Source organism: Notamacropus eugenii, chromosome 2 (genome assembly GCF_028372415.1).
Source record: "Notamacropus eugenii isolate mMacEug1 chromosome 2, mMacEug1.pri_v2, whole genome shotgun sequence".
Lineage (NCBI taxonomy): Eukaryota > Metazoa > Chordata > Mammalia > Diprotodontia > Macropodidae > Notamacropus > Notamacropus eugenii.
The window spans coordinates 293,009,094-293,080,345 of NC_092873.1; the positions used below are offsets into that span (position 1 = coordinate 293,009,094).

General features: G+C 42.0%; 2 protein-coding genes across 6 annotated transcripts; both read left to right on the forward strand.

Annotated features, from left to right (window-relative positions):
* The first annotated feature begins 1,513 nt into the window (after positions 1 to 1,513).
* HIPK1 (homeodomain interacting protein kinase 1) lies at positions 1,514 to 49,554 on the forward strand. Of its 5 annotated transcripts, none has more exons than XM_072644400.1 (16): positions 1,514 to 1,600; positions 12,603 to 13,680; positions 20,403 to 20,526; positions 27,825 to 27,944; positions 28,720 to 28,806; positions 29,458 to 29,642; positions 30,035 to 30,197; positions 31,032 to 31,257; positions 35,150 to 35,271; positions 36,204 to 36,338; positions 38,976 to 39,118; positions 39,726 to 39,908; positions 40,423 to 40,635; positions 42,176 to 42,417; positions 43,570 to 43,700; positions 44,681 to 49,554. In XM_072644400.1, the coding sequence occupies exons 2-16, from the start codon at positions 12,605 to 12,607 to the stop codon at positions 45,164 to 45,166; spliced, it is 3,636 nt and encodes a 1,211-aa protein (XP_072500501.1). In that variant the 5' UTR covers positions 1,514 to 1,600; positions 12,603 to 12,604; the 3' UTR covers positions 45,167 to 49,554. The 5 variants fall into 5 exon arrangements, with proteins under 5 accessions (XP_072500501.1, XP_072500500.1, XP_072500502.1 ...); XM_072644399.1 differs by lacking the exon at positions 1,514 to 1,600 and adding an exon at positions 1,990 to 2,112; XM_072644401.1 differs by lacking the exon at positions 1,514 to 1,600 and adding an exon at positions 1,990 to 2,112 and having other exon boundaries at positions 38,979 to 39,118.
* A 5,372-nt stretch (positions 49,555 to 54,926) lies between these two features.
* Positions 54,927 to 57,820, forward strand: OLFML3 (olfactomedin like 3). The gene is made up of 3 exons (XM_072644411.1): positions 54,927 to 55,216; positions 55,880 to 56,165; positions 56,469 to 57,820. The coding sequence occupies exons 1-3, from the start codon at positions 55,103 to 55,105 to the stop codon at positions 57,290 to 57,292; spliced, it is 1,224 nt and encodes a 407-aa protein (XP_072500512.1). The 5' UTR covers positions 54,927 to 55,102; the 3' UTR covers positions 57,293 to 57,820.
* The last annotated feature ends 13,432 nt before the right edge of the window (positions 57,821 to 71,252 follow it).

Sequence of the window (71,252 nt, forward strand, 5' to 3'; positions counted from 1 at the left end):
TGAGTCTTAATTAGGATGGGACAGCTGGAATTGTGGCCCTAGGAAGTGACATGCAGGAGGGGCATACATTTTCCAGTGGTGGTTTAGAGTAGAGGCAGCCCTTGGGCACATGCCCACACTCGGGAATGCAGCCCAAACAAAATGCAGTTTAACAAAATAAAAACACAACAAAACAGAGATAATGTTAACATGTAGCTTTCTTAGTCAACATGCAGCCACCACAACAGCATCTTCCAGCAGGCACCTAAGGATAGACTGGAGGAGTGGGCTTTGGGGCCAGCTGAGACTGCAGGAAGGGGGATGGCCGGATACTCTCTGCCAGATGGGCTGTCTTCTGAGTGTCTTTGCCGTCCCTCCCGCGATGGCTTCTCCTAAATGATTTTCCTCAAGTGAAAACCTTTCTAGTAGCCATCTTCAACAGTCATTATCTTGGTACGGCCCTTTACCACCTCCAGCCTGGACTGGGATAACAGCCTGCCAGGCTCTCCCACTGATCCTCCACCTAGAACCAAGAAAACCTGAAAAAACCTTGGGCGGCTCCGTGGTGCCTAGGGGATAAAGCACAGCCTGCTGTGCCCGGCGTTCCAGGCCTGGCACAATTGCTCCTCGCTCCAGCCAAGAGGCCTTCTGCGCTGACTCGACGTGCTGCGCCCTGCCGTCTGCGTCCGTCCTCCAGTCACCCCCGGACCCCTCATCTCCCTCTCGGAAGCCTCTTTTGCCGGTCCCATCTGGGGCGCTCCTCCCTCTGAGGTGTCACATCTGTCCCTCTCTCAGTTTCCCCTCAAGCTGCACTTTTTCAAAGGTTACTTCCTTCCCCAGCAGACTGCAAACTCTTGAGAGCGATGGCACTCCCGACCCTGCCTGCCCGCTGCTGCCCGGGCTGCCTCCCCCTGGCACTGGGCACGCTCTCCTTGCCACAACTTCGTTTGTTTCTCCTCAAGTCTCCCTTCTCTGCAGGCCTCTGTCTCTGCCCTGAGAACGGAAGCTCTTTGGGGGCAGGAGCTGCCCAGCTGGCCTCGGTGCCTGGCACACACTATCTCCTTAAAATGTTTTTGACTCGAATCCCTCCTCCGCGAAGGGCTCGCCGTCGGATCGCGGGGAGCCCCCGGCGGTCAGACCTGCCCTTTAGGAAGGTCACTTGGGCAGCTGAGCTGGGGAGAACTGAGTCTGGGAGACCAACCATGGCACGGACGATGGTCCTGTATACACGGGAGACCTGGGAAACGGCGGGACGGGAGGAGGTGGACAAGGTCAAGGCCTTCAATGAGGCCTGCGATGGACCACAGGCTGCCTGCGGGAAGTGGGCCAGGTCAGGCCCGATGACGTCACACTGAGGCTCGGTGACGTCACGCAGCTCGCGCAGTTTCCCGATCGGCCCCCTCCCCCCTTCGGAAGGCGAGTCCCGCCAGAGTGACCACCGCGGGCTCTGCGGTGAGAAGGCGCTGGCAGGCCGGCCCCACGCCCGAGACATCTAGCTCGATCCACGCTGGCTCCCCACGGAGGCGCGCCCAATCGCCATCGCAGGATGCTCCCGGACACTGACGGCCTCATCATGGCGGCGTCGGCGCCGGCGCCGACGCCGGCGAGCACTTCCGCCTCTGTAGGTGTCATGGCGGCGAGGGGCGGGCTCCCAGCGAGTAGTTCCGGCCTGGCGGGGCTGGGCCGGGGCTGGGCTTGGGCTGGCTGGCGGAATGGGGGCGGCCGCTCGGCATTCGGCTGGCTGGGCCTGGCGGCGGTGCCTGCAGAACGAGGGGCCCGGCTGTGGCCCCGGACGGGCGGAGCGGGAGGTCGAGGCGGGAGCGCGGGGCTGAGGCCGCGGCGGCGGCGGCGGCGGCGGCGGCGGGAAGGAATCGGAGCCGGAGCCGGGGCCGGGGCCGGGGTCGGGAGCGGCGGCGGCGGCTGAGGCGGCGGCGGCTCCCCGCCTCCCCCCGGGACGGGACGGGACGGGCGGGCGCTGGGGCGGCTCCGGGGGGCGGGGGCCCGGGGCCCGGGCCGGCTCGGGCGGAGGGGATCATGACTCGGCGGCGGGGCCCCGGATCTCTCGGCCTCCGCCTCCGCCTCCTGCTCCTCCTGGCAGCCCCAGCCCGCGGCTGAGACCCAGACCCACCGGCGGTGAGTGCGGGCGGGGGGCGGGCGGGAGGCGCCCGGGTCCGGCTCTCTCGGGACCCGCTGGTCCCGCGGGGGGCCGGGGCGCCCATGGGCGAGGTGCTGCCCCCCCTCGAGCGCCAGGCCCCCCATCCACCCGCGTCCCTGCCCGGGGGGGCTGGCGGGCGGCGAGGGCGCGCTGGGGGCAGCCTGGTGCCCCTTCCCCAACTCCTGGCTCGGGCTCGCGCTCGGGGCGAGGGCGGGGAGAGGAGGGGAGGCCCCTGTGCCTGGCAACGAGCCCTCGCCTCCCTCGAGTTTGTTGTGGTAACAGACCCAGCTGCCGGCCTGGGCTGGCCCTGGCGCTCGTGGGCTTCCCCCGAGTGGGCGAGGGTGGGGCGGGGGCCGGCTTGGGAGAGCAAATCACCCGCACTCGTGGGGTCCTTCCCCGACTCTGGCCACCGAATCCCACGTCACTCATTTGGGGGCAGAGCAGCATCACGTTTTCCATCCCCGATGATCTCATGGACTGGAGCCACCTTGGGAAGCATCAATTAGAGCCACCGAAGTACTGAGGCCTTCCCCTCACCCCACTCCCAGCCTCCATCTCCCGGCTCCAAGAAAACACAAAAACAACCCATCTGTTATCTTTGAGAGGACCATGTCAGACAGAGAGGCTTCTGGCTGGTGGGAGAGAATGGCATGAGGAGATAGAATCCTCCAAACCTCCTCCTCCCAGCCAAGTCGAGTGAAATTATGTGGCTGCTGCTCCCTTGGCCAGCGTAAGACCTGCAATTTTGCCCTTGTTTACGTAAAAGTTATTTTTGATTCCTGACCGCCTTTGGTTTTTCTCTTCCTCCCTGCCCCCCACTCCCCTCAGATTACTGAGGATAACTAAGGATGGCTTTACCTGCTTGTTCGTTGTTCTCCGGTCTGTATGAGATCAAAGCTTTGAGGAAAACATTTGAAAATCAACTTAACATTGTCTTTCACAGTAACTTTTTCAGCCTCTCTAAAATTCTTTTAAGTTACTGAACGTTTGGTAGAAGGAACTTCCCTATACAAGGGCTGTAGGTTACATCCTACCAAAAAAGTATGATGCAGGTGGTTATTGATTTTTGAGAGATAATCAGATTTATTTGAAGAACTTTTGCTAGGATGACTTGGAAGCACAGGTCTGCAGGCTAATAAAGAAAGCATTTTATCAGTCAGATTGAGAACTTAATGCAGAATAAACAAGAGTATTCTTGTAGGTATATAACTTAAGAATGGTATAGCTCATATCGTCCTCTAGGCTAACTGGTTTTATTGACTTTAGGACAAGTTGATTTGTCAGAATCAAATCAGAATTCCCCATTTCCCTTCCATTTAAAGATAACTTTAAAGTTCACATAACACTAGAAAACAGAACCTTTCATCCTGTGATTTTGTGTTTTTTTAAGCACATCTAGTCTAAAGTTGTCTAAGTAGAAACCAGTGAACCAAACCAGCCTGGTTACATGCCTCCTAATTTTAGTATTTGTGTTACTTTTGGTAAGTGTTGTATATTGTTGCAGGACCCTTGTGGTATTATGAACTCTTGAGTCTGTTTGCAGCATACCTTTCCATCCTTCTATAATCTATTGCCTTGCCCATGTCCCACTCTCTATGACCTACCTACCCTGTTTGGGTACAGCAAGAGCTGCTTTCTCTTCCGTTCCTCCCCCATCCATGGAGTCCTACCTAGCCTTAAAGGCCTACTTGTGATGCCACACATGAAGCAGTTTCCTTATTTCCTCTCAAGCTGTTGTAATGTTGCTTTTTTCTCTAGCCCTTCTTCCCCAGTGCCTTGCACATAGTCACTTAAATATATGTTGAATTGACTCATTTAGCTAGCATTCATGGCTCTTTAGATTTAAGTTGAACACAGGTCCTCTGTAATCCAAGGATGATTTTTAAAGCAACGATTCACCATTGTCCAGGCCTGTTGGTAGAATTGGGAGTCACTTGAAATAATCCAGACACGTTTTCATTTGCCCTCTTCTCTCCATTTACATAAAGCTACCATCTTATTCCAGGCCCTGATCCCCTTTTGCTTACATTATTGTAATAGTCCCCTAAAGGGCCTCCCTGTTTAAAGTCCTTGTGTTTCCAGCACATCTTACACATGGCTACCAAAATAATTGTCCCAAGTCACAGTCCGACTATGTCGTTCCTTTGCCTCCAAGCCTTCAGTAGTTTCTTATTGACACTCGGATAAAATGCAAACACCTCCCTGGCGTTTAGGACCCTCCACAGACTGGCTCCAGCCTACTTTTCCAACCTTCCCTTATAATTACTGCCCTTTATACATTCTACATTCTAGCTGAACTGGTCTGCCAGGCAGCTCATCTTTTGACTGCCTTTTCACAAGCTATGTCTCCATGCCTGGAATGCATGTTCCGCTCATCTCTCTACCTCAGAATTCCTATCTTCCTTCCAGGCTCAGCTCAGGTCCATCATCTAGGGAAACCTTCCCAGATTTCCCACCAGGTGGTTAGTACTGTTTCTCAAATTACTCTCTCTTTTTAATTATGTACCTGTATCTCTTCCACTCCCCTCCACTTGAGCTTCTTGTGAAGAAAGCCTTTTAAATTTTGTCTTTTCATTCTCTTGGGATTGTTCCCTCCTAGGAGGGAATAAATATGTGTTTCCTACAATGTGCCAGGCACTGTGCTATGCTATCCTCAAAACAACCCTGCAAGGGAGGTGCAGTTATTATCCCCATTTTACAGTTGAGGAAACTGAGGCAGACAGGTTAAGTGATTTGTCCAGGGTCACATAAAGTGTCCAAGATCAGATTCGAACTCAGGTTTTCTGACTTTAGGCCCAGAGCTCTAGTCACTATTCTATCACCTGCTTTATGTATATGGCCTTGCACACAGTAAGTACTTAATAAATGTTTGTTGAGTGAATGTGCACCCCCACTCCCCACATCCACTCCATTTTAAAGATGAGGAAATTGGAGCTCAACATTTTTAAGTGACTTAGCCAAAGTCACACATATAATAAATATCAGGTTCAGGGTTCAAACTCTTTTGCTGACATAAATTCAGTTCTTTTTCTACCATGCCATCAAATCCTCTTATATATTTATGTTAATTTGTATCTTATATACTGTCTGATCTGCCTTATCACCTCTACTCAATTGAAGGCAGGGATACTGTCCAGTGCATATAGCTGGTGGTAAGTAAATATTTGCAAACAGTGTTATTAGGAGCCTCAGAATTTTAATCATCTTTTGTAGGTCCTATACCTATCCTGTCTGTGGCCATCTTTTGGTTTGCATTACTGTCCTGTATCTCTTCCTTTCTTTCCCTTCAGCCTTTTCCTTTAATCTTTTCTTGTCACATCATCTGGGGCAATTTTACTCAGTCATCTCACGTTCCTTGAAAAACTCATCTTTCCTAAGTCTGAGTCCTCCATCACCTGGTGAGCCTGCACTCCTCATTTTGTGTCTTTTAATTTGATATGCACCATTGTGTGTTTTCTTATTGTTTACTGTGTCTAGGTGTCTGCTTAACAAAATTGTCCTGCTTTTATAGTCACCAGAAGTACTTATGAAATGCTAGGCCTGAGGACACAAAGACAAAGAATTCCTATTCTCCAGGATCTTAGGGTCTGTTGAGGGCAAACAATACGTACACATTTAAGGAAATCCCAACTATGGCCAACGACTACATTACAAGATCCACACAGGTGGAAAAGAAAGAAGATGGGGGGGTGGGGGTAGTGGAGGGGGTGGGAATGTGTGTGTGTGTGTGTGTGTGTGTGTGTGTGTGTGTGTGTGTGTGTGTGTGTGTCAGTGGGGGTGCACAGTGCATCAGGAAAAGCTGCTTGCAGGAGGTGGGATTTCAGCACAGTCTTGAAAGAAGCCAGGAAGTAGAAGTGAGGAAGGAGAGCATCCCAGGTGGGGGGATAGCCAGTGAAAAGGGTACCAGGTCTGGTGTTGGAGTGTCCTGTATGAAGAATTGCAAAGGGGGACAGTGTAACTGGATCACAGAATGAATGGAGAGAAGAAAATAGAAGAAGGCTGGGAAGGACTTGGAGTGCCAGATGGAGGATTTGATAGTTGATTTTGGAGGTGAGGAAATGTAGGGAGGTGCTAGAGCTCATTGAATGGGGGTAGGGCAGTGACATGGTCTGACGTGCCTGTTAGGAAATATATGCCAAGTAATTTCCAGGGGAGGGTGCAAGGCTGAGGAGAAGGGCAATTTGTTAGCAATAGAACAGGGGTCCAGAGGGCATGAGGGTTGGCCAGGGAAGGACAGAGATGCTGAAAGGATAGAGTCTAGAACCTAGTGTGATCAGCAAGAACCAGGTCTGGTGCTCTAGTCTTAGTTTTACCACCAGCTGTTTCCCTTTGGTTTAGTAACCTCTACTGAGGTTTCTTCCTCTCTGGGATAAAAGGGCTGGACTAGATAGGGATTCTTAACCCTTTTTGTGTCATGGAATTCTCTGGCAGTCTGGTAAAGCTTATGTACTTTTTCTCAGAATGTTTTTAAATGCATAAAACACGTAGGATTACAAAGGAAGTCAATTAAAATAGCAGTTGTTAAAGTATTTTTAAAAAATTTGCGGACTCCAGGACTAGATCTCTCAAAGTTTCTTTCAGCTCTAAGAAGTCTTTGAATCTGTGCCTTTTCCCTCATGCATCTCTTATCCCAGGATTCTCCTGCCAGCATTCTTTGATCCAGCCAAGTAAATCTCTTACTGTTCTTTATTTTCTCTCCTTCCATTTCAGTTTACATATCTCTACTTAGTTTTCATGCTCTCGAAACTGTCTCCTTCTTCCTCTGCCCAAGTGTTGTAACATTATTCAAGTTCTCTCTTCCTGAGGCCTTTCTGGATTGATCTGGACAAGGTGTCTACACAGTTGGACCTTCTCATTTGTTAATAATGATGCAAATACTAAGATGAGTTGCCGTGACCTTTTTTTTAAAACCCAAAAAATATTGATCTTAAATATACCAAAAAGATGAGCATTTCCATATGTAAAGCGGAACAGAAAAAGATAGGATTGTACATACACCAGGGCCACATACAACTCTCTTCTTCCTCCAACTATGCAGCAGATTCAGCATGTTATTTTCAAAGCTGTCCTGCTTGTCCATTTTCCTGCTATCTCTAGTCTTTTCTATGTATATAAATCACATCTAATTACTTTGGGGAATTATTTTAGAATGTTATGTAGGTATACATTTTTAATTTCATGTTATCTTTGAAGAGTTACTGATATTATTTCAGAAAGAAATAACCTACCTTGAAAGAAAGCCGTTCTTGTCCAGATAACGAAGAGTATTATTGTGTAAAAAGGCCTCATAAAACACTAGAAACACCATAGGACTATATAGCTCATTTATTTACAGGAATTGCTGACCAGTCTAAACTCTAGTTCAAACCACTGGGGAAGTGTTTGGTTTTTTTTTCAGATGGTTTCATTTGTGGGGTAATTCTGAAAGGAAAGGGGTGTGGGGAGTTTGTTTTATTCAAATTAAGGTCATAGATTTTCAAACCTCCTTTTTGCATTTCTACATTCAAAACCTGTGTGTGCATATTTCCTCATTTCTCCCCCCTCTCCATATCATAATTTCTCCTCCCCTCCCATATGATAATTTTTTGGTGGGCTTGGCTAGAATAACAGCTTTTTTTAGTTTATTTGGAAATAATTCTGAGATGCCCTTTAATATTTAGAGGGAAGGGGAATGTGACCTCTTAGGTAAAAGTCCTGAGACTGATTTTATTTCTAGTACCTCCTTTGACTCCCTTGGTGACTCTGGAATCAGTCACTTAGAAGTGACTCATTAGCCACAATTCCTTGGTGTCCTAGGATTTAAAATGGGAGAGATTTTACCTGCCATCTGGCACCCTGCCTCCCCCATGAGAATGTTGAATGTCTGAGCTTCACCGCCCAGAAATCCATCAGTAGGCATTTATAGGAATCCATGCTTCACTTCTTGTGAATACTGTCATGTAATTTAAGAATGTGTAGAGATATCTCTGTGGTAATAGTAAAAATGGTCACTTTTTAGTGAAAAGAATTAGAGTGGTTTTTTCTAAAGCTTTTCTTTGTCCACATAGTACACCTGTCCTTTGCTTACCTGGGTTATCACTGTAAGTGCTCATTCTTGTTTATCCCCAGGTGCTAGAGGAATGTAGAGTACATGCAGACATATGTGTATCTACATGTTTACATATATGCATATTATCAGCCAAGAGAGTAAGAGGGCTGCAAACCCCAAAAAATTTATTACAGCTATTTCAGGTTACCATCTTGCCAGTTTTGGTAAAGATGGCACTTCAAATAGAAACAGTAGAAAGAGATTAACATGTTTATTTCTAACAAGATATAAATTGCTAAAGACTGCATTATAACAAGATCTATTATGAAGGAGTTGCTTTGAGTAGCACTCTTTCAACTCAGGATTATTTGACTTCTTGATTCCTGTTCGTAAAATAAAAATAATTATTATTGTCAAAAATCATTTTGCGATCAGTGTGTCTATATTTGGGTGTTTGAGTGAGGAAGGGGCTCTGGCCACAGCATACATTCTTGAAAGCCATTTTATTGGAGGACTAGGGTGAAAGTGGTGCATCATGGTCAGGCAGAGATGGCTTGCTTGTCATCTCTGGTATCTGGAGAGATCATTCACATGGATCTGTTAGGAGAGCCTTTGTAAAGGAGGCCCTTAATACTGCCTTTTCAGACTTCCTCATCAGTGGCAGTGAAACTCTTTTTGGCCACTCAACTCTAGTTTGTACTTGACTCTTAAAGAGCAACTTTGTTGTAGGTCTTATATATTTTGATAAAATGTTGGAAGGTGAATCTTGAGGTTTGAAATGAAGATATTCATTTCAGGAATCGGTTTTCCACAAGTAAGAGTTTTGTTTTAAGCATTTTCCATGCAAATTTAGCAGAAGATCTTTTTCTTTTTAGCTTTGGTGCCCGTAACCTAAATTGGAGGGTTACCTTCCATGTGGAGTTAAGGGCCTTTATTTTTTTCCCCCAGCTGAGGGAACCCAGCATTTTTTTTTTTTAGAGCTGTCTCTGGAATCTGTCGGTCCTAGCAGAATTTGAGTGGTCTTAAAGGAATGTGATGATGCTTTTTTTCCCTGGGCTGTTATGATTGTTCCACCCTGCTGTGCTTTTAATTCTAGATGACAGTGAGGGGAAGGGGAAACTCAGCTAGCAAAAGTGTGGAAGGTACAAGTACAAGGGGGTTCTGGTATTTTGATACTAAATAACTAAAGCGTATTGTTGATGTTGTGAAAGCTAGTGAAACACTTCTAGTAGGAAATCTTGACAAATTTACACAAAGGTGTGGAGTCATCTACTGTTTGGAGTTGCCTTTTACCAAAACCTTCTATAGCAGGATTACTAGTTCCTGCATTGTGGGGGGGTATTACCAGTTTATTTCACTGAGAATTATTTTCATATACAAACTTAGAACTTTGAAAATATTTCCAAGAACTTGAACTCACTGGCAATACTCACTATAAAGATTTTGTAATCCTTAAGTATCATTTTTTTTCCTTGGGTACAGGTCTTTTGGTGGTGTAATGTTTGCTAGCCTACAGTTGCCATTAAAAAAATGTGTATTAGTTTACACATTACTGGAATTAGCCTTCCATTTCAGGAAAGTTAATTTCTAGTACCATTGTTTACAAATCCACTACTAGTTGTGTGTTACTATTTTTTCAGAGCCTCAATTTCCTAATCTGTAAAATAAGGATGAAACTATATTACTTATACCTTAGTATTGTTGTGAGAAAGGCACCTTTGTAAACCATAAAGCGCTATAGAAATGTGAATTGTTAGTTATTATGCAGACCACATATCTGGGCATAGCTATAAACTGGATACTTATTATATTCATGTTATTTAGGCACATGCTTACATATTTTTGAAAGCTCAGGGTTAGATTTTGACTAGATGAGCAGATCATCAAATATGAAGAAAAGTCCATTTTGAAATCTCCCCCCATTTCATTGTTCAAAAACAGTTTGGCTTAAATAAGGAATGATCCTCTAAATGCTTTCAAAAGTATATTTTTTGCATATGATTTTGTTGGTAGGCATGAAATAAGATGACTCGTAAGTTATAAATAGTGGGAAAGCATTACAGTGAATTTAGCTTTTTAGTATTATAGAAGTAATGACTGGGCAACCTGGTTTGCCTTTGAATAGAATGCTGTATAATTTTGTTCAGTTATAGGAATGTCCTGTGAACTGTGTAAAACCTTTTTTTCCCCCCTTAAATTAAAAAAATGAAGCTGAGGAATGTTTGTCATTCCTGCAACTTAGGCCTAATACAGATGGTTTTCAGTTGTATTCAGGCCCAGAGAAATGTACACAATTGCTTTCTGATGTTGTGTAACATCCTTTATAATGCTTCCTTCCTTTCTGGTTGTTCTGTGACTAGTAAGCTATTATATGTATTGAAATGGAGACTTTTCTCTAAGTCTTAGACCTTTAAATACTTTTCCTTGGGTAACTGAATTACAGAAATGCTTATTTTAGCCTCCCAAATACTGTAGTTTCTGATCACAGTCTGCACCTTGGGTGTTCAAGTAGTCACAAGTGTTACTACAGATCAAAGACAGGTTATCATTTTGTAGATTTATCAGTTTCTTTCCCCCTGAAGTATTTTGCCTACAACTCTTGTCCTGGGTGCTAGTTTCCCTTGAACCAAAATGTTCTAGGACTTCCTGGGAATGTGTGTATTTAAACAGGAGCAGAAAAAGTAGGGTGTGAGGATGTTGTGGGCAGAGTAATGTCTGTGTGTCCTAGAGACTCAAGTCAGTGTTCATTAAGCATCTGTGTTTTAGGCTTTGGGGATACATACACATACAAAATGAGACTACTGCCCTCAGGGAGCTTGTATTCTACTAAAGGGATTCATTGGATTCATAGATATGTATAAGCAGGATGTAGGCAGAGTAAATGTACAGTGATTTGCGGGGACAGTAATTACTGGGATAATTTGTTATTGTTGGGTCATTTCAGTAACGACTGACTCTTTGTGTTTCTATTTTGGGTCTTCTGGCAAAGATACTGGAATGGTTTTGCCAGTGTCTGAGGCCAGATTTGAACTCAGGTCTTCTTGGCCCAGCATTCTATCCACTGTACCACCCAGCTGCCCACTGAGAGAATTAGGAGAGGCCTTTTGCAAGAGGTGGTGCTTGGACTTATGGTGGCTCCCAGAGGTGAAGAGATGGAGGGAAAGCATCCTTCTAGGGTGTATAGCTTCAGAAGATGGAAGGCTTTGTGGTGGGGAACAGTGAGTAGGCCAGTTTGGCTAAGAGTGTGTGAGGGGAGTGACCTTTATAGATAGGCTGGGACTGCAGACTAAAGGGTTTTCAGTGCCAGCCAGGTAATGAGCAGCCATGGAGGAAGAGAGACATGGGCAGAGCTGCACATTAGCAATGTCCATTTGTCAGCTGTGGAGAGTGTGAATTAGCAAGGCAGATATACTGGACCAGACAGGAAACTAATCCAGTAGCCAAGGTGAGAAGGAAGATGACATATTGAGTCCATAGTGTTATATGGCGGAATGGTTAAGACTTAAATGAAAATAAGGCCACTAACCCATACTTTAGGGTCCCTAAGGGCTTCATATTGACGTAGAAAAACCACATATCAATATTACCTATGTTTTACTGTGTTTTTATTTATTTTGATAAATATTTCCCAATTACATTTTATTCCGGTTCAGGCTGCACTGGCAGGTATGCCAGGCCTGTTTCTGGGACCTCTTGTTGTAAGGTACCTTAGAAATGTTTTAATCCACTCTCCTATTACTAATCTGCTTATACAGCTATTTGTATCTCCTTTATAATGCTACTTGGTTACCTCAGTTCTTGAGATTGGGGAGATATTAAGTTTAGATAAAGCTCCTGTCCTCTTGGAGCTTACTAACTAATGAAGAGGGAAGAAGATACAAGTACAGATCAGAAAAACGAATTCATTCAGAAATACTTATTTTGGCATTGTGTGTGTGTGTGTGTATGTATGTGTGTGTGTGTGTGTGTGTGTGTGTGTGTGTGTGTAGGATGAATTGTTAGATATATATAGTTAGGTGAAACACTTTATCCTTGTACAATAGGAACAGTATTTGCTGAGAATATATGTTCCAACCAAACATAGCCCCAAAGAAGAGGCAGGAGCTTTCTTTTCCCCCTTCTTTGTAGAGGTAGAAGCACTAAGGGTGTCGAACATTACAATGTCAGACTTTGCTGATGTGTTGGTTAGTTCTGCTGAACTTTTAGGGATGGCTTTGGGGAAGGGGAGAAGCTTATATTGGGAAATATCAATGGCATTTTATTTAGAAAAGAAGATAATAGATGCTTAAAAATCAGATCAGAAGGGTGTGTTATTTCTACAGAGCAGAGAGATGAGTATTTTCACATTTTTCTAAAAGAAAAAGTTTGCTTCCACCCCTACTCAAAGTGTGCTTGTCAAGAACGTTGCTAACGCCTTTTCTGTCTCTCGGTTATCTCTAGGTATGGCATCACAGCTGCAGGTGTTCTCCCCCCCGTCAGTCTCATCGAGTGCCTTCTGCAGTGCAAAGAAACTGAAAATAGAGCCTTCTGGCTGGGATGTTTCAGGACAGAGCAGCAACGAAAAGTATTATACCCACAGCAAGAACCTCTCAGCCGCACAAGGGCAAGCCAGCTCCTCTCACCAGGTGACAAGTTTCAACCTCCCTTCTTACGACCAGAGCCTCCTCCTGCCAGCTCCCACAGTGGAGCACATCGTGGTCACAGCCGCTGACAGCACGGGTGGTGCTGCCACGACATCCTTCCAGAGCAGCCAGACCCTTGCTCATAGAGGCAACGTTTCTTTGCTGGAGCCCTATCAAAAATGTGGATTGAAAAGAAAAAGTGAGGAGGTGGACAGCAACGGTAGCGTGCAGATCATAGAAGAACACCCCCCTCTCATGCTGCAGAACAGAACCGTGGTGGGTGCTGCTGCCACGACCACCACCGTGACCACCAAGAACAGCAGTTCCAGCGGAGAAGGGGATTACCAGCTGGTCCAGCATGAAATCCTTTGCTCCATGACCAACAGCTACGAGGTCCTAGAATTCTTGGGCCGGGGGACATTTGGGCAGGTGGCCAAGTGCTGGAAGCGGAGTACCAAGGAAATTGTTGCGATTAAGATCTTGAAAAACCACCCTTCCTATGCCCGACAGGGGCAGATTGAAGTGAGCATCCTCTCCCGCCTGAGCAGTGAGAATGCTGATGAGTACAATTTTGTTCGTTCTTATGAGTGCTTCCAGCACAAGAATCACACCTGCCTTGTGTTCGAGATGCTGGAGCAGAACTTATATGATTTCCTAAAGCAGAACAAATTTAGTCCACTGCCGCTGAAGTACATCCGGCCAATCCTGCAGCAGGTGGCCACCGCTCTGATGAAGCTTAAGAGCCTCGGCTTGATTCATGCTGACCTCAAGCCAGAAAACATCATGCTGGTGGATCCTGTGCGCCAGCCATACCGTGTGAAGGTCATTGACTTTGGCTCTGCCAGTCATGTATCCAAAGCTGTATGCTCCACCTACTTACAGTCACGGTACTACAGGCAAGTGTCTATCCCCTCTTGAAGATCCCATCCGACTGGATTAGAGAGACACTCTTAAAACACACACTATATAGATTTACTAGAATCATTTCCATCAGTATAACATAGGCCTGTGGTGATAGGGTGTCCACTGAGATAGAGGATGATCTGCTACAGAAACTTGTTTCTGGACTTGCCTGTTTTTTAGGCTAGTTGGAGATTCTCCATAGCATCCTTTGGAGCCACTTTTTCAGAAAAGAGTAAGGAACTCTTACTGTCCTGAGACTGAGGGATGTCTGTCACAAGTTGTTGTGACATCACCATGAATCTTTCTCTAGGACTACTCCACTCCACACTCATTCTTTTCTCTTTTGGTGCAAGATAGGTTGTATTTATTACTGATGCTTTTCTGAGCCTTTTAACTGGGAATACTATTTTAGAGAACTCTCCCCTCCCCCCCATTAGCTATACATCTCTGAATCATACTGTAGGCTATCTTTTCCTTTTCTTCCACAAGATCATAGGATTGTAGATTTAGAGCTGACCTTAGGGACCTCAGAGGTCATCCACTCTATGTGATTCTTTCTGTTTTCCTTCTGATCATGGCCAAAGGATTTTAACTGACTTAGTCACTAACCTGAATGTTACATGATTTGTTAAGTTATACTCTTAGATTGATAAGCTAATCAGTTATCCTAATTAATGTATGATACCATAATTATTGAAAGACAACTTTATCTTTGGCAAAGACACAGTTATTACCACTATTATTGAGAAACATAGAATTGAAGAAAAACGCAGCTCTTTAAGTAAGTAGAGCAAAGCCCTTGACCCTGATAAAAATTCTTGACTGCCTTTTGTTCACATAAGGGCTTTTATTTCCTAGATAATGACACATGCCAGAATTATTTGCATACTACTCTCTTGAATCCCTTCCCTTTACCCCTCCCCCAGTCTTTTTCCTGTTATATTGACTCTAGAATGAATTGGGGAGAGGGATTAGGAGAGCTTCTGGGGTTTGGTCACCTGCTGCCCCAGGTAGCCTCTTAGTCTTTGAGATTCTGATCCTCATTTATTAAAAAAATTAGTGACTCCCCAGAGTTACACAGCAGTTCTAGACAAAATTAACTTGCCTTTAATTTTCTTTAGCTGTTCCCCCATCACAGATTATGAGTGTTTTGAAGGGCCAGTTACCTAGCCACCTGCTTATGAAGGTAATGGGAAAATATTCCATAATAAAGGAGTGAGTGCTTTTTAGCTTTTCTTTCCTTTTCTGATCTTTTTTCTTCTCTGTGCCCTCATTTCCACACTTTCTCCCATGTTGATCAGTAACTCTTTACCCCAGGTTGGACATAACGCATTCCACTTTCAGAACTTGGCCCTTATTAGCAATTGCTGATAATTTCAGGGATGAAGTTATTGAAATCTCAGTCAGAGAGTATATGTAAAATTATTTACAGAAAACATTTTCTTAGATTTTCATTTCTAAGTGGATAGGCTCTGAAGGGAGCATCATCCTGGTTTAATGGTTAGCTAGAATTCAGTGGTGTGTAGAGAGCTGGTAACTGTGATCTCCTCTCTGCCCTTTTATATGAAGTTGTCACTTGAGTAATTTGGAGCCTGAGTATACCCTGAGGTGATGAAGCTGGATTTATTGATTTCCTTTTTCTAGAAAAGGACATAGGATTTTCAGATGCTTTGAAATCCATCCCCTGATAATTTTTCAACAAAGCTCTTTAACCGCCCACAGCAGTTGGCCCCTCAATGATAGCTGTGAAATCCTAACCCAAACTAAACAAGGGTCTCACCCAGAAATAGGAACACATTCTGTGCAGTTTCTGATGTTTGTGTTTCAGGACTTTTTGAATTTGACATTTTCTGTGCTGCTCTTCTCTGGTAGCAGCATGGCTGAGGTTTTCCAGTTTTATCACTGGCTTTTATCTACAATGGGGGACTTAAGCTTCTTTCATGCTGCTTTACCCTCTTTTTAAAAAATGCATCCAGCATTTGCCCCTTTTAGGAAGAAGGGAAATCCTTCTAGTTACTGAGACATCAAAACTTCAAAGCTAATCTTTCATCTTCTTTATTTTAAAATATTTCATGATGATACTACATACCAGAATGTTAACATCTATTGCACCTTTTTTTTTTTTTTGCCAGTCTTTTTTTATAATAGATTGTGTGGATCTACTACTAAAACAGTGCTTGGTCCACACAACTCTTGACTTGCTTCAGACACATTGTTGTCTTTGAGTCTTGAGTTCTTAGGGACAAAGGTTTTGCTCCAGTGTGGGAACCCTTGTATAACTAGCATTGCCAATTTCCACGTGGGTGGTTTTCTATTCTTCAGCAGACCAGCTGGCTCATATTTCCAGCTGAGATTCTATTATTTGATATGTAGTAGTAGGCCAGAATTTAGTAAGGAAAAGCATTTCCCTCACCATTTTATCATTTAAAGAAAAAGACAACAAAAAAACTTCAACTAGTTATAGTATACAGTGAAACTGTATACATTCTGACTTTATTCATGGCTGTAAAAAGTCAGTTTTGATGTAACGTGATCTAGTGACTGGACTTAACACCTTTGAGATGAGAAAGGGAAAACAGGAGTTGTGAAAAGGATGATTTGGGCTAAATGGTCCTGTTGTCAAGGCTTTCTCAACTCCACCGTCTGGACCTCAGTGAAAAGAGGCTTTAGTGCCTTGGGGAGTTTTTCAATTTAAAGCAAGTTTGAAGTTGAGAAATCACAAGGGAGGAACTTCTCTTTCCACTGCTGGCTTCACTAATTAGACCCTTTTCAGTGTTCTGTCCAAAGTGGGTTGTATTCTTCAAAGGTGCAAAAAAAAAAAAAAATTTAAGACCTACCTGGAACATGAGATTTCTTTCGCTGACAGCAGTTAAAACCATTTCTCCATCCAAGTGGGTCTACAAACATTTGTCATATTTTCTGCTTCCATTGAAGGCAGTGAACACCTGGTAAGTGACACTTCCCAGGTATTGTTGATTTTGTAGGTTTTTGAAAGATTGACAGGTTAGATGGAGTAGGTTTAATGACAGAAGACCCAACAATGAAAAAAAATTGTCTAGGAAATATGAGCTGAATGCAACAGGGGTTGGTCATCATATTCCTGTTCCTCCATGAATTCTTCTAGGATTGTTTGCTATAATACATAAAGGGAAATAGTTTGTCTTTCTTATTTTTTGTATATGAGAGCTGAACATTTCTGGGCTATCAATATAAGGCAAAGGATACAGTAAGTTGAGCAAGCCTCATTTTTTTGAGCTACTTTGTGCTTTGTTTTGTTTATTGCCTTTGATTTTACCATGGGGCTGCTGTTTTGAGGGAACATATTATAGATTTTTCTAGCTGCTTTTACTGCCTCAGAAACAGAAAGAATCTAATGTGGGAAAATTATATTTTCTCTAGCTAATATTTTTTTTCATTTTTATTGGAAGGAGGCAGAGAGAGGGAGTATTTTCTTCCAATGACCAAAACTTTGAGCCTGAGAAACATAAAAAGTATGTTTATTACCTGTTCAAAATGAGTCATTGGATGGCCAGGCCACTTCCTGTAACTATCTTTTGGGGATTTAACATGTCTTTCTTGTAAGACGGGGGTGGCAGAATTAGTCAGCCCCTCCTCTGGGGATGACTGACAGTGTTCTAAGCCAAAATCTTGGTTTTGACAGAGAGCCATATTTGAGCTCTTTCCCACCAGTTGGTTTTAGCACTGCCCTGAACTTGGAGATGATTGCTTTTGCTAGGTGAAAGTTGAAATTTCACATCCCTTGCCTTTGCAGGGCATTTATATTGTTTCTGGACTTGTTAGCTCTCTAGTTGATGAAAGAGCTCCTATCATCATGGAAAAACACATGCCATTGGCATTTCACTAAAGTGAAATTCCATCAGTTCTGTGCAGTTACAACCACCTGCAACAGGAATGGTGCCTGGAGCTAGGTCTCTGCCCACCATTCAAGTATTTGAGCTTTTGAAGATTGCTTCTTTGATTAATAATTTCACAATCCAAGTCAAATAGTCCTGTAAGAGGTAGCAACAAGTCACAGTCATTAGCTGTTGAAAGTCAGGAGCTGGCTGTAAGCTTCCAATTTGCTGATCTGTGTAGGACCAGTTAACTACTCTCTGAGAGAATCCATGAAACCTTGTTTCTCAAGGACTCTGACTTTTAAGTTTGGGAAGAGTCAGTAGTGTGATATCTTGTCAAGAGCATTGCTTTGGGAATTAAGGGACCTGATTTATCCTCTCATCTTCAATTTCTTTATTTGTAGAATGGTGGTGATAATACTTGCACTACTTGTACACGTAGTTGTGAGGATGGAATGAGATCATATATGGTTTATAAACTCTATAGTACTTGAGGAGTGGGAGCTGCCATCTTTTTAGGAAACATTGTGGTGTAGGGTCTTGTGAAAAGAACATCTGCCCTGCCCCTCACAAACTGTGTCCCAACCACTCTGGGCATATTAACCTCTCACCCTCAGTTTGCTCATTTGTAAAATGGAGGCAATACTTGCAATCATGACATCATTATGAGGAAAGTTTTTAAAGTGCCATAAAATGTTTATTGTTTTTATTTGGACTACTACTCAGTAAAACCCCTTAAAATACATTTAGCCTTCGCATTTAGGGAGAAAAAAAATCTCTCTTGTGATAAATAAAAACAACTGAAGCAAAGCATTGTATGCCAGAAGGTGGCATTTGCCAGTATTTGTTGCAGGAGGGGGATATATTTGGGTTCTCTCTTTTTTAGGGCTTTCACCAATGAAAACCTCTTTAAAAATCGTATACTATTCTGAGAGGTTAATAACGCCTCCAGAGTGAGCTTTTTTGAAGCTTAGGTATTGCTGGAATATAATAGGAAAGTTTCCTTCCTGGAAAGATTTGTACTTGGAACAAATAGAGGAAATCCTTGGGACAAGATGTATTCTGGTTTTTTTTTTAATTGCTTTTGTATATTAAAACTAATTTGGATTTCTGGAATTGTGACTTCTTAACTGAATGTAAGCTCCTGTTTTCTCTGGTTAGTATAGGAGCTTAGTGGGGATTATTATTCTTGAAGAGTTTAAGATGACAGGAACTTGAAGTTTTGCAGATGGGCCAGTGTGGTCTGAAGATATCCGAGGAGTCTTGTGCTGTTTGTTCGTGGGAGTGGTTGTGGAAGCTTGCTCCTTCTGCTGCTTCCTTCAACAAAGCAGACACGTTCTTAACGTTAGCTCGTCCTCAGGACCCTGCTTTCTTTTGCAGTATTTCTCAGGTGAAGGGCTTTTCCTCCTGAGGTTTCTTAATGCTGGCTTGTTTTACTTGCATGACAAATGACTGCTTTATTTCTTCTGCAAAGGGATCAATAGGGAACATAATAGGACACATGTTGCGGGCTTTGGCTTTCTGTTAGGTCTTGTGGAGTTTATTGTTAGCATAAAACATTAACTCATTTTAGCAACTGAAAATGGAGAGACCTTCTCTAAAGTGAAAGCTGAAGACTACCCAGTGAAAAGGGTTGATTGATTGTACGTACATTTAAAAAAAAGGGGTGAGTAATGGAAATTTCATATTATCATGGGCTTTTCTGAATGATATTTAAAAGGGTAAAGATAGTCTGTTGCTGAAAACTGGTATTCATGATGTCTTTGTGTGATACAGTAAGTTGAGAGAAATCAGCCCACAAGTCACTTTCTCAATTTCCTAGCACTTGATAACTGAACCTAATACAGGACACATGAAAGTTATAGTCAAGTCATAATTTCCTTGGATCTTTTCAAATCACGATTAGCATGTGAGTAGAGATGGGTTAAAATAGGTTAAAAGAGAGACATTTGGAGGGGGAATCTCCATTTCTTCTTCTCTGCCTGAGTTATTAGTTTATATATATATACCTTTAATATTTTTGGTTTTGGTGGTATTGGAATTGGTCAAGAAATTCTGGAGAGTTATGGTTCTGTTATATAGACACTCTTTTAAAAGTCTACTGAGTACAAGAAACTTTTTAAGTTTTCATTTTTTAAAAATCCTTTTCCAAATTGTCTTCCTGCCTTTCCCCATCCCCTGCCCTGCCCCCCATGCTCCCAGGACATCAGGCATTTAGATTTACCTCATACATGCACATTCATGCAAAACATATTTCCATATTAGCCATGTGTGTAAGGGACTTTCTGGATATTTAAAAAATTTTGCATTACTGCATAGAACTCCAAATTTGTTTACTTCCAGAACTTCTTGAGTATGCTCTCCTTCCAAGCACTTTGCTTTAGCGTTCACTTGGAAAAAGATTTTTCACATTGCAGGAGCAGTAGCTTCATATAGAAGAGCCAGAGATCTTCTAGAGGGCAACCTGGTGTATTGGAGAGAGCCCAAGTTCATCTCTAAACGCTACTAGCCCTGTGACCCTGGGCAAATCACTAGTCTCTCTGTGTCTCTCTTTCCTCATTTGAAAAATGTGGGATTTGAATTCAGTGGCTTCCAGTTCTACACTTGTGGTCCTATGATAAATATTTTTGCTCTAGACTTAGCTTCATTTTGGTAATGACGCAAAGAGAACCTATTTATTCACTTAATATCTTCATGAGAGGAGAAAGGTACAGAACCCTTTGATTAATATATCAGAGATGATTCAGTTTCATTAACAGTGTGCTTCACTTTCTATGCAAAAGCAGGACTCACTTGGCATTTTAGTTTAATGCATTAATTGCTCATAATCCATCTTTTGGTCTGATGTTTTTGTTTTGTAGAGCTCCTGAAATCATTCTTGGACTACCATTTTGTGAGGCTATTGATATGTGGTCCTTGGGCTGTGTGATAGCTGAACTGTTCCTGGGGTGGCCTCTGTATCCTGGTGCTTCAGAATATGATCAGGTAAGAATTGGACCTGGGCAGAAACATGTCAGACAAGTTGTTTCTAATGGAATGATTATAGGTATTAGGGGAAAAGCAGTTGTGGTGAAAGTTCAATCCAAGTCTAAATGTGTGGATTTTAGAATTTATCTCCAACATCTGTTCCTTAAGACTTCAATAATTCATGGCCTTTGATGGCCATTTTTGATGTTTGTCATTTCCAAAAAAATGATGGAGGAGGCAGTCCTGTTGATATTCTGCTTTATAATGGCACCTTTTCTCCCCCTTTGGAATGATTAGTCATAGATAGATAGATTCAGAGATTTAGCTTCAGAATACTATTTGTCTTGTGAATCAAGACACGAAAGAAGGATACAGATGAAAAATTAGAATTTTTATTATGGAGTTCCATGAGCTTCACAGTGAAGTGTGAATGAACCTGAACTTTGTGAGAATAGTTACCCTCTTGTTTAGAGGTGATGTACTAGAATAAAACACTCTTCAAACTGAAATGTGTTTATAATGCCCCTGTGGAAGAGAATTTATGAAGGAAATATTTCAGTGTTTTCTCATCTATAAAAGTCTAGACTTAGGTAATTTTGAAAGTCCCTTTCTCTTTCCTGCCCCTTTGTTGTGCTAACATTATAAGTGTGATTCTCATGGTTAAGAGAGAAATTGGCAACAGTGGACAAGCTGTCCTTCAATTTCCTATGTTGTTAAGCCATTTTGAAAGTGGCCCTTGATTTTAAGAAATTGGGGAGGGGATATAGGATTATTGTGTTATGGAAATTACTCTCAAATGATTGCTTCTTGATTCTCCTCTCACACCCTTCCCCCCTCAATAAATGGTTTTGTGGTACAGAGCCATTAAAAGAAAAAGATGAGCTTATGTTTATTTCCTGTTCATATGATTTCAGTGATACTGTTGTGCATTGGAGGAAAGACAACATTTACTTGTTGCTAGAAGTTGACTTTTAGAGCAGGGCTATAAGTGAAGCACAGGTTATAAATGTTCATGTTTTGTGCTGTAATTTGAGAAATTTCATTCAGGTCACCTTGTGAGAGTTAACTTTGTAGCAGTGTTGATCTCTGTTTTGCACTGAAGACGTTGGCCATAACTATTTAATTAGCCCATTAGCTAGATCCATCTCCATCGTCTATATGGTACCAGTCTCCTCTCTCCCAGTGAAAAATTGCTATCACACCTTTTCTTGGGAAGCTGAGCCTTAAAAAGAATAAGCTGAAAGCATAGATTGGTGGTTTTGCTGTTTATGGAAAAAAAAGATCTGATAGTTCTGAGAATCAGTCTTATCACTGTATGGGTGTGGTGCTGAGAGGGTGAAATTGACTGGAGGTGGTGGATTCAGGAAGCTGGTTTTTCCAGGGCTCAGTCATGGTTGCAGTTATGGGGAAGCATTAGAGGCCATGTGTTCTGCAACCCAAGTACAATCACACAAAAACTTGTTGTTGTCTTTATCACCAAGTTTTTTTTGTGATATCTTCTGCAGCTGTATGAGAGCATCTTGTTAGTTGTAAAGAACAGATTGATGGTTTCCTACTCTTTTATCACAAAGAACTATTTAAATTTTGTAGCATAAACCAATACTGAATAATTATCATAGCTGACATGTATACAGTGCTTTCCATATTTAATCTCATTTGATGACATTCCATCTCCAGGCATTTTCACTGCCTGACTAACATGCCTGGAGCTTTATCCCAGCATTATCTAATCCTCTAGATTCCTTTAAGTCTCAGCTAAAGTTCAGCCTTCTGCAAGGAGCCTTTCCCAGTCCTTAACCTGAGCAAATATCTGCCTTCAGAAATTGCCCCCAGTTTATCCTGTATATAGCTTGTTTGCACAAAGCTTTTCTCACACTGTCTCCCCCATCAGAATGGTAGGGTGTTGAGAACTGTGGCTTTATTTTGTCTTTCTTTTTACCCTTAGTGCTTAGCCACACAGTGCCTGGCACGTGGTAGGTACTTAATAAATGCTTGTTGATTTGACTTGGTCCTCAGCAACTCTGTAGGACTAGATATTAGTATCAATCTCATTTTACAGATGAAGAACTGAGTCCCAGAAAGCTTAAGGGACTTGCCCAGGCCTGTATTGATAATAAATATCTGAGCTCCAAGTCAAGCCCTCTGTTCACCATGAAGCTTTTTCCATGTCTCATGGGGTATTTTATTTGAATAGTTTTCAAAATTATGTAGCATCATTCTAGTTTTGAAGAATGTGCTGCTGATGTCTAAAATTGTCCTTTGGTTTTATTGCCTTTGTGTTCATGATTTTTATTTATTTTTTCAAATAAATTTATACTTTAATAGTATAGTTGGAGGCAGAACAGTTCTTTTTTGAAGAGACTGGTACATTTCTGTTTTTGGAGCTTAAATAAAATTTATACTTCACATGAAAACCAAGTATTTCTCATCTTTGAGCTCAGCATTGTTTTTTGGGGGGGAGTGGGGAGGGAAGTAGAGGTAAAGAAGGAAAAACATGGTCTCTGTCCTGAAGCCATTTGTACTTTATCCTTCATAATTCACTTAGTGAGGGTTTTTTCTCATGATTTTTAAACTTGTTAAATCAAGCCTCCATACGGATTCTGCAGTGACAGAACGTACAAAACAACAAAATTTTTCTAGCTTAAGGTAACTTAGAACGACTTCAGGAAAGATCTGACTCACTTGGGTAAAAAGGGAGGGCAGAATGATGGAGGTGGTGGTCAGAAACAAAACACTAGTGAGGAGACGGACAGGGTGAAAGGAGAGAGAAAAATATAAAGAGGGAAAAATAGGATGGAAGGAAAACACAGTAATCATAACTGTGATTGTGAATGGAATGAACTAGCTTATAAAATGAAAAATGGATAGCAGAGTGGATTAAAAACCAGAATCCTACAATATATTGTTATTGTGTTGTTTACAATACAAACACATTTGAAGCATAGAGATACACACAAAGTAAACGTAAAAGGCTGGAGCAGGATATATTATGCTTCAGGTGAAGCAAAAAAAGCAGGGGGTAGCAGTTCTGGTCTCAGACAAAGCAAAAGCAAAAATCTAATTAAAAGAGATAAGGAAGGGGAACCTACGTCTTGCTAAAAGGTGAAGTAACATCAATACTAAACGTATGCACCAAGTGGTATAGGATACAAGTTCTTAAAGGAGAAGTTAAATGAGTTACAGTAAAAAGTAATACAATAAGAATAAGTAAGTAATAAGACAGTAAGAAATAAAGTTACAGTAAGAAATGGTCAGCAAAACTATACTAGTGGGGGTCTTTCATTTTGCCTCTCTCAGAACTGTATAAATCTAACTGTAAAATAAAAACGAAATAACTTAAGGAGGTAAATAGAATTTGGAAAAATTTGATACGATAGACCTCTGGAGAAAATTGAATGGGGAAAGAAAGGAATATACCTATTTTTCAGTGGTACATAACACCTTCCACACAAATTGACCACGTATTAGGGCACAAACCCCTCACAATCAAATGCAGAATGGCAAAATATTAACTGTATCCTTTTCAGATCATGATGCAATAAAAGTTACATGTAATAAAGAGCCATGATAAGATGGACTAAAATATTAGTTAGAAACTAAATAATCTAATCCTAAAGAATGAGTGGGTCAACAACAAATCATTGAAACAGTAACTTTACCAAAGAGAACGACAGTAATGAGACAATATACCGAAACTTATGGGATATAGACAAAGCAATTTTTAGGGGAAATTTTATATGCTTACATCAGTAAAATAAAGCAAGAGATCAGTGATTTGGGCATGCAACTAAAAAAGCTAGAAAAAGACAAATTAAAAACCCTCAAATACCAAATTAGGAATTCTGAAAATCAAAGGAAAGATGAATAAAATTGAAAATAAGAAAACTATTGAAATAATAAATGAACCAAGAGCTAGTTTTATGAAAAATTCAATAAAATAAGCCTTTGGTTAATTTGATTTAAAAAAAATCAAATTGTCACTATCAAAAATGAAATGGGTGAATTCACCACCAGAGAAGAGGAAATTAAAGCAATAATTAGGAGTGATTTTGCACAACGGTATGCCAGTCTGACAATCTAAGTGAAATGAATGAAATACTTAGAAAAATATAAATTGCCCAGATTAACAAAAGAGGAAATAAAAAAATACTTGACCTCATTTTAGGAAAAGAAATTGAATAAGCCATCAATGAACTCCCTAAGGAAAAATCTTCAGGGTCAGATGTATTTACAAGTGAATTCTACCAAACATTTAAAGAACAAGTAATTTCAATTCTATATAAACCATTTGGAAAAATAAGTGAAGAAGGAGTCCTGCCAAATTCCTTTTAAGACACAAATATACTGCTGACCTTAAACTGGGAAGAGCCAAAAGAAAATTATAGGCCAATTTCCCTAATGAACATTGATGCAAAAATTTTAAATACAACATTAGCAAAGAGATTACAGCAACTTTATCATCAAGAAAATATACTATGACCAGGTGATATTTATACCAGGAATTTAGGGCTGGTTTAATATTAGGAAAACTATCAGCATCATTGACCATGTCAATAACCAAACTAGCAGAAATCATATGATGGTTTCAATAGATGCAGAAAAAGCTTTTCACAAAATACACAGCACCCATTCCTATTAAAATATTAGAGATTATAGGAAGAAATGGAGTTATCCTTACAGTATAAACAATGTCTATCTAAAATCATCAGCACACATTTTATGCAATGGAGATAAGCTACCAGCATTCCCATTAAGATCAGGGGTGAAACAAGGATGCCCAGTTATCACCACTATTATTCAGTATTGTACTAGAAATGTTAACTTTAGCAATAAGAGAAGAGAAAGAAATGAAGAAATTAGAATAGGCAGCAAGGAAACAAAACTATTTACTCTTTGCAGATGATATGATGATATACTTAGAGAATCTTAGATAATCAACTAAAAAACTACTTGAAATGATTAAAGACTTTAGCAGAGTTGCAGGATATAAAATTAACTCATATAAATCATCAGCATTTCTATATATTACCAACAAAGCCCAGCAGCACGAGATAGAGAAATTCTCTTTAAAAATAACTGTTGACAGTATAAAATATTTGGGAGTCTACCTACCAAGACAAACCCAGGAACCATATGACCACAATTACAAAACACTTTTCACACAAATAAACTAAGACCTAAACAACTGGAAAAATATCAGTTGCTGATGGGTAGGCCAAGCTAATACAATAAAAATGACAATCCTACCTAAATTAATATATATATATATTGGATACCATACCAAACTATCAAGAATTATTTTATAGAGCTAGAAAATATAATATCAAATTTATCTGGAAGAACAGAGGTCAAGAATATCAAGGGAATTAATGAAAAAAAATTACAAAGGAAGGTGGCCTATCTGAACCAGATCTAAAACTACATTATAAAGTGGCAGTCATGGAAACTATATGGTACTGGCTAAGAAATAGAGTGGTGGATCAGTGGAATAGGTTAGGTACACAAGATACAATAGTCAATAATTATAGTAAACTACTGTTTGATAAACCCAAAGACTTCAGCTTCTGGGATAAGAACTCACTACTAGACAAAAGCTGCTGAGAAAACTGGAAATAGTATGGCAGAAACTAAGCACAGACCAACATCTCACACCCTATACCAAGATATGATTGAAATGGGTACATGATTTACACATAAAGGGTGATACCATAAGCAGCTTAGGAGAGCAAGTAATAGTTTACCTCCAGAGCTATGGAGAAGAGAAGAATTTATGACCAAACCAAGAACTAGAGAACATTATGAAATGCAAAATGGATAGTTTTGATTGCATTAAATTAAAAAGTTTTTGCACAAACAAAACCAAAGCATCCAACATTAGAAGGAAAGCAGAAAGCTGGGAAATAATTTTTATAGCTAGTGTTTCTGATAAAGGCCTCATTTTTAAAACATAGATAACTGATTCAAATTTATAAGACTACAAGTGATTCCTCAATTGGTAAATGCTCAAAGAAATTGATGTGTCTATAGTCATGAAAAAATATTCTAAATCACTAATGATTAGAGAGATCCAAATTAAAACAACTCTGAGGTACCACCTCACTTCTACCAGATGATTGGCTGACAAGATGGAAAAAAATGATAAATGTTGGAGAAGATAAGGAAAAATTGGAACACTAATGCATTATTGGTGTAGTTGTGAATTGATGCAGCCCTTCTGGAGAGCAGTTTGGAACTATACCCAAAGGGCTTGTCCTTTGATTCAGCAATACCACTACTAGCTCTCTGTCCCAAAGAGATCATAGGAAATGGAAAAGGACCCGCATGTACAAAAATATTTATAGCAACTTTTTTTGTGGTGACAAAGAATTGAAAATTGAAGGGATGCCCGTCAATTGGGCAATGGTTGAACAAATTGTGGTATATGAATGTAAAGGAATAATACTACTATTCTATAAGAAATGATGAATATGTGGATTTCAGAAAAACCTGGAATGACTTAGGTGAACTGATGCTGAGTGAAGTGAGCAGAACCAGGAGAATGTTGTACACTGTTACAGTCACATTATGTGATGATCAGCTATGATAGACTTAGCTCTTCTCAGCAATATAATGATCCAAGACAATTCCAAAAGACTTGTGATGGAAAATCCACATCCAGAGAAAGAACAATGAGTCTGAATGTAGATTGAAGCATGTTATTTTCATTTTTTTGCCTTTTGTTTTTTCTTTCTTGTGGTTTTTCTCTTTTATTCTGATTCTTCTTTCATAACATGACTAATGTGGAAATATGTTTAACATGATTACACATGTATAATCTATATCAGATTGCTTGCTGTCATGAGGAGAGGAGGAAGGGAGAAAAATTTGGAACTCATTCTTACAGAAATGAATATTGAATGTTGAAAATTCTTTATATACGTTTATATGTAATTGGAAAAAGTAAAATACTATTGAGTGGAAAAAAAGAGTTCATAAAACTTTATAAATTATCTATGTTCAGAATTGCTAGGTCACATGTTTTTTCAGATAATTAACAGATGCAGTAACGAGGAAATGCTAAATAAACAATTGGGAATTACAAGGATGGTGACGCTTGTATGGATTGATATGTATATGTATTTATGTATATGTATATGTGTTTATAAGTAAGTCTCATTTTTTGTATTTTGTTTAAAAATTGAACAGGATTTGTTTACCTAAGCTTTTTCCTTTCATTCTCAGTTTGTTAGAAATTTAAGGTTTTAATATATATATATTTTTTACTTGAAATGTTCTCCTAAGTGATGTTTTGATTTTTTTTTTTTAATTTTTTTCAGATTCGTTACATTTCACAAACGCAAGGCCTGCCAGCAGAGTATCTTCTGAGTGCAGGAACAAAAACAAGCAGATTTTTCAACAGAGATCCTAATTTGGGTTACCCATTGTGGAGACTAAAGGTCTGTTTTTTATTTTCTTTCTCTAAATCCTAAAAATTCATTATTTTAGCATAAAATCCTTGTATAAGTTAAAATGAACATAAGTGTTTGGTGGCTGCTTTTTAAAAATGACTTTATATTATGCCCATTTGGCCATAGCCCTTGGTAAATATTTGTTTTAAAATGTCAGCTATTTGAAGTTATTTTCCTTGCTTGGAATTAGTAGTTGTGAAAGAGACTTAAGTGGTATGAAGAACTAAAATATTTGTTGTAATGACCATCTACAGGGAAAGTTTATTCTGCTCGTCAAAAACTCGGTGTATTTTTCTGGTACTACCAAGCATTGAGGCCTTAAGTGTTTCCTGAAAATAAGTCTCTGCCTTTTTTTCTTGGCCCTACTCTCTTAAGAGAATCTTTCTTCATAGTAATTTGATTAACCCCTGGCGCTTTGCCTTCTTGGCTTACTAGATACCAAATACCTTTAGTTTCTACTGTTGGTGTTGTCTCATAAATTATATCTGAGCAGCTTCCAGAAAAGGCTGGATGTTGTCATCTGGCAGGAACTGTGTTATGCCATTGGGTTGTGTGCTTGTGGTTTTTTTTTTTGAACTATCTCTGAAAGAATGGCTAAATATTGAATTCACTTCTCTTTACTTGTGTATTGCACATTTTTGTTTGTTATCTGTAATTGGCAGTGGCTACACTTATTTCTTTGCTTTTTGGCCTTTATTGAAAACAAAATGTGAACATTGCAACCAGATAGATTTTTCTCCCTTCCACAAATTATGTTTTGCAGACACCAGAGGAACATGAATTAGAAACAGGAATAAAATCAAAAGAAGCTCGGAAGTACATATTCAACTGTTTAGATGACATGGCCCAGGTGAGTATGGAAAGTTTGTCAGGTCTTATTAAATGTTGCATTTCTAAATTGGCACTTAAAGCCTTGCTGACAGGCCTAAAGAAGAAAAGACTGTGTATTACTTAAGCAGTATGATATGTGCTCATTACTTGCAGAAAGAAATTTGCATATGAATGCAAATATGTGATTAAAGGGCATTTAAATCTTGCCAAGAAATTACTTATATAATAAAGAAATACTTGTTTTACAGTCATTTCTGAGTATCTCTTCTAGTTGGGCTCAGATATTTTGTGAAATGTGTTTCTGAGCAGGTTTCTTCCCCATTCTGATTCTTCTAAACAATAAATAAAATGTGTTTTGGAGATTAGGAATGGCCATTACTTATGCTTATTTGTGTGTCTCTACATTTTGTGAAAAATTGAGTGAAAAAACCCTAATATTTTTAAGCATTTAGAAATTTTTTGCTGTTTGACAAATTTCAGGTAGGTTTTTGGTCGCAGAGTAAGGAGAACTTCCTTTAGTTTGGATACTTAGGGAACCCATCAATACAAGGAATTGTTCCAATATTCCTCTGTTGGAGAATCCATATTTTGGGGAGAAAGAAAATGACTGGTGTCTGTAATTAATGTTTTAAGTGATTGAAAATAACATTTCCAAATTTTTCTTGTTAAGGTGAATATGTCTACAGACTTGGAGGGAACCGATATGTTGGCAGAAAAGGCGGATCGAAGAGAGTACATTGATTTGTTAAAAAAGATGTTGACAATTGATGCAGATAAGAGAATTACTCCACTGAAAACTCTCAACCACCCATTTGTGACAATGACTCATCTTCTGGATTTCCCACACAGCAATCAGTGAGTTTGGGGTGATTTTTGCATTGGAGAGTTTTAGCTATAGTTTCCAATTTGTGTTAAAATTTGTATTGCCCACTTCATTCCCTTCTAGTAGTTAAAGAAAACTCTTGACTTGAATGCCACTTTAGTTTTTATATATTTGGATCTTTGGGGTATTTTTTTCTTTTAATTTACAAATCATGAGGTTACGGTTGAGTTGCTGATTTTTCTCTGTTTTTAATCAAGAAATAGTCTTTTTAAAGGTAATTAAACCCCTTTATACCCGCAACAATGATTAAAAAAAAGCCTAAAAAATATGTTCTTTGTTTTAATATGGAGGAATGTGCATTGTGTATTTGCATGGTATGCTGCTTCTCTGGATGAGTCCTGAATCTTCAATATTTGTGTTGCAGTGTTAAGTCATGCTTTCAGAATATGGAGATCTGCAAAAGGAGAGGTCACATGTATGATACGGTGAAACAGATCAAAAGCCCGTTCACCACTCATGTTGCCCCCAATACAAGCACAAATCTAACTATGACCTTCAGCAACCAGCTAAATACTGGGCACAATCAGGTATGCCAGGAGATGGACAAAATCGTTTTGGAAATGTAAAGCAAAGTGGGACGAAATGAAGGTGGTCGGATGTAGCAGCCGGGGTAGGTAGAGTAGTCTTTGTTAATGAAGCTTTGTTATTACATAAGGAATTAATTCTTCATTGTGGTGGTACCGTGACTGTGTCAAAAAGTGCTTTGTTAAGCACCTACTCAGAATTATACAGATCTGATCTGTGCCCTGGGAGAGCTTTCAGTTTGCAAAAAGATCAAGAAAATGGAACCAAACTCTTGAACTTTTTGCTCACTGTTAGTTGTAGTCCTGAGCCTTAGGCTCATGGCTGTTAGTATGACTTGTTAAGATAATTTCACTCTGGGCTGATCATATTGAGTGGTGTTTCTACAGGTTAACTTTAACAGTTTGTAATTTTAATTTGTTATTTAATAAGATAATCATGTTTCAATATAGGCTTTGAAAGTCTAGGTTTAATCTTTAAACTGGACTCATTTTTAAAAGTGAAAGGTTGAATGGAAATTTTGCGTGTGATAGTGGGGTTTAAATGAAGGGGTGCATTATGGCATTTCAAATCCAGCCTCTTTTTACATGGTGTGATGCTGGGACACCACTTGCAATTGGTTTGAGAACTTAAGAGGAGGTATATATTTTAAGGAGGAAATGACCATTTAATGTTACATTTTTGAGACAGAGTTTGTGTCTTAAGCCAAAACGACATTCAAAAACAATCCTCATTTCTAGTTCTCTAGTTTGTTTTACCTGTTGGATAAATGTTGTGTATAAATGCAGTGCCCCCTGGCCATCCTCCATTGTACAATTTTAATCTTTTGTGTTTTTTAGGCCAGTGTGTTAGCATCCAGTTCTACTGCAGCAGCTGCTACTCTTTCTCTGGCTAATTCGGATGTCTCCCTGCTAAACTACCAGTCAGCTCTGTACCCATCGTCTGCAGCACCTGTTGCAGGAGTTGCCCAACAGAGTGTTTCCTTGCAGCCTGGAACTACTCAGATTTGCACTCAGACAGATCCGTTCCAGCAGACATTCATTGTGTGTCCACCTGCTTTTCAAAGTATGTGAGGAAATGCCCTGTCTTCCATGATTGGAACTCTGCTGTGCCTGCTTCAGGCACCTCATTGCATTTCGCATTTGTTGTAGTTGTTCGCTCTGCAAGTTTATTATTCTTGAATCTTAACAGTCAGAGTAATTTGAGATCAGGTCATGGCACCAGTCAGTCTCATTCCTTGCTGTTTCCTCCTCCCTTCCTACTGGTCGGATTCCATTCTCTTACATTCAAGGCTTGATGGTGCTTTGGATCTAGAACACATATACAGAGTAAACAAATACATTCTCAAAAAGTTGACTGTAAATGGAATTATATATTAAATTTCACTTTTATTACAAAATTGTAAAAAGTACTGAAACAATAAAGTCAAACTTAAAATGGAAGTTTAAAGCTGAAAGTTACCTTAGACACATTTTTGTCTCATTTTAAAGATAAGGAAACTGAGGCAGAGTGGAGAAAAAACATGTTTAGATGAAAAAAATTAGAATTATGTGATAAAAAAATTATCTGATAATTATAATACTTAAGTTACAAAATAAAAGCATTCAATAGGAAAATACCCAAAGCTATGGTCCTTGCCCATATGCAGAGGGAGGAGCAAGTGAAGACATTAGGATTTTCTTACCTTGTGAATTGTTTTTCTGCTTCTGACTCCATTTATTAGCAGAGGAGTAAGGCAGCTGGCAAGGGGGAAGCTTTGTCCTAGGGTGTCTCAAGAAAGCATTTTTGTTTCTCCTCTGTTCCTCCTCTTCCATGATTGTATTATAGTTTTTGAAAAAAGTCCCCTTAACTCTTCTCTATCTGACCCTTCTTTCTGTAAGAAAGGGAAACAAATGTTTAGTGGACTGGACAAGTCTTTTAAGAAGTTGCTGTGCTATTTTAAACAGACCTTTTTAGCACAATCCCTGTTTCCTCAGTAGAGGAATGGCTATGCTAGGTCTCCAGGCAGCAAACCAGGATTTAGAGTACTTTCAGATGCTTCCTAGCCCTTTAGAAGCAAGGTCATTAATCTCTTTATATTGGTTGTCACTCTTTTGTTTGTCTGGTTTCTGATAGAGGAAGCAGGAAGGAAGGAAGGGCTAGGGGGGACTGATTACTGGGATGGCAGGAGAGCCATAGCCATGTATACCAGAGAGAAGAAGCCTTAGGGAGAGCAGAGGAGCAGATTTGAATGTCCATAAATGCAAATTTAACCTAATCAATGCTGATTTCCCAGATTTATAAGGTTCATACCAGAAAAATTCCCCATATATTGGATTGTAATGCCTAATGAAAGTAATTAGGTATTGAATAATGCCTCTGTTGGCCTTGCGGGATTGCTTCCATTCCTTGTTACCCGACCCTCCCACCTCTCTGGCTTCCTGTCTTAAACTGTGCTTCTTAAGCAGTTTCCACAGCTGTTACCTTATGAATTGACTATTGCTTCTCACTTGGAGCTTTTGAGGGGATGGGGGAGCTTGAGGGAAAAATAACTTCTGGGACTGAAAGACTGAAAAGTCTTGTTAAGGTCTTATTAAATGTCTGAGCTGTGGTGGATGGAGCTTCAGTAGCAATTGTATTTCAGAGGCTTCTGTACTTGAGCTCAGGGTGTGTGTATTTTAACACACATAAGCCCCATGGACAGGCTCATCTCCTGTTCCCTGTGCAGTGATTATTCTTGGAGTGTCTAGAACTAGATAAAAGGAAAGTAGAAAACTGAAAATGGAGACATATTGGTATACAGTACAGCAGCTTATAAAGCAGGATAAAAGCAGGTGTTTTCAGAGTTGTCTGGTTAGAGGTCGACTTGAGCAGTCATACCTGTAAGGTTTTAGTGCTATAGGTATCAAAAATGAAAGTATTCGTTCACATGAAAGTAATTCATGGTCTTTTTTGAGCTTAAGATTGACTTTTTTTGTATTGCTACATCTCAACATTCTTATCTTGAAATTCCATATTGATTTCTGATATTTAAATCTTTGTAATTGGTTGGTATCCACCTTGCAACTTACATGCCATTGTCAGCTTTGAACAAGTTAACTTAGAATCATGGTCTTTACTAATGATCACAGTCAGATTTAGAAGCCCATGCCCTTTAGGGTACCATGTTCTACACTGTTGAGATTGAACAGATAGATGTGACTTTTGTTCTGCCTGTCAAAATCTCACAGTTTTATTTTAGACCATTATCATGGAAGTGATAACTGAACTTGAACTTCTTCAATGAATTTTTCCTTTTGAAATTTTATAGTGTTACCAATTTAGAGGAAGCTGCTACATTAATATAGATTTGCAGGTAGCCATATGCTTTAGGCATACTGATGAGAAGATTGTTTAAATGCCTGGTGAGGTCATGCAACCCAAGAAGGGAGGGTGGCTGGCACTTTTTTTATTCTAATATTAGACTGTATTGAAGTTATTTCTGAAAAGATAATTTTAATTGCCATCTTATTTTCTTTACTTTGTTATGGATAATTTTGGATTGGCCTTTCCTTTTATTCTAACATGTTAGGATGCAGCTGAAGTAGAAAGTGTTGGTAGGCCAATTTGCTGCAAACAGCAAAAGTTGTTAGGTTTGTGGATTGTTTTTATATCATACCAGCATAGCAATATTAGGAGAGTTGGAAGATGATAGCTTAGAAAATGTCACTGGAGGAGTCTTCTGATTGGAATGGCTCATGGTCTGATCAAAGAAAATTTGGAGTCTCTAGTGGTATGGAGGAAAATGATGATTACCTCCAGAGAAAGCTGACATTTTCTTAATTTTGGTTTTATCATTTGGTTGGTTATTGGTAAATTAGAGGGATGTTTTCCTAGTAATTTTTTGAAAATAACTCTTTTTAATTCTAAGAAAAAAGGAAAATTCTCTAGAGTCTTTTCCCTTTTTCTCATCCTCTCTTCTCCCCAGGTGAAATATTTTCATTTGCAGAAAAGGTCTGTGAGGTCTTGATATGACCACAGACCTTTCCTAGAACCTTGGTCAAAATGGTTTTGCTGCCTTGGCTTTGGGAAGCAATGAAGCTGCCCTTCCTTCTTAGCGGCATGTTAACTGCAAGAGAGGCCGCCATGCATGTTGGACAAGCTGTTGTAGAAGAACCTTTTGCAACAGTGCCTCAAAAGCAGCTGGTTAAATTTCTGAAATAAGTAGAAGAAAATATATCTTAAGCAGAACTAACTTTATTGTGTTTCTAATAACTTCAAGTATTGGTCCCTTGAATTTTGGTGCTGATATTTTTTAAAAGGAAATGAATCATTTCTCAACTAAGCTTTTTTTTCCCTGTGGAATAAGGGGAAAGACCCCCTTCAGAACCTGGAAGGTGAATCTTGGGTGAATATGCCTTCTGTTGTTTTGAATAGTGCCATCTTAGCTGTTGAGCAAAGAGAGTGGCAGCATCTTTACGTGTAAATGTTAAACACATTTATAAAGAACACAAATATATTTATGTTGTTGTTTTATATTCAAATCATGTTTACACAAAATGGTCCCATTTTGAAAAATGAGTTTAAATTTTTACCTTGAATGGACCAAAATGGTTGTCATAAGATATAGATATGAATAAGAAACATTTATTGGAACTAATTAATTATTCTTAGATCACAGTAGTATGGTTAGGTCATCTAACTTACAGAGTAATTTTTAGTCTGTACTGATAGGGAGATCATGATACTTATTATGTTGTGGAGAAGTATCATCCTATTTTTTATTAGAGGAAGGTCTAGAGCTCACCGAGTCCAGGTTATCCTTGAGCAAACCTTTTCCAGGGATCTGTTCTGGAGGGCGTCAGTTTTGTTTTCCTTGACTCCTGAAAATATGGCTCATTCTCAAAGTCCTTTGCCTTGAGTGGCAGGGGCTAGGGCTTGAGGGAACAGCATCTGGCTCCTTAATAAAGCAATCTCACCATATTATTGTTTCTGGCAGCTGGACTCCAGGCACCTGCGAAGCATTCTGGATTCCCTGTGCGGATGGATAATGCTGTGCCAATTGTGCCCCAGGCGCCTGCTGCTCAACCACTGCAGATCCAGTCAGGAGTTCTCACCCAGGTAAAACAACCAGGACGCACTGAAGATCCAGTAACTGAAATACTAGTGCGAGCTGGCCTTCACTGGTCTCTGACAACTGTCCATTGTGATGGTTTTTGCTCTGACTAGCAGATCTTTCTTGGTCACAATTCAGTGGACGTAAAGCCAAACCTCTCTGGTGAATGACTGTAGTTGAGATACTCAGTTCTGTTAGTGTGTTCTTTAGACTTGCAGGAGTAGAAGCCAGGCACCAGGAAAGTAGGGACTCACCTGAGTGGCACTTTGCCAGCTCCTGGAGCTGAAATTGGAATCTTCCTTCTGATTGAAAGTTGATAGACATATAGTACACACACAAATGGTGTTTTGACTCTAAAATACATGATATCCAGGTGGTTCCTCCTGGTCATCTCAGCCTGGGAGGCTGACTGGATCACAACTTCGTACTTCTTTAAAAAAAGAATCCTGTTTCCTCTTTATTTTAGTGTATTGATTTCATTAGATCATAAGAAGAGTAAATAATTGATATTTTCTATAGAACATGGAACTGAGAATCCAGGATGGGCCTATGGCATGTGTATAAATATGGGTAACTTGTATACAGTTTTGGTCCTTGGCTACATCAGGATTTCTGAAATCTTAAAACCTTATTTTGAGAGAGGGAATAAACATTTTTTAAGTGATATCTTAATAGACTGAGTTTCAAAGAATAGTCCTCTGAATCTGTCCTGGGAAGGATTCCTAGACTTTTTCTTTTGGTCCACTGGTATTTGGCCCAATGGGTGACCTCTGTGGAGAATTGAAGACGAAGGTTGTGCCTGGTACATGTGTTTAGGTGATTTGAGATTGCTGATATGTGTCAGTAATGATCTTGGGGTGTGGGGCAAGAACCTTCTGAACCCAGTTAACCTGCCTCCATATGTTTGTTTCACTCACCTGCCTGATCTACGTTTCAGGGAAGCTGTACACCACTAATGGTAGCAACTCTCCATCCTCAAGTAGCCACCATCACACCGCAGTATGCGGTGCCCTTTACTCTGAGCTGCGCAGCCGGCCGGCCGGCGCTGGTTGAACAGACTGCCGCTGTACTGGTAATTCCCCTCACTTGATTGTGTTACTAACGGAGTTTCTTTGGTTTCTTTTTTTTTTTTCTGTTTGTTTTTTGTTCTGTTTTCTCATTTTTTTTTTTTTTGACTTAGACCTTGCAGAGGGCATGGAAGCATGTGCCATCTTGTGGCTGTGTTCTTGCTCCATCTTTAATGTCTCATTGTTTTCCTCCCTGATATTTGCTGAAGCACTGTCTGACTGATGTTCATTGTGGCTCAGTAAAGATTCCAGAACCCTTGGCTTCTGTTCTTTACCAGTCTAATGTGATAAGCACCTGAAGAGCTTCTGCTAGTCTGTGCTTACTGTCCTAGCTTTACCTTCCGACTCTTGAGAATAAAGGAAGTGGGCTTGAGTTTGGCTTGGCTACAGGCTCCCTGGATGGCCAGCATGTGAATTTCTTGGCGAGTCATTAGCTTTACTCTTTGTTTTTGCTCTTTGAATCATCTCTGTACATAGAACTTGGAAGGTTTGGAAGGTGGTACTTAAGCTGTGGTTACAACTCACACCAGCAATGCTTTTTAATCTGTTGCTTTAGTTATTGGTATTAACCTTCTTTGAACACATGGAAAGAATGTCTAGCCTTTAATTATCCATAATCAATCAATGACAACTTCCATCATCTAGTTAAAGATGTTGCTCTCCCTTCAGATGCTTTAGATCATATTTCAGTTTTGGCTGAAATTAAAAGTGAGCTAATTTTTAGGGTATGAGATGCCATCTATTTTATGGTAAATTTAAGTTACTTATCTGTGCTAGGGTGTAAAGATACATTTTTTATCCAGAGGTAAAAATGCATCTTACACTCAAGTGCTAGGCTAGTATTTGAATTAAAAAAAAATTCCACTGGGGGGAAGTCTAGAGCAGTAGCAGTTGTAGCCTTAGAGGAATAACAGAAAAAATGGGCCTTAGAGGTACATTTTAGGATTGAGTACCATTTAAAGCGTGATTGTGGTTGTGCTTGGCTTTTACTTTTTGCATTGGAAGTGACTAATGGAGATCTAGGATTTCTCTTATTTGGAAAATTCCTAAATTAGAGGAGAGAAACTTTTGAACTGTGGCTCCTGTCTTTAATTCTTGGGAGGAAGGTTCTGTCATTAGTGCACAATGTGGTTATATAGTATTTTGAAAGCCTTGGTGAAGGAACACAACCCTCGTCTTTAAATTAATTAATTAATCATCTCAGTGACATAAAGCCCACATGGCAAGATAGTCAGATATTTTTGCAATTCTCTTGACTCAAACCCCTGGTTCTAACTTGTTTGCTTGGAGTTTAGAAGTCAGGAGTGTTAGTTGACACTCCACCTTTGCTGCTTTGCCTCAGTTTGCACTAGCCATTTGCTAAGCTTTGCATATTTTTGTCTTTCCTCTGTCAAAACAGTTCGTCGCTTGGAACGCCAGATTTCTGCCTCACGTTGGGATGTTATTTCTTGCTCTGTATTAAACTACATGCTTTGTCTTGTGCAGGTGTTGGCTTTTGGAAAGACGCATGGTGTGACTTAACATATTTCTCTTTTTTTAATTTTTCTGCTTATGGTAGCAGACGTGTTTGCAGTTTCTCTGCTTTGAAGGCTTCTTGTTTGGAACCAGTATTTGTAATAAGTGGATCTGTTACTTGCAGAAATATTTTAAAAACACTGTGTGTTGATAGTCTTGCGTTTTAAATTCAAGAAACAGACCCATCTGTCCCCCCCCGAGCTTTGTAGGTGTATTGTACTGCAGAATATCAGTCGAAAAAGGAAGTCTGTGAATCTGTTTCCATTTTTTCCAGGAAATAACAGAACTCTTGGGAGCAGCAGATGCAGTAAACATGTTTGCTGCTATGTGTATTGTTAATAATATGGCATGTAGCAAAGTAGAAGTAATACATATTATAGTGATGAATTTTTATGGAACATTAAAGAAAAGTCAAGACAAAAAAATAAATTTTGCAGAAATAGGAGACTTGTTGGTATCATGAACCAAATACCTTTCTTTCATTTCTTTATTTTCAGATTCTGTAATCATGCAACTATACATGTCTATGTTTAGTTAGGTTGTGCTTGATAGCATAAGCCTAGATTTCTGCCAAATAGTTTGACCTTTGGTCATTCACATGTCATATCTCCATTTTCTTAAGTCCTTCTTTTAGTCAAAAATAGATCTTTTTTTTTTTTTGGTGTGTGGATTGAATTGGTTTGATGCATGTCATCTGCTTACACTTAGTTTTGATAATTTTTTAATTTCATTATGATTGAGCCTTTTTCTTTTTCTTTTTTTAGGGATATAGTCCTAGGTACTTTATAGAAATAACACCCCCCAGCATTCAATAGAATTGTGCCTATGAACTCTGATTGTTTTTCTCTGCAGTACAATAGAAATTCTTACCATAGAGATTTTTTTCCCATCAATTCCCAGGGAGAGAGCTTCTGGGGGAGGTGGCCAAAAGATAGTAGTACATCACTTTTGTTTCATGATAAGAATTACAACCATGAGCCCCTCTGACCTTTCTTTCTTCTTTGTAATTTTTGCAAGTTAACAGTCTACAAATAACTTTTTGTTTAAAACAATCTTTTCATTTAATTTTTCTTGAGGGGGCCAATGATAAGTCAAGTTTGGGTCTCTGTATGTGTGCTTCCTTACAGCAGGCCTGGCCGGGAGGGACCCAGCAGATACTCTTGCCTTCAACTTGGCAGCAGTTGCCTGGGGTAGCTCTACACAATTCTGTCCAGCCCACAGCAGTTATTCCAGAGACCATGGGGAGCAGCCAGCAGCTGGGAGACTGGAGGCAAGTGTCTTGCTGTATTTCTTTGTAAGCAGCTGTTCAAGGATGAGAGGAGCTACTAGAGTGTGTGGGGTCTTTGGTGGGATAGGAGGTGTAGGAGAATAAAAGGAGGGGAGATATTGAGCCTTATTAGAAAATTCCTGGGAGTATATTATTCAAATGAAGTAGAGACATAAGGTCATTGAAAAGCTGCTAATAAGGAAAAGACTGACCCCCTAGGGTTAAGAAATATCTTGGTTGGTTTTAAATACTTTCTTGCCCAGCAATTTCAGAAAATGTAAGATGACACAGTAGAAATGTAAGCGTGGTAATAATCTGTGGGCCAGATATTAAGAGAAAATCAATCACTCTCTCCCACCCCACTTCACCCTCCTGCTACATCCCCCTTTCTTCTCTCTCTCTCTCTCTCCCCCTGCTTCCCTCCCTCCCTCACTCTCTCTCTCTCTCTTTTTCTCTCCCTTCCTCCCTTTTTCGCCCTCTCCCTTTCCTCCTTTTTCCCTTTCTCCCTCTCCCCATTGTTTGGCTGCTTCATTGTCTATTAGCTCCTTTTGATTTTGTCTTCCTCAAGTCTAAAGAATTCAATGTCTTTTACTTCCTTCTGTTAACTCAGGAATGCCCACTCACATGGCAGCCAGTATAGTACCCTCATGCAGCAGCCCTCCCTGCTGACGAACCACGTGACCCTGGCTACAGCTCAGCCTCTCAATGTTGGTGTTGCTCATGTTGTCAGGCAGCAGCAGTCTGGTTCCCTCCCCTCAAAGAAGAACAAGCAGCAGGCCCCAGCTTCGGCCAAGTACGTTGTTTCTGTACATGTCTAGAACCATGTTCCTGCTTGGCAGCGTTCTGTTGACTGATAATTGGGGAGTTGTAGGGAAGTAGCTTGCCTAATGGCAGATCAGGTCTAGTAGTTACATTGGCAGGTGGAATTTTGGATGATTCATCTTTCTGTCACAGCAGAATGACTTGAGTGTCCACTTGCTAGTTGCTGTCATTCTTTCTTTCTGAGGTCAGTTTTTTCTTAATGTGTGAGATCATTTTCACATCTTTCCACTTGTCTGGAAGGTCTTGTAAATGAACAGTATTTCTTCTTCTACCTCTTGCTCTTTGCTTAGGAGCTATTTATAATAGTCAGTGTATTTGTTTTCATTATAATCATTTTCTTATTGTTAAATTTGTTATTTTAATTATAAAAGAAAAGAAAAAACAACAGATCTAAGTGGGAAAAAGACATAGGGAAGCTGGTGAAAATGTTCCTCATTTGTAGGGTTAAGCCTTGGCCTTTCTTTCCCTGTGACCTTTTCTTGCAGAACTGTCTCTACATTGGATGTCTTACCTACCCAAGTCTATTCACTGATTGGGAGCAGCCCACTCCGTACCAACTCTTCCTATAATCCCCTGGTCCCTGTGCAGGATCAGCCCCAGCCCATCATCATTCCAGACACTCCTAGCCCTCCCGTGAGCGTCATCACCATCCGCAGTGACACTGATGAGGAGGAGGACAGCAAGTATAAGCCCAGCAGGTAAAGCAGGTAGAGGACTGTCTGGCCACGTGGTCCCTGCCCTTGGCTTCGGACTACGGACTCCTGCCCGCTGGTGACTCAGCTGCGCCTGAGCTGTGCCTCTGGAAAGCAGGCATTGTGACGGGAAGAAAGGACTCAGAGGAAAGTCATTTGGGGAGTGTGGCCGGGCTTGAGGCTGAGTCCACTCCTGAGATCCCTTCCTGCATACTGGGAACAGACTCGGCTGTGCAGTGCTCCTGTCCCATTGTACATTTCAGCCAACTAAATCAATTTTGCAGAGAAGTCATTCAGCAAGTTTTTCTTGAGCTCACAGGGTGCAGTGGCCATGTCCTGGGGTGTGTCTTTAAGGGCCAAGATTGTTCCTGCAATGAGCAACTTTATAGCTTAAACAGGGGAGAGATGATCAAGCCAAAACATATAATACGTCATGTTTGTAGAGTATTTGATATGTCTCATGAGCACTTTCACATGTATTACCTTATCAGTCCTCACAGCAGCCCTGTTAGGTAAGCAAGACAGGTGTGTTTATCTCCATGTTAGGGAAACGAGCTCATTTTATGACTTGCCCAAGGTCAGACAGCTAATAAGCTGTAGTTTCTGAGATGTAGTTTGGTGGTCTTGTCACTGCACTGTGCTGCTTCCTAGAATGAACACAAATAGGGAAGTTCAGAGACAGTGAATGGATGGATTGGCGTGGGGGCTCAAGAAGGACAACCTGAACCTGAACCAAGTACCAGCCTAATTTTCTTCTTCCGCTGGCCAGTTTGCAAAAGGAAACCTTGGCTAGAAAGTTTGGCAAGGGTTCTGTGAAGTAGGATCACCTGCAAATGTTTAATGAAGCCACCAATATTTATTGACCCTCTACTTTGTTTAGAACCCCAACAGGACATGATAGGAGTGGAGGGAAGAATGAAAAGGATGCCTTTGGAAAGCTGATAGTTGAATGAGGGAGGTGGCATGTATATGCAGAAAATAACAAGAGAAACATTTAATTCTATATAAATAAACTCAGATGAATGAGTGCACTGAGAACCCCAATGCAGATCACAGGAGTACTCTCAGCCAGGTGGGCTTCATTGGGAGCCTTCCTTAAAAAGAAGTAGGGGGCAAGGGGCGACTGATAAAACTGGGCTTTGAAGATTCTGATGTGGATTGGGGGAGAATAAAAGAGAAGAACATTTCAAATGGGGAGAAGTGGATTGTGCAGTGGCCCAGCAGAGAAGAGGAGCACAGAACACGTAGGCTATGTGGAACAGTTTTACTTAACCAACACAGAGCAGAATCTGTTGGGAAATAATGAGAAACGAGCCCGGGGAGATGATCTTTACTACAGGTGATGGGAAGTCGAGATTTCAGGCCATAGGGGGTCAGCCACTGTAGACTCTTGACTTCTCAAGAGTGACATAGAAGTGGTATTGGAGAAGATTATTAGTTTTGCCTAGAATGTCTGGAAAGTGCTAGAGACCTGAGGGAGGCTCCTCAGCTATAGGAGGCTTTGCTGAAAGAACAGTTGAGTTTTCATGAACTTTCTCTTCTGCAGCTCCAGCCTGAAGCCAAGGTCCAATGTCATCAGCTATGTTACCGTCAATGACTCTCCTGACTCCGACTCATCTTTGAGCAGTCCGTATTCTACAGATACTTTGGCTGCAATTCGGGGCAACACAGGGCCCCTCTTGGAAGGACCTGGCCGGGTTGTGACTGATGGTCCTGGGGCACGAACCATCATTGTGCCGCCCCTGAAAGCTCAACTTGGTGACTGCACAGTGGCAACCCAGGCCTCAGGTGGGTGTCGGACAAAGGCAGAGGCACAAGGCCTACCATGAGAGTCTTCTCTGATCACCTAGGTTCTGTTGACTTGGAATTTATCCACGCTGATGTTGTAGAGCAATAGCATTGCTTTTCCTAAAAATCAGCTACTCAAAAAAAATCAGTTCCATTTGACTGTGTAGCACACTATGGAATTGTTTTGGGCAGCATTTTGTTTCAGCTGATATTTAAAATGAATGAGATTCCCTGAAGTATCCAGTTACTTACAGTGGAGAGGTGCCTTAGATGTATAGATGATGGGGAGACAATGGCTTGGAATTACAATTTTGCACCAGATAACCCAAAACTGGACAATCCTGAAGTTGAGAGTTGATGGAGAAATTTTAACAAAATAATTACAATCAACCAAGATTCCTTCAGATCTTAAGATAATGCTGTTAGTCTAGCAAGGGACAAGATCAGGATTGTGTCACAGATGCCTCTTTTTTTCCCATGTAGTTATTTCCTTTAGATCTGAGAGGATGGGTCCCCAGCTCAGCTACATGATTAGTGATTACTATAGACTGTCTTGTTAGTAGGTGATGGATTCAGAACCACATGGAATATGATTTTTCCAGCATAGCTTATGTAATGCATCAGTTGTGGTATTTCTGTCTGGAGATTTGACACCTGGAATCTAGGAACAGAAAACCTTTCTGTGCAGGCAGATGAGCCCTCCACATATCAAACCACTGGACAGAATTTTCAGGCTTATAGGCCAATGCTATTCCATTCTTACTGGAAAAGTACAAAAACTTTAGGGTAACCGAGAGGTCACTGAACACATGCCCCATATGTCCTTTTACATTGATGAGAGACAGATCACAGAAGCAAATATAAAGATTGAAAAACTGATGTGTTGAGAACTTGTTTTGGGGGCAGTTGACTGATATTCTACCATTTACGATGTAATGAGGCTTTTTTTCTGATGCATTAAAGTTGTACGTAGGCTTTTTGACCTTCAGGTGTTGATTTGACGAAATAGGAAACCTACAAAGCAATTCAGTTCGATATAGTGCCAACTCCATACAATGGTGTTATGGGCACATGAAGTGAGAGAAGTAATGATAACTTCGCTCTCCTGAAGAGCTATCCACTCAGGACTAACACCTTCATGACCTTTTTCAGGCCTCCTGACAAATAAGACCAAGCCAGTTGCCTCAGTGAGCGGTCAGCCATCTGGCTGCTGCATCACCCCCACGGGGTATCGAGCACAGCGTGGGGGAGCAAACGTAGCACAGCCACTCAATCTTAGCCAGGTAAGCATTAAGGGCTACTGAGTTTGGGTTAGGGCCCCTTCTCCAGGCTATCTCCTGGAGACTTCCAGCTTCCGCTGGACTCTTGACCAAATAAAGCCAGATGAAGTCTCCTTTGGCATGCTTTGTCCTTTACCATGTCTCTTTCCAACCCTGTACTCAGCCTCGCATCCCAGGTTTCCCCAGAGATCCGCTACTTGCCCCAGAGGAGTAATGTTTGAGAACATAGAGCCTGGCATGTCCAGGCCAGTGCCTGACCCTGCATTGTCCGATGCTTTGTTGCTTCTAGGCCCTATGCCAGGATCTTTTCCTTCTCATTCTAGATCAGAATTAACTTAATCTCCACATGGGTCCAAGGAAAAACGGATCCAATTCTCTGGCTACCTAAGCAACTGCCCTCCATCTTGCTTATTGTTGGATGCTAGAATTGTGCTCTCCTCTTCCATCTAACCCTGTGATCAGCAAGGAATGACAGTTCCATTGTTTGAGCAAACTCTCTTCCTTGACTCGTTTGGTAGGGAGTGGGGTGGCAGGGAAGGCGGAGGCTCATGACACCTCCGGGAAGCTGCACAGGAGGGTATGACCAGGCAGTGTATATCAGGGAGGAGAGGAGACATTGGAGAAATCCCAGATGAAAATTAGGCAAGAGAAAAGTTTAGAAAAGAAGACCAGGGAAGGAAACCTAGCTAAGGGGCACTCAGGTAGAATTTTTCAGTCCCTGTAGGATGACAAGTGGACAATGAGCAGAATAAGATGAGGTGGTAATTGTTAGATCCAGAGGAGGACTTGCCCCTAGAGAGGGACATTGAAGAATCCTGCTGTCTGCTTTGGAGATTGGAAGAACTTGCCTTTAGTCGAGGGGTGGATGGATTAGTAACCAGAAAGGTTTTGTTGGCTCTCACAAGAGCCTTTACTGCTACCACTTTGGTGTCCTGAGCCAGAATGACTGCATGATCCCTCATTTCCTTTCTTCCTCTTTCTAGAACCAGCAGTCAGCAGCTCCATCCTTGCAAGAGAGAAGCAGCAACCCTGCTCCCCGCCGGCAGCAAGCATTTGTGGCCCCGCTCTCCCAAGCCCCCTACACCTTTCAGCATGGCAGTCCGCTGCACTCAACGGGACACCCTCACCTGGCCCCAGCCCCTGCCCATCTGCCAAGCCAGCCCCACCTGTACACCTATGCTGCGCCCACCTCTGCAGCTGCCCTGGGCTCCACCAGCTCCATTGCACATCTCTTCTCCCCCCAGGGATCCTCAAGGCACACTGCAGCCTATACTACCCATCCTAGCACCCTGGTCCACCAGGTCCCTGTCAGTGTTGGGCCGAGCCTTCTCACCTCGGCCAGTGTGGCTCCTGCCCAGTACCAGCAACAGTTTGCCACCCAGTCCTACATTGGGTCTTCTCGAGGCTCAACAATTTATACTGGATACCCACTCAGTCCCACGAAGATCAGCCAATATTCTTACTTGTAGTCAGTGGGCATGGGGACAGGGGCATGATTATCATCCATTCCTGGCATAGAGGCCTTGGAAGTGGGGAATATCAGATCATTCCCTTCACCTCACCTAAAGCCCCTGCTAGCCCTGTCCAGGGAGCCAGCCAAAGCAGAAGGAAGGTTGTTCGTTTTTTCCCCTGGGAATCTGTCTGTGTGTTGATGGCATTGTTGTAGTCTCCCAAAGGCTGTTCTATTTTTTTTTTTTTAATTCTTTGTTTTCTGACAGTGTTTCTGCTGATTGAAGAGTTCACCTCTCCACCTTCTGCATAGGGGGCCAACGCTTTCTGTTACCAAGACAGGGACTGTTTTAAGGTTGTCTTCTTGAAAATATTTTAACTCTTGACTTACCTGGTTTATAGAAATGCTTTTAAAGACAGATCCCTCTTTATTTAATGCCATATTGTAACCTCTGATTAGAGGAAGATGCTGATGAAAGGAGACTAAATTTGATTGCAAGTGAGAAAAGAGGAAACTCTCATTTTAAATTTGTTTTGAACAAAGGCTTGTCTGCCTTGTAGGTTTTAGCAGCAGCTTGCACGTTACTTGTATATTTGTATCAGGCATTTTCCCTCAAAATAGAGTGCACATTTTAGCTTTATGGACATTTTTAAATTCTTGATGTTTTAGTTTTGTCTTGGTGACTTGGATTGTCCTCACTAGGCAGTGGCTGTTTCTGCAGAACTCGTTACATATCACTTAGTGTTGCTATTGGGGTGCTCTCAGTGACTCCTGTGCTGAATGTAAAGCCACGTGATCAGGCAGCTCACCCTTGGCTGGTAACTGAGTGTGGGGAAAATCCACACCCAGCGTGAAAGGCTCCCTGTATCTTTAAATTATTTTTTAAAAGTCTGTGATTCAGCTTAACTTTTATCATTGCAAAAGCCATTAAATTAAGGTGATTTTTATTATTGTATTGTTATTGTTAATGTTTTTGTCCTTGCTGTTGTGTGATTTTTACCCTTCCTGTCTGAATTCTCTCCAAGATCTAATTGTATGATGTGACACTGGTGGAGGTGGGCCTGGCCTCAGGCTGTATGGGAGGGGGAGCAGCGCTTAAGGGGTTTGTGGGAGATTTTCATTTGACACCAGATCTCTCCCAGGGCAGAATTTCTTTACTAAGAAGCACAGGTCTTTTTTCTTCCCACTCTTTATTTTCTTCCCCCTCACCTCGCCTTTTATTTTATGTGATTTGCTTGAAGAGGAAGTTAAAGGACATGTTGTGTATAACTTTTTATACTTCAGAAAGAGTAGCTTCTTTGGTATGTCAGCAGCAAATGGAATGCTCTGTCATTAAGACTTATACAATAAATGCATGTTGGAATTGTGGAAAGGAAAAAAGAAAAAAGAAAAAAACAGATTTTAAAAATTTATTACTGAATTTAAAAATATTTTAGAAGTTTTGTAATGGTGGTGTTTTAATATTTTGCATAATTAAATATGTACATATTGATTAGAAAAACTATAACACAATTTTCCTGCTAACCCCAAATGTACTTTGTAATCAAAATGTGTAGTGACTACACTTGAACTCTGTACTTGGTGTGTGTGTCTGACCCTCCAGTGTTCCCCAGGGATGGAATTGATGTCTCCATTGTATTTAAACCAAAATGAACTGATCTGTGTCGGAATGTATGTGAACAAATTGCAGTTTTAGAGCACATCACCGTAGCACTGAGTGAGAGAGCAGTGGAGGGAGGCGCCCGCAAGGAGCGGAGACCTTGGGATTGTTTTGCACAGGTGTGTGTGGTGAGGAGCTGTTTGGTGTGTCTCTTCCCTCCCTCCCGCCCCGCCCCTTTTATTGTAGTGCCTTATATGATAATGTAGTGTTTCAGCCCATGGACCTTCCAGTCCACTGAGCTTTATCTGAGCGGGATACGTAGCTAGCGTGTTGTGGAAATGATTGTTCTCAGTTTCCCTGTCAGCATTAAAAAAGAATTAAAAGCAACTCCACTTGATTTTGAGCCTCAGCTAATTTCCTCAGAAACTTTGCTTTTTATGTGGCTTTCATGCTGTGTATTTGCTGCCTTGCTCCTGTGAGAGAGTTCAGGAAGCAGGTGATTAAGAACCAAGCAATATTAAAAATTAAAACTTTTTTTTTTGTCTCAAAGCATGTGCAATCACCTTTAGGATGATATTTTTTTTCCAGTGTGGCACTTACTCTTCTGCTAATAGTTGACATTCCTTGTAAAATATTTGCTTGTTTGGGGGGAATAAAACCTTCAAAACTGATGTGTTTATACCAAAGAGCCTGTTGTGTAGCTCATTGTGTCCCCGTTTCATGAGGAGGAGCTTTGTGATACCACTGGTGACAGGGAACTCACAGAGGTTTCTTAGTAGGAGTAATAAATAGTACTAAGAGGAAATTGAAACCCCATGGCTCATGAGAGAATGTATGATTTCAGTTAACAACTTGTTTGTTCTTGGGGACCTTTGAGCTGTGGGATTGTCCTTGTGTCCTGAGCTCCTTGCCCAGGTGAGTTGAGGGTGTCGAGGAGAGGAACAATCAGGTCCTTAGAGTATTTGGGGGTGGGGAGCCGCTCCACTTGGTTAGGACTGGTTCTGTGTAGAGATGGTGTCAGGGAGGTGCCAGATGGAGACAGGGGATTTCACTGGGCCCCGGGCAGTAAGCTCTGATCCGGGTCAAACACTGAGGAGTTGTTGAAGTATTTGGAGTCTCTTCATTGTGAGAATTCAGGGCTTCCGAGATGGGACTGGTAGTCAGTCATTTGTACAGCCTGATAGGAGCCGGCCTGTGTAGTGTGTATTTTTTAGTCATTTTATTAAGGTGTGTTTTTTGGCACTATCTGTGTCATGATAGCTAAGCAGTCCCTGGTGTTGAAAAGGGTTTTTTGGGGTTTTTTGTTTATTTGTTTTTTTTTTTTTTGATCAGCATGTGTGAACTTCATGTCTATTTATTGCCAAGTACATGCTGATTTTCTTACCCAATACACGAGTTGTTTTGAATGAAATTCCTGTTCTGTAACCTTGTTCTCCAGGGAACAGGATTCGTGTGTGTGTGTGTGTGTGTGTGTGTGTGTATGTTTCCATAGAAACTGCGAGATGCAGAAAAATCTACCCTCTCAAAGCCAACAAGTAGATCTCATTTAAAATACGAGCCTGACTCCACTGAGGAAAAAATGACCAAGATTGTGTGCAGTTATATTAATTACGTTTCTAGAGTTGTGGCTTTAAGCATTTTAGCAATTCTCAGTCTGGGGCTGCAAATTGGCATTTTAGATTGACCAAGATTACATTGCATGTGCTTGCTGAGTAGGGTGTTACCTTGAGAAATGGCTTTAGACTGTCCTTGTAGCTTTGACCAGATGAGGGGAAACCTAGTGAGCTTAGTGAGTAGTTTGGGCTGGGTCAGAATGACCTGAAATCAAATCAGCTTAAAGAAATCTTGTCAAGCCTCAGGCTCTCCCTCTGAAGGTGCACTTCTCCATCTCCTTTACTACAACGCAGAAGGAAGCAGAGAGTCCTGGGGAACTGCCATCTTCTGTCCATGGTATAGAGGCTTTTCAGGAATATTCATTGGATAACAGAGTGACTGTCAGTCCTGGGCTGGAAATCCCAGCATCTTGGGCCAGTACCTGCCAAGTCTGAAGTGGCATCTGTCTCTCTGCTCATCTCTAGTCAGAGAAGTTGGGGCTGCCCCCAGCTGGTTACTCAGAGTGATTAATTACACATCTCATTTCATCACCGTTATGCAGAATCCATTGGTTTAGGGATGGTTTGTTTGGGGACAAGGCATGAAATGAAATTGCCTCTCAGTGACAGGAATGACCTGAGCCTGCTTCCTTTTTAATATTTTTTTAAACTGATGGATGGTGCAGCATGTCTACATGGTTGTTTGTTGCTAAACTTTATATAATGTGTGATTTCAGATTCAGCTTGAAAAATAATCTCACTACATGTAGCAGTACATTCTATGTACATTCTATGTAATGTTAGTATTTCTGCTTTGAATCCTTGATATTGCAATGAAATTCCTACTTTATTAAATGTATTTGATATGCTAGTTATTGTGTGCGATTTAAACTTGCTTTCCCCCTTTTTCCGGTTGTGCTCTTTCTTTTACAAACCTCTAGAAACAGGTAGTTTCTGAGAATTACTGATCTATGTTTGTATTGCAGATGTACTTAGGGGATATGTAAAATAATCATTTTAACAAAAGAAATATAGATATTTAAAATTTAATACTAACTATGGGAAAAGGGTCCATTGTGTAAAACATAGTTTATCTTTGGATTCAATGTTTGTCTTTGGTTTTACAAAGTAGCTTGTATTTTCAGTATTTTCTACATAATATGGTAAAATGTAGAGCAATTACAATGCATCAAATAAAATGGGTTAATTTTCTGATCCATATGGCTGTTTGTGACTCATATTGGAGAGAGGGTAAATGGGGCGGGGCATCAAGAAATGATCAATTTCAGGATGGCAAAATTCTGTGTGCATCCCGGAGAAAAGCACTACAGATGAGCCAAAGATGTGCATTTCTGTGAGGAGCACTTGCAACTAATGGGGCTCCCAAAGCCCTCTTAGGCCCATCTGGACTTGGACCTAGAAGCAGGTCTGGCAGCAGCTGGCTAATTAAGTTTTATCTTCCCAGTGTTGTCATTAAACATCCCCTGCAGCAGAAAGAAGAGGAATTACCCCCAAGAAGATGCTTCTTCCCCCTCCCACTGGTTTCTGCATCCTGGAAGCTTTGTCCTTCCTTGGGAGAAGTGCCACCTCTGCCAGGGTTTTCTAGTTTCCAAACTGAACCTCATTTCTTCAAAGAAGTGCATGAGTGTCTGAGCCCTGGAGAATTTGCCAACGAGATAAAAGTTTAACAGAGCCCGTTACTGCTGCTCCATTTGTCTGAACTTTTTAGGGGAATGGGTCTTGGGCACAGTGTACACTGGAATTTGTATACTCTAGGGCTTCTAGAGTTGTTGAACTGAAGAAACAGCACTTATTAGGCACCTCTGCTATGTTTTAGGCACTGCTAAGTGCTGAGAATGGGAAGGCAAAAGACCCCTCTCAAGAAGCTCATAGACTAATGAATGAGACAATACAAAATAACAACATACAAACAAATACAGGATAAATTGGGGACAATAAAGGGAAAGCCCTAGAACTAAGGAGGATTAGGAAAGGCATCTTGTAAAAAGTGGACTTTTAGCTGGGATTTGCAGAAGGCCGGAGAAGTCAGGAGCCTGAGTGAGGAGGGAGAGGGTATTGCAGGCATGGAGGAGGGTTAGAGAAAATGCCTGAGTCTGGAGATGGAGTAGCTTTAGGAAGGGCAAGGAGGTCAGCCATCCCTGGGTCACAAATTATGGGGTGGGCTTGGGGAGTAAGGAGGAAGGACCAGAAAGGTGGAGGCCAAGTTGTAAAGGGTTTTGTAAAACTGAATTTTCTATTTGATCCTAGAGGTAATAGGGAACCACTGGAGTTATTTGAATGGGGAAGGTGGGTGACCAGGTCAGAGCTGAGTGCAGTGAGGAGAGACTTTTGGCAGGGAGCTGACCAGAAATTTACTGCTGTAGTTGAGAGTGAGGTGCATCAGGGTGGTGATGACATTCAGAAGAGCAAGGAGCATATGAAGGTTGAAATAAACAGGTCTTGGCAACACCTTGGATATGGGGCATGAGAAAGACTGAGAGAGTTGAGGCCTGAGGTGGTGAGCCAGAGTGACTGAGAGGATGGTGGTGTCCTTGACAGTCATGGGGGAGTTTGGAAGCAGAGAGGGTCATGGAGGGGGGAAGGAGACATTGAATTCAGTCTTGGACACATTGAGTTCAAGACAGTTTGAGATGATCTAATAGGCAGTTGAAGGTTAGAGGTTAGGGCTGCATAAGTAGATCTAAGAATCATCAGCACAGAGATGATAATTGAAACCATGGGAACTTACGAGATCACCAAGCAAAATATTGTACAGGAAGAAAAGAAGTCCTTAGGATGGAACCTTGTGTGATGGCAGGCATGTGGATGGGAGATCCAGCAAAGGAAACAGGAGGAGAGGTCAGATGGGTAGGAGAACCATGAGGGAGGAGTGTTGTACAAACCTAGAGACAAGAGGGTATCAAGGAGGGAGAGGGAGGTTAACAATGGCAGAGATAATTGAGAGATCAAGAAGGACGAAAACTGAAAAAAGATCATTAGACTTGGTGATCATTGGGACCTTTGGATAGAGCTGTTTTAGGCAAGTGATGAGGTTGGAAGCCAGACATGAGGAGACAATGCAGTGGCATGGAAGAAAAACATTCGATTTGGAGTCAGGACGTAGGTTCAAATCTCAGCTCTGCCATTTACTACTTGTAGGACTTTGGACAGGTCCCTTTTTCCCCTCTCTCATCTATAAAATTAATGAATAGGATTTGATGATTTAAGGTCCCTTTCAGCTTTTAAATCTTATGATTCTAACACTTGAATTGATTGATTGAATTGATTCCTCTGGACCTGAAAATACCCAGGGTAGATTATGACTATGTTAAATCCTTTACTATCTGATTATCTCAGGCGAGTAATTAGATAATCCTAAGCAAATCCAGAAGTAACTAACTCCAATTTGGGGTGCCTGTGTATGGGGGATTGGAGTGAAGAGAGAGATTTGGGTACAAGATATAACATAAAAGGTATTGTCCAAGACATTGTACCTAGAGACAGAAGGTGGGCAAGTTATGAACAAAAAATGCTAACAGATGGACAACCTGACTACTACACTGCTTACCTGTAAGATAATTTTTAAAAAATTTAAAAATAAATTAAAAAAAAGCCTAAAGCCTCCATCACTTTGGGTGGAAAGTCTTTGGAAGGTTTGTTGAAAAAATGGGGCAAAAAGGATGGAAGATCATATGACCTCAACTGGAAGGAGCCATACAGATAATCTCATCCAATCTCCTAATTTTACCGCTTGGGAATTTGCTCTGAGAAGTGAAGTGCCCAAGTTCACCCCAGTAGCAGATGTCAGAGCCAAGAGTGTGTAAGATGGTCTGTGATCCGACCTAGCAGCGACAGTATTTGCAACCAACGAGATCACGAAATCTGCTTTTTATATTTGTCTACCATATTTGCATGTATATCTATATATATGTCAACATATCAAATACATGTGATTTTATTAGTCTGAGAACTCATCCCACACAGGTACAAATCTGAACTTAGAGTCTTAGGCAGTTTCCTGAGGCCAAGTGGTTAAGTGACAACTTGACCATGTCCACATAACTATTGGAGAGTCAGGAGTGGGATCGGATCCTAGGTCTTCAGGACTTCAAATTAATCAATCAATCAACCAATCAATTAAACATTTATTAAGCACCTGCCAAGTGTCAGGCACTGTGCTAAGCACTGGAGATACAAAGGAGGGCAAAAGACAATCCCTGCCCTCAAGAAACTGACAGTCTTATGGAAGAGACAGCAAAGCCCAGCATGAAGTCCACTATGTCATGTTGCCTCTTACCTCTATACCTATTATTCTGGTGCAATATCTGTGATTTCATTGGTATAGAGAACTCCCAGTGAGAAACTGTACCAAAGCAGGTCCACAGTTCCTCTGCAACTTAAAGCCTTAGATTTTCCTGTGACCATAAGAGACTTGTCCAGGAAAGAGAAACTAGTGTTGTGTCCAAGGGGATACATACTAAAGCCAGGTGGTCCTGCCTTAGAGGCCAGCCCCTTTTTTCAAGTTCATCTATCCCTATGAATATACACCTCCCCCCTTTTTAATTATGTTTTGCTTAGATAAATATTAAAATTAATTTGAATTCCCTAAAGACATAGATAGGCTGGTGAAAGGGAAAAATGGCATTTTTAAAGCCCTTAGGGAAAGGGTATGGAAAATCAGGAACACTTTATAGAGGGCAAAATCATACTTTGCCAATCAGAAGAGGAGTATATCCTAGTACTAGGGAAAAGCCTCTTTAGGGAGACTGATCTTTCTTATGTGGAATTGTACTAACTTGGTTTCACTTCAGGGTATGTATGGAGTTCCTCCTTGGGCCTTCCAAGTAATCTTCCTTTTATCAAACAGTCCTTCAAATACTTGAAACCAGTCAGTTATTATATTCCCCCACCCTTCTCCCAGATGAAAGGGAAAGGAACCAATCACTTAATAAGTGCCTACTATGTGCCAAATGAGGGAGGGGTGGGGGAGCAAGTTGTTAAGATCCCAGAAAATAGCTGGGTGGTGCCATAGTGCACAGAGTGCTGGGGAGGGTGGGTGGGTGGTCTGGAATCAGGAAGACGAGTTCAAATCCCACCTCAGACATTCACTAGCTGTGTGACTCTGGGTGAGTCCTTTAATCTCTGCCTCAGTTTCTTCACCTGTAAAATAGGGATAATAGCCCATACTTCCCAGGATTGTTGTGAGAATCAAATGAGATAATAATTAGAAAATATTTAGCACATAGTAGGCATCTAATAAATAAATGCTTGGTCCCTTTCCCTTCCACCTGGGCAAGGGATGGCATATATAATAATTGTCTTCAGGTATTTGAAGGATTGTTAGGTAGAAAGGGGAATTAGGCTATTCTCCTTTGTCTCCAAGGACAGGACCAGGACCTTGAACTAGGGTCACACAATTAGTGTCTGAGATGGTTGAATGTGAACTCAAGTTTTCCTGCTGGCTCCAGCACTCTATCACTCTTATGTATCAGCTAGCTACCTAAAATGTCTGTATCTATATATTGATATATAATATCCACTCATACATATAATGTATATATATGTATGTATATATAATATAATATATATTTATAATATGTCTGTCTCTATATCTTTGTTTCTAGGTTTAGCATTGAGAGTCACATTGACACTAATGTAGAAGAAGGAACTTCTCTCTCTTTTTGGTCATAGAAGGGTATTTTGTTCAGCCACAGACTTGGTATCATGGAAATAGTACCAGCTTTAAAGTTAGAAGACCAGGGTTCACTCAAACTGCCTGTCCTCTTGGACAAGTTTAATAATTTAGTAAGCACACTAAGTGCCTACCCTGTGCCAGGTATTGTGTTAAGTGCTGGGGATACAAAAAGAGGGCAGTCCCTTCCCTCAAGGAGCTTGACATACCTGATTTTACCTCTCTGGGACTTAGTTTCCGTATCTGTAAAATGAGGGGCTAGATAGCCACTGTATTCCCTCCTAGTTCCATGGTTCTATGATCGTATACTCTTTGGAGGTCCTCTCAGCTCCAAGATTCTATGGTTCTATTTCCCAATCAGCCAAGTGTTGCAGCAAGACCAGGTCTTTGGCACGAGGTGGCGCCAATGAGCTGCAGAAGACAAGTCTGGAACGAACCTGTCCACCACCCTCCCCCCATCTTCCTTCTCATCCACCAACCAGTTTTGTCCCTTCTCCTCCCCCACCCAGAGCTCCGCCAGCCTACTCATCGGAGCCCAGGCCAAGAAACCCTCCCTCCTATTATAGAGAGAAGGAGGATTGAAGGAGAGTCAGAATTTCTGAAAGGAATCAGTTTTAGAACCACAAGTTCAAACCACAGGGATGGGGCTTTGCAGAGTTTTCCCAGGGACCCAAACATACCTCCAGACTCCTTTCCCCATCTTACTGCCCCTGACTACTGCTGGACATAGGGGCTAGCTTGCCCTTTCGTCTCCTCATTCTTAGGGAGCCTTCAGCCTAGGAGGGAGGTAGTTCAGGTTTCTGGCTACCCGGTAATGGGACCATCTGTATTTGATCAGCTTGAGAAGGAGGTGGGGGATTAGGGGGGAGGAATCAGTGAATGCATTCCAGAGTGGTGAGAGAGACCCAGAGACCCAGAAAAGACACAGCACCGCCCCCCACTCCGGCTCCCTCCCCCTTCCTCCGGCTCCAGACTCCCCCCGCCTCCCACGCTAACCCAGGGGTTGAGCCTAAGACGCAGGCTGTACACTGCTTCCTCCCCCTTCCAGCCCCACACTGAAGTCTGACTACCATGGGGCCCCACACTCCTCTTGTTGTCCTGTTTCTCCTCTCCCTTCCCAAGTCCCTTCAGGGACAGCAGCACCACCTCGTGGAGTACATGGAGCGCCGCTTGGCTGCCCTGGAGGTGAGGGTCCCCCATTCTCATTCCCTTTCCTACTAGCCCCCTCCCCAGCTCAGGATCTTGCTCCCTCACTCCAGAGGCGTCCTGCTGTGAGCGGTGACAGACAAGGGACAAGAACCTCCTAAGAGGTTCTCTGCTGTTCAGATGCTCTGTGTACTTGTGGCATTCACTCCCCAGCTCTGGGCTTCTGTTTTTCCATCTATAAGTTGGAAAATTGGACTAAATGATTTCTAAGACCCCTTCTTTACTATGCAATTCTAAGATGAGCCCTATGCATCCCTCGTGATATTGGTATTTTCCCAGCACACTTTTCTTTAGTTGACTTGGGCTTGGGAAGGGAAAAGGTAAGGTGGTGGGGTTGAGAAATGTGAGGTGGGGGTGATCTCAGATGCTGTTGCTGCTTCTGCTGAAGCTAGAACTTTCAGCGGTGTGGGAACCAGGGTAGAAATAACACTGGACTCCATACTATAAGGCCCTTTCTAGCATTATGAACCTAGGACTCTATGATATGGCTTACAGCTTCCACCCTTTGTTTCCCGATGATTGGCACCTTGGGTTATTTGGTTCCTATGCTGATCCAAAGGTGTTAGTGAGGCTCCGTTGTGTACCTATTCCTTCATCTGCCTCTTCCCTTTGCTTCTCCTCACCCTTCACCCTTTATCTCAGGAGCGACTGGCCCAGTGCCAGGACCAGAGCAGCCGACAGGCTGCTGAGCTTCGGGACTTCAAGAACAAAATGTTACCCCTGCTGGAGGCAGCAGAAAAGGAACGAGAAACCCTCAGGTCTGAGGCGGACAACATCGCAGGCAGGGTAGATCGACTGGAGAGGGAGGTTGACTACCTAGAAACCCAGAACCCTGCCCCACCGTGTATAGAGGTGGATGAGAAGGCAACAGGAGGAACTGGGGCCAAGACCAAAGGCAGAAGGAATGAGAAATATGACCTTCTAACAGGTGAGTGATGGAAAAACAAACTGATCCTTACTCCTTCCAGAATCCCTTCATCTCTCCAGGGCTTCCTTACCTTATTCCCTCTGTCCAGGGTGGCTCAACTCCTCAAAGATAGCTGGAAAAATGCCCATGATGCATCCTTAGGGCTTCTAGGGACTCAGGGCATTGTGGGTCCCTTTTCCTCCCCATTCTAGAAAAGTATAGCTCATTCCACAGGCCACTGGACAGATTGATGACTGCTGTCACAGAGTGGCCCACCTTGAGAGATGGGAGGTATAGGCCCATAACCCTTTTTCTCTTCACCAGAATGTAGTCACACAATCTCTCAGGTGAGATCCATGAAGATCTTGAAGCGTTTTGGGAGCTCAGCAGGAATGTGGACCAAGGATCCACTGGGGCCATCAGAGAAGATCTTTGTGTTTGATGGGACTCAAAATGACACAGCCTATGTCTTCCCACGCTTGCGTGATTTCACTCTCTCATCAGCTGCCCGCAAAGCCTCTCGTGTCCGGCTGCCTTTCCCCTGGGTGGGCACTGGACAACTGGTATATGGAGGATTCCTTTATTATGCCCGAAGGCCCCCAGGGGGACCAGGTGGAGGTGAGGATCGAGGGGACATGTTGCAACTCATCAAATTCCATTTGGCAAACCGGACTGTGGTGGACAGTTCTGTGTTCCCTGCTGAAGGGCTGATCCCTCCCTATGGGCTCTCTAAGGACACGTATATTGACCTGGCGGCAGATGAAGAGGGGCTGTGGGCTGTCTATGCCACCCAGGAGGATGACAGGCACCTGTGCCTGGCCAAGCTGGACCCGCAGACCCTAGACACAGAGCAGCAGTGGGACACCCCCTGCCCACGGGAAAATGCAGAGGCAGCCTTTGTCATCTGTGGGGCACTTTATGTTGTCTATAACACCCGCCCCGCCAGTCGTGCCCGCGTCCAGTGTTCCTTTGATGCCAGTGGGGCACTAACTCCAGAGCAGGCAGCACACCCTTACTTCCCCCGCCGTTATGGAGCTCATGCCAGTCTCCGATACAACCCTCGAGAGCGCCAACTTTATGCTTGGGATGATGGCTACCAGATTGTCTACAAACTAGAGATGAGGAAGAAGGAAGAAGAAGGAGTATGAGGGAGTCTGCCTCCCCTTACCTTGGTCTCAGTTTCCTGTTCCTCAATCTCCAGATTCTTCAAATTTGGGTAAATCGTAGTTGAATTCTCATATTTTATGCTGCTTGGAGCCAAAACAGTCACAATTCTTGGTTTGATATGGAACATTGGCTCCAAAGCCTTCAGTGTTCCTATTATAGCCAGAAGGACCAAAATCTCAAACCTGGCAATTATCCTAGCATGGGTCCTCTGCCCCATATCTCCACATTTCAAAAAAATCCAGGAAGAACTAGGCCCAGAAAACTCTGGGCCCTGAATTGGTGGGAGTGGAGGAGGGGTAGATACCACAGTGGGTAGTGGGAAGCAAGCACAGGGCTTCATGCTCTTGGGAGTGGGGAGGTGCGAGGTGCAAAATCCCATAATGCTATTACATCACCATATCTTTCTTTCTCCTTGCCACCCTCCCCTCACCTCTACCCTAGGAGAACTGAAATTCTCTTAACATTGTTTTATATTGCAGTATTTTGCATTAAATGGGAAAAAATCAAAACATGGCTTCGTCTTCTATGTTTCTGTACAGGAGGGATTCAGGGAGGGGGCTCCTTGAGCCAGACTTCCTCCCTTATCTTTCTTTCCAACTCCCCACTCTCAACTCTCTACCATTCGACTCTTGCCATTCAGCCCCAGAAATCCTACTAGAACCTCAGCTGAATTTGTTTGGCAAGAGCTGACTTGACTCACCCTCCCTGCCCTTGGGTCCCCCTCCCCTGGAAGGCTCCTGGGTTGGGTGTAGCTTCTTGTCCCTTCAATGCCTTTAAGGTTTGATTTTCAAGGACCATAGTTTAGGGATGTGGTCGGTTATCTTCCCCACCTCCACCCTCTCAAAACCTCACAGGGTTACCATTTGAATCCTGGTGATGGAGAGAATTGACTAAAGCCAGGTTTGAATGCCTTCAAACCATAATTCTCATCCTTAAGGCACGCTTGGTCCAGCAAGGGCCATGAAAAAGCTTGTGCACTTAGCAGAAAGGATGAAATTCAAACAAAGCAGAACCCCAAGGATTACACCAAACATTGCTAGAACTGACTGAAGCTCTTGACCCCTCCTTCCTGCCCAGGCCCTGGCTCTTTCCAATCTCCTGGTTGCACAATTGTTTCTTGTCTAAACTGATCTGGTTTTCCTGTTGCCGCAGCGTCTCTGCGGCTCAGCCAAGGGGGCGGGGCAATGGCCATATCCTGGATGGCTAAGCTGCAAAGCCCACCAACAATACCCCTCCCTGCTTCCCATTGCTTCTCTCCCCCATCCCCTGCTGGAGCTTGATGCCCAGCACTGAGACTACTGCTGCTCAGTAGTCTGGTCTCTGGCTTTGATTTGCCGGAGAGGGTGATGTCACATGGTTGACCCACCTCTCTGGTCCTCAGTAGGGAATCTGGAGGGGGTGGATTGCAATCCTTGGGAAAGGAGGGTGATAAGCCCTGTGTTTCAGGTCTGGAGTCTTCTAGAACTACTATTCCCCTTATTACAGAGGACAAGGTCTCAGACAAACACCTCCTCACTCCCAGTGCTTCCTTTTGCCAAGGGCAGGGGAAGAGAGAACCCACATTTCACTGGGTCAGTTCTGGGATACAGGACAGGTTTGGGCAGTATTGCCGGAGAGATGTTACTTCTCTAGACAAGGGGCAGCCCTGGGTAGAGAGGAAGCATAGCTCCTGGGAAGCTTAGATAGAAAAAAGCAGGTGGAGTCCTCTGTTGTCTCCCCTCCCCCCATTACATGTAAACCTCCCTTTCTATTTACTATTCTGCTCTTGCCCCTCACCCTAGAATTCTTCTTAGGATCTGGATCACTTTTTGGTCTCAAATTGTGGGACTTCTCAGCATGTTCCTCCTGGGAAGGGGCTAGATTTTGGGCGTTCTGGGGACAGGGGCTAGTTTGCTCTAAGCCATGTTCAGACAAGGGAGAGGAGTGTCTCAGCACCTGGGCAGCCCGAGGTGGTTGACTGGGAAATGGTGCCTTGGATCCTGATCCAATTCCTTCTTCTCCCCTCACCCCCCTCCTCACTAAATTTGCCTAATATGGTTCTGGTTTGGGGCCACCATGGAGAAGGGGGAGTAATCTGATATTAGGACAAAGGAGTTATTCTGCCTTTCATCCTCTCCCCACTGCAGACACACACACACACACACACACACAGACACACACAGGCACACAGACACAGACACAGACACACACACACACGGGCCTTCTCTTTGCTCTCCTGACAGGGCTTCCAAATCAGAGACCATCCTCTTCTCTCTACTTTTCATGGCTCTCAATTTCAAATCCCTAGAAATCAGGTTAAACCCTGGGTCAGCATTCCCTGGAATCAGGGCATTTGACTCTAGCCAAATCAGTTAGTTGCTTTGGCCGGAAAAGAGTCTCTTCTCTCAATGCAGTGAGTCCTGTGAGTGAGGGTGCCCCCCCATCTAGAATGGGGTGGATCAGACAGGCCCATCTCCGCCTTTTGTCTCTTTCCCTTTCTTCTCCCCTCAGTCGTAGCTGCTCCTGACGTAGGTTGGAGGGGAAGGGGAGAAGAATGTCTTACAAAGGTTCTATTGTAGGGAGCCTGAGACGAGTGGGGGCTCTTTTCCCCTTCAATTCTCTCTTAATGTGGGGCTGGCAACAATAATCACTGCCTGTCAGCCCACAAAGGTGTCTGCCCACGGAACATCTGGCGCAGTTTGTGCAGCGCCCACGAGGATGGGCTGGGGGTGGGGTCTCATTGGGGACAATGGGGAATGGTGTCCAGAAGGGGTTGTGCCCATGATATAGAATGATAACCTCCCTCATTGGACCATCATTGCCTTGTCTTCCTGATTGTGTCTGTGCATTCCTACGGTTCTGGGTGTGTTTGTGTAAATGGATCAGTCAGTGTGTGTATCTTTCTGTCCTGGTGATTGTCACTCTGTGCGTGCTTTACATGTGGTTACATGTACATATTGTGACCATCCCTCTTTGGGTGTGTTTGCACATATATATGTATGTGTCTCCCTATTCTGGTGTGACAGTCATGCATTGTGTGTGTTTGCATGCACATGTCTGTCATTCTGCATGTGTATAGAGACTGTGCATGTGTTTGTGCACATACATGCATGTATATGTGCATGTGTTGTGTATCTTTCAGACTGTGGGCTCCCAGAAAGAAGGGACTGAGTCTCTGGAGATATTTTTGTACTGTATGTAGCCCCACATTATGTGAGAGAGTGTTCAGTAATGGCTTCTTGACGATGATAATGGAATGATAGAAATAATAGCTAACATTTATAAAGCCCTTTAAGGTTGACAAAGCACTTTTCATTTGAGACTGAAAACAACTCTGTGAGGTATATAGATACACTATTTATCACTCCTATTTCACAGATGAGGAAAACTGAGGCAAATGGAGGTCAAATGATTTGCTGTGCTAGAGCTAAACATGACAAATATGTATGCATATATGTGTGTATACACACACGTATATAAAAATATAAATTACATATTAAATATATATATATATATTTATAAGAGGCAGCTGGTGGCACAGTGCACAGAATACTAGGCCTGAAGTCAGAAGGGCCCAAGTTCAGATCTGACCTAAGGCACTTTTTAGGTATGCCACCCCAGGCAAGGCACTTAACCTCTGCCTCACTTTCCTCATCTGTGCAGTGGGAACAATAGTAGTACTTACTTTCCTGGTCTGTTGTGAGAAACAAATGAGATAGGAATTGTAAAGCACTTAGTATAATGCTTGGAACACAGCAAACACTTAATAAATGTTAGCTGTCATCATCATTATTCATGTGTCGATGTATATGTGTGTACAAGTACAATGTATGAAGCATGACTATTAAGCAAGGGAATGGTCCTATGAATTCTGCACAACCTGTCTTGACACTTTTATAGTTCCATTTGGTACGTGTTTGTGTATCTATGTGTGCATATGTATGTGTGTGTGTGTATGTGCATGTGTGTGCATGTGGGTGTTTTGGCAGGGAGGGAAGCCCTCTTGCCTTATTCTTCGGAAGGAAAGGCAGATTAAGAAATCCCATCCAAACTCTTCAGAAAAGTTCCCTCGACTTTTCTGAAAGGGTAGAACGCTCCAGGGACTCATCCTTTATGACTTGTTCCATTTCCCCTTTTGGCTCCAACACAACCTACAGGACTATTTTGGACGGCAAGCGGAGCTGCGTGGGCAGATGTAGTGAACTGTCCAAATTCATTAAATTAAATTATCTGCTGCTCAAGGAGACAGCCTCTGGATCTGAGCCAGGCCACCAAATGACATCCTCCTACCTCCTCACCACCACCGGTTCAACACTCTGCAATCCCACAGGATAGGTTGGGACTCGAGTCTGTCTGGGCAGTGCCAGAAAGAACTGGAGGGAAAGGCCCAGCATGGGATGGGAGTGACAAGACCAGAGGAGACCCTTCCCCCAGTCCTCAGCATTGGGCCTGAGATAATGGATAGCCAAGGATGAGGAGTGGGGGTGGGGACCTGCAGGCTGCAGGGAGCAGAGACTGGTTGCTGCTATGGAGACAGCTGCTGGGAGGCATGGTCTTTGGCCAGGCTGCTGCTACTTCTCTGACCATGATGAGCCTAGGAATGGAGCAGCCTTTTCTCCTGTTAACTCCTTTCACTATGTTGATGGCCCCAGGAGATTGACACTCATTTCTACCTCTCTCCTCCATGATCCCTTGGGTTCTCTTTCCCCTCGATATCTTCACCTCACTGGGGCTGTTTCTAGCATCTGTCTGAGAAACCAAAATGTTCAAAATATTCAGTTTATTCCAAGGAATCAATCAATTAACATTTATTAAGCAACTACAATGTACCAGGCACTGTGATAAGCCCTGGGGATACAAAAAGAGGCAAAAGACTGTTCCTGCCCTCAAAAAACTTACAATCTAATGGGAGAGATAACATGTAAATAAATATATACAAAACAAGCTATATATAGGATAAATAGGAAGTAATTAAAGGATGGAAGGCACTAGAATTAACAGCGTTTGGGAAAGGCTTCCAGTAAAAGATTGGATTTTAATTGGGACTGAAAGGAAGCCAGGGAGGTCAGTAGGTGGAATGGAGGAGGGAAGGGTGTTCCAGGCGTGGGAGAAAGCCAGAGAAAATACCGGAAGCTGAGAGATAGAGTGTCTTGTTTGTGGAACAGCCAGGAGGCCAGTGTCACTGGATCGCAGAATAACGTGTCAGGGAGTAAGATGTAAGAATACTGGAAAGATAGGAGGGGGCTAGGTTATGAAAGGCTTTGAATGCCAAAATATTCAAATTTAGGGTTAGGGTTCAGGTATAGGGTTAGAGTTAAAGCATTTTGCATTTGATCCTGGAGGCAACTGGAAGCCACTGCGGTTTATTGAGTAGGAAACTTATTTTAGCGCCTGAATCTTAGAGGATAGGCAGGCAGACCCAACACAGCGAAAATCCTGGATGCAGAGAGAGGGGGCCTGAGTATAGTTGTTCTCTTTGCCAGCATTCTTTTGGGGATTGGGCCTGGGTTTTTGGTGAGCCAATCTCTGAACTGAATCCCTTCTCCTCGTCCCTTTCTAACCTTACTGTGTCTGGAACCCTCACCTACATCCTGACTCCAGAGAGGTTCCCAGGAGAGTCCCCTGACCATTTCTTTTTCAAGAGATTTTCTCTACCCATCCCCCCATTTCTCTCTTGATCTTCTAGGTATTTAGCTTGGAGAAGCCAGAACTAAGCTAGGATCCAGACTGTGCCTCAGTATGCCATGGATATTCCAGATACATCTCAGGACCAATTGCTTGGCTACCCCTATTATAAAACTTTTTCTGTAGTCAGTCATTCGATGAACAAACATTTATTAAGTTCTTACTTTGTGCCCACCAGACAGTGTGCTAAGTGTTGCAAAAGCAAAAGTCATTTTGGGTTGTAAGGGGCTTACATTCTAGTGGGTAATAAACCATGCACACGGATTATGTGCACATAATATAAACAGAGTAAATTGGAGGTGACCTCAGAGGAAAGGCATCAGCATTGAGGAATACTGAAACAGACTGCTTGCATAAGGTGGGATTTTAGCTGAGACTTGAGGGAAGCTAGAGAAGTCAGAAGGTGAGGAGGGAGAGAGTTCCAGGCACAGGGACAGTCAGCGCAAAATGCCCTGTCAAGAGATGGAGTATCTATTGAGAGAAGCAAAGAAACCTGTGTCACTGGATTGCAGAGTGAGCATAAGAAGACTGGAAAGGGTCTAGACATGTTCATACTTATCTATAACCATCCCCCCCCACCCCCCCCAGATACCAGGGGAAGCTGGGCTGATGGATTGTTTGAGGTATGGAGTTCTGTGTGGCAGTGAAGCTAAACCAAACATCCAGGAGACGGAGTGTCTTCTGGGAAAGAGGTTGGTGTCACTGAATAGACAGAAAGGGACCAGGTTGGTTATTCGGGCTTTAAAAGTCAAACAAAAAAGTTTGCTCAGGGGAGGGGTGGGGAAGGTCTGCTTTTAGGAAGCTCAATTTGACCCTGAGAGGAAGAAGAACAGGAGTGGAGGAGACTGGAGATAAGGAGATCAACCAGCAGGTTATTGCAATAGTCCAGGCATAAAGGAATGAGAATATGCATCAGGGTGGTGGCTGTGTTAGAGGAGAGAAGGGGGCATATTAGGTTGATGTTACAAAGGTCAAATTGACAGAACTTGGGAACAGATTAGATATGGGGGAAGTAAGAGAGACTGAGGAGTCAAGGATGAGACCAAGGTTGTGAACCTGGGAAATAGGAGGATGGTGTGCCCTTGACAGGAAGAGGGAAGTTTGGAAGGGAAGAACTTTTTTGGGGGGAAAGATAATGGAAGGAAAGAAATAAGCATTAATTAATCACTTACTATGTGTCAGGCATTGTGCTAAGTAAGCACTTTATAAATATCCCATTTGATCCTCACAACAAATGGTAAGTTTTTTTAAACCTACCATTTTACAGTTGAGGAAACTGAGGCAAATAAAGGTTAACTGACTTACCCAGGGTCACACAGAAAGGATATGTCTGAGGTTGAATTTGAACTCAGGTCTTCCTGATTCTAGACCTGGTGCTTTATCCATGGTACTAACTAGCTGTCTCATAATGAGTTCAATTTTGAAAATGTTGCATCTAAGCCATTTATGGGACACCCAGTTTGAGATGTCTAATAGAGATGTGAGACTGGCTGGTGGACAGGAGAGAAGTTAGGGTTTGATAAATAAATTTGAGAATCATGTGCACAGGGATGATAATTGAATCCTTGGGTGCTAATGAGATCATTAAGTGAAACAGTATAAAGGGAGAAGAAAAGAGGGTTAGGACAGAGCCTGGGGGAATACATACAATTAGAGGACAGAACATGGATGAAAATTCAACAGAGGAAACTGAGAAGTGGTTAGATAGATAGGAGGAAAAGAGAAGACAGCAGTGTTACAAAAACCTAGAGAGAAGAGAATGTCAAGAAGAGAGTAATTGACAGCATAAAAGGCTGCAGAGAGGTCAAGGACGATGAGGACTAAGAAAAGACCATTAGTGTTGACTGAGAGATCACTGGTAACTTTGGAGAGAACAATCTCAGCTAAGCAATAAGGTCAGAAGTCAAACTGCAGAGAAAAATAGAGGGAGAGGAAAGGAAGTGGAGGCACTAACCTTAGTCAGCTTTCTCAAGGAGTTTGTCCATGAAAGAGAGGGGAAATATAGAACAAGAGAGGATGGACAAGTCAAGTGAGGGTCTTTTCAGGATGGGAGAAATATGGGCATATTTGTAGTAGGAAGTAGTAGGGAAGCAGCCAGTAGACCGGGAGAAGCTGAAAATAAATGAGAAAGTGGGAATGATAGAAGGGACAATCAGTTGAAGAAGACAGGATGGAGTGGGATCACTTGTGCATGTGGAAGGGTTTGCCTTGGCATGTGCAGGCAGGGATGAAGGAGGCAGACTTTAGAACAATTGTGAAATCAGCAGGGGAGGAAAGGGGGAGCTCACAGCTCAATGGCCCCAGTTTTTTCCAAAGTGAAATGTGATGCAAGGTTCTCAGCTGAAAAGGTAGGGGGAAGGTTTGAAGAAGGATAAAAACATTTGGAAGGATCCTTATGAAGAGTTGGATAGTGAGTCAATTAGGAAAGTCTAAAAGGATTGCCTTGCAGTATTGAGTGCCCAATTGAGATTATGTAATATAAACATGTAGTCCCAGCTGCAGCATGGTCACTGGGAAACACTATTCTTCCAGTCTCTGCGATTTGCAACCTAATATTTGTCCTTAACATGTTATTGTCATCCACTCCTCTCTACTTAACTGGTTAAAGAGTCTTGTCAATTTTTCTCTATATCTTTTGCATCCATCTCTTTACTTATAACACAGTCTAGTCCAGGCATTACTTTTCACCTGGACTATTGCAAGATCTTTCTGATTGCTGTCCTTGCATACAGCCTCTTCCCTTTCCAATCCATCCTCCACACAGCTGCCAAATTACTATTTCCAAAACACAGACCTGATCTTTATCAAGAATCTTTAGTGACTCCTGATTGTCTTTACCATAAAATACAAACTCCTTTGTTTGGAACTGGAAACTTCACTATCTAGCTCTGTCTTATCTTTCTAGGTTGATTATCCATTACACCCTCTAACTCTCTACTTTCTAGCCATTGGACTGACTACTTGCTGTTCTCTGTAATACATTTTATTTCCCATTGCTGTGCCTTTGCATAGGCTGTGCTCTATTCCTGGAATGCTCTCCCTCCTCACTTCTGCCTCTTGGAAACTCCAGTTCCCTTCACATCTCAGTTGATGCTCCAGCTTTCTTGATTCCCACCCCCCCCACTCACCTTTCTCCAAAATTACTGTGTATTTGTTGTGTCTAGAGTGGCAACACTCAGCCAGTGAAGAGCTGAGCTCAAGTCCTCCCTCTGGCTATCTGACCATAGGCAAATCACTTAACCTTGAAATGTTCTTGACCATGCCTCAAGATGTAGAGCAGTTGTTCATTTGCATCAGCAGAGTTTTCTTCAAGGGAGGTCAAAACAAGGAAATTGCATGTCTGCAACAAATATATACACACATATATGAATTACACATTAATTTATATGAATTATTACATATCAAATGTTTTATGAGTATATATAGATCACTTCTGTGCATCTTCTACTCTGATGCCTCCTCAGGTGATTGAGAAGACCCTGGGTTCTTGAAGGTTTTGCCACCTGAACATAGGTTCTGAAAAATTTCACCAAGCTGGAAAAACTTCAAGAATCATTCCACAGTTGTGTCTGCTTTCTGAGAACCAGTGGCTGACTAGTCACTACGTGATGAATTCTTTGGCCATGGCAACCCATGAAACAAAAATACAAAATGGTCCTCAGAAATGCATGGCTCTTCTCCCTCTCCCCCTCCTTCAGCTTCTATAGTGAGAATGCCTCAAAAAGATTTAGAGGGGACAATGGCCAAGATGGCGGAGTAGAAAGACGCATATACACATAGCTCCGAACCCGCAACCCATAGAACATTGGTAAAAAGGAACTCACGGCGAATTCTGGAGTAGTAGAGGCCACAGCACAGTGGAGCAAAGGAGATTTCTGTTCCAGAGGGACCTGCAAACCTCTCGCAAAAGGTCCTTTGCGCTGCAGACATGGAGCCCAGCCCAGCCCTGCTGTGGCCACGGCACAGAGAGGAGCAAATCTGAGCGGGCTTCGGGGATGGGATCTCCAGCGGCCGTGCGGGTCCCTCCACCCACAGGTGACGGGGGTCGGTGAGAGGGTCTTCTTGGTAGGTCGAGAGGGGAGTGGGGTGCCCCCATGACTTGGTCCCCCTCAGGAGGCAGTAGCTGAGGCAGCGGCAGACCAGGGCTCCCCAAGCAGGCAGGAGCCTGCATCCACTGTTGAAGGTCTCTGCATAAAGCCCCTGAGGGAACTGAGCCCGAGAGGTGGCCCTGCCCTGACCTGAGTACCTGAACTTAATCTCACACTGAATAGCAGCCCCGCCCCTGTGGAAGCCCTGAGACTGGGAAGCAGCATTAGAATCTCAGCCCCCAAGCTCTGGCTGGGAGGATCAGGAGGCGAGGTGGGTGTGAGGAGAATATCCAGAGGTCAAGTCACTGGCTGGGAAAATGCCCAGAAAAGGGAAAAGAAATAAGACTATAGAAGGTTACTTTCTTGGTGAACAGGCATCTCCTCCCTTCCCTTCGGATGAGGAAGAACAATGCTTACCATCAGGCAAAGACACAGAAGTCAAGGCCTCTATATCCCAGCCCACTCAGTGGGCTCAGGCCATAGAAGAACTCATAGAAAATCAAGTTAGAGAGGTGGAAGAAAAGCTGGGAAGAGAAATGAGAGACATGCAGTCAAAGCATGAACAGCAGGTCAGCACCCTGCTAAAGGAGACCCAAAAAAATGCTGAAGAAAATAACAACTTGAAAAACAGGCTAACTCAATTGGCAAAAGAGGTTCAAAAAGCCAATGAGGAGAAGAAGGCTTTCAAAAGCAGAATTAGCCAAATGGAAAAGGAGATTCAAAAGCTCACTGAAGAAAATAGTCCTTTCAAAATTAGAATGGAACAGATGGAGGCTAATGACTTTATGAGAAACCAAGAAATCACAAAACAAAACCAAAAGAATGAAAAAAATGGAAGATAATGTGAAATATCTCATTGGAAAAACAACTGACCTGGAAAATAGATCCAGGAGAGACAATTTAAAAATTATGGGACTACCTGAAAGCCATGATCAAAAAAAGAGCCTAGACATCATCTTTCATGAAATTATCAAGGAAAACTGCCCTGAGATTCTAGAACCAGAGGGCAAAATAAATATTCAAGGAATCCACAGAACACCGCCTGAAAGAGATCCAAAAAGAGAAACTCCTAGGAACATTGTGGCCAAATTCCAGAGTTCCCAGGTCAAGGAGAAAATATTGCAAGCAGCTAGAAAGAAACAATTCAAGTATTATGGAAATACAATCAGGATAACACAAGATCTAGCAGCTTCTACATTAAGGGATCGAAGGGCATGGAATAGGATATTCCAGAAGTCAAAGGAACTAGGACTAAAACCAAGAATCACCTACCCAGCAAAACTGAGTATAATACTTCAGGGGAAAAATTGGTCTTTCAATAAAATAGAGGATTTTCAAGCATTCTTGATGAAAAGACCAGAGCTGAAAAGAAAATTTGACTTTCAAACACAAGAATGAAGAGAACCATGAAAAGATGAACAGCAAAGAGAAGTCATAAGGGACTTACTAAAGCTGAACTGTTTACATTCCTACATGGAAAGACAATATTTGTAACTCTTGAAACATTTCAGTATCTGGGTACTGGGTGGGATTACACACACACACATGCACACATGCACACATACATAGAGACAGAGTGCACAGAGTGAATTGAAGAGGATGGGATCATATCTTAAAAAAATGAAATTAAGCAGTGAGAGAGAAATATATTGGGAGGAGAAAGGGAGAAATGGAATGGGGCAAATTATCTCTCATAAAAGAGGCAAGCAAAAGACTTATTAGTGGAGGGATAAAGAGGGAAGGTGAGAGAAAAACATGAAGTTTACTCTCATCACATCCCACTAAAGGAAGGAATAAAATGCACGCTCATTTTGGTATGAAAACCTATCTTACAATACAGGAAAGTGGGGGATAAGGGGATAAGCAGGGTGGGGGGGATGATGGAAGGGAGGGCATGGGGAGGAGGGAGCAATTTGAGGTCAACACTCATGGGGAGGGACAGGATCAAAAGAGAATAGAAGTAATGGGTGACAGGATAGGATAGAGGGAAATATAGTCAGCCTTATACAACACAACTATTATGGAAGTCATTTGCAAAACTACACAGATTTGGCCTAAATTGAATTGCTTGCCTTCCCAAAGGGAATGGGTGGGGAGGGAGGGAGGTAAAGAAGTTGGAACCCAAAGTGTTAGGAACAAATGTCGAGTAATGTTCTTGCCACTAGGAAATAAGAAAAACAGGTAAAGGGGTATAGAAAGTTATCTGGCCCTACAGGACAAAAGAGAAGATGGAGACAAGGGCAGAGAGGGATGATAGAAGAGAGAGCAGATTGGTGATAGGGGCAATTAGAATGCTTGGTGTTTTGGGGGGGAGGGGACAAAAGGGGAGAAAATTTGGAACCCAAAATTTTGTTAAAATGAATGTTAAATAAATAAATTAAAAAAAATAAAATTAAAAAAAAAGATTTAGAGGAAGTTAAAAATTATACAGCTTTTAGACCACCTATAAACTTTAACTTGACTGTTGGTATTATAAATATGAAATCTTTATTCAGTTATCAATGAATGGACATATTACTGGAGGAATGAAATCATATCGATCTTCATCTTTTTTGAATTCTGAAATTAAACATCAAAAAGAACATTTCCATACACAGTAGAACCCCCAAAGAGAATTCTGTATGAAAACTTCATCTCCATTTCATATTACTTGTGTTTTTTTAAAAACACATACAAATACTACACATTACTTTCAAAACTGTCTTGCTTATCTGCGCTTCCTTCTGTTCTCTTCTGTGCACTACAAAACTTATGACTCTTTTTGCCAGAAACATTGCTATTATTAATCCATGTTCAGCAACACCCCCTGCAATTAAAAACCAAGAGAAAGAAAGGAAAAAAATAACGCAAATACCTTGTGACAAGTAAGCACAGTCAAGCAAAATGAATCCACATAGTAGCCATGCTCAAAACTGCATGCCTTTTTCTGCATTTTGTGTCTGTCAGGATGTGGGTAAAATGCTTCGTAATAAGTACTGTGGAGGCAAAGTTGGTCACCGTATTGATCGGTGTTCTTGAGTCTTTCAAAGTTGTTTTTCTTACCATGTTGTGGTCCTTGTATACATTCTCCTGGTTCTGTTCATTTTTCTCTGAATCAATTCATACAGTCAGGATTCTCTAAAAATCATCTCTTTTGTAATATTTTACAGGGCAATAATGCCCTGTTACAGTCATTTGCCACAATTATGCAGTGATTTCCTTATTGTCTAAGAAGCCATCTAATAAGGCATCTCCTTAAATTGTAGCTCTTTCCCTTACCCCTGTTTTTTTTTTTTTTTAATACTTCCTTCAGGATTAGGGATTTTTCTTCTATTTGTGAAAGATATAATTTTCCCTTTTACTCTTCCCTCCTCCCCACTTATTTCTCTGCAGTTTGATGTATTTCCACAACAAACTCTCTCTCTGTGTCTCTGTGTCTCTGTCTCTTTTTCCCTCTCTCTGTCTCTCTGTCCCTCTGTGTCTCTCTTTCTTTCTGTGTCTCTGTGTCTCTTCTCTCTCTCTCTCTCTCTGTTAATTATTGTTCATGTATGCCTATATTTTCTAACTTTTGGAATATTGTGTTCCAAGATCTTCTTTCATAGAACCTGCTAAGACTTGTGTGAATCCTTAGCCCTTCAACTGCTTCTTTCTGGGTTCTTGTAGTACTTTTTCTTTGATATGGGAGCTCAAGATTTTGGCCATGATATTCCTGATACTTTTCTTTTTGGGGTTCCTTTTAGGAGATTCTATCTTTAATTTGCCCTTTGGTTCTGATAGACGTGTTCTTTTCATTTATGGTTTCTTGAAATATACTATCCAGACTTTATTTTTTAGTACATAGTTTTCACAAAGTCCAATGATTATAAAATTATGTCTCCTTGACTTGCTTTCCAGGTTAGTTGCTTTTTATATCAGATACCTTATATTTTCTTCAATTTTTCCCAATTTTTTGTCTTTGTTCTAATACTTCTTGTTGTCTCATGGAGTTATTGGTTTCTATTTGGTCTATTATACTCTTCAGGAATTTATTTCTTGGGAAAAGTTTATTCACTTTTTTAAAGCTACTTATTCTATTATTATATGAGGTATTCAGGAGGACTAGCATCTTTGGTGTGAGGGCTTGCTGAGCCTTTTCCAGGGCTGCTCATCCACATTTGATGTCCACCTGGTTCACCCAGCTCTCACCTATGATTTCAAGAAGCTGTACTAT

Bases quoted from the DNA above. Each gene is read 5' to 3' on its own strand.
- HIPK1 (XM_072644400.1), top strand. From the start codon at position 12,605: ATGGCATCACAGCTGCAGGTGTTCTCCCCCCCGTCAGTCTCATCGAGT. The intron at 20,527-27,824 runs GTAAGAATTGGA...AATTTTTTTCAG, and splicing joins GTGCTTCAGAATATGATCAG to ATTCGTTACATTTCACAAAC. The intron at 39,119-39,725 runs GCAAGTGTCTTG...CTGTTAACTCAG, and splicing joins CAGCAGCTGGGAGACTGGAG to GAATGCCCACTCACATGGCA.
- OLFML3 (XM_072644411.1), top strand. From the start codon at position 55,103: ATGGGGCCCCACACTCCTCTTGTTGTCCTGTTTCTCCTCTCCCTTCCC. The intron at 55,217-55,879 runs GTGAGGGTCCCC...CCTTTATCTCAG, and splicing joins GCCGCTTGGCTGCCCTGGAG to GAGCGACTGGCCCAGTGCCA. The intron at 56,166-56,468 runs GTGAGTGATGGA...TCTCTTCACCAG, and splicing joins GAAATATGACCTTCTAACAG to AATGTAGTCACACAATCTCT.